The sequence below is a fragment of the Maylandia zebra genome, linkage group LG11, assembly GCF_041146795.1.
Source record: "Maylandia zebra isolate NMK-2024a linkage group LG11, Mzebra_GT3a, whole genome shotgun sequence".
Taxonomy (NCBI): domain Eukaryota; kingdom Metazoa; phylum Chordata; class Actinopteri; order Cichliformes; family Cichlidae; genus Maylandia; species Maylandia zebra.
The window spans coordinates 12415295-12486441 of record NC_135177.1 but is presented as its reverse complement, the minus strand read 5'-3'; the positions used below and the strand labels follow the sequence as shown (position 1 = coordinate 12486441).

Genomic DNA, 71147 nt, shown 5'->3' with positions numbered 1-71147 from the left:
AACAACGCAGTGCAATAGGTGCTGATGGACTGGAAGTCAGACACACATTTTTATAAGATAACTTGATACCTGTTGTCTAACAAAAAGTTTACGATGATCCTTGTGTGTGGCTTAAAAAAAATTGTAACAAGGTGCTGAAGTTAATTGGTTGCTGCCGTATTTCTTAAAGTTTTTTTCATGAGTTTATTTAAATAACTGAAGCATCAGACAGCAGCAGAATCAATGCACAAGCTTCCTAAAAGCTGTGTGCATTTATGCATGTGACACAACAGAGATAACTTAATTACTTGTAATAAATTATTCCTGACACTGACACAGGATAGCTCAGGATCTAAGAGCAAATTACAGTGGGGCAAAAAAGTATTTAGTCAGCCACCGATTGTGCAAGTTCCCCCACCTAAAATGATGACAGAGGTCAGTAATTTACACCAGAGGTACACTTCAACTGTGAGAGACAGAATGTGAAAAAAAAATCCATGAATCCACATGGTAGGATTTGTAAAGAATTTATTCGTAAATCAGGGTGGAAAATAAGCATTTGGTCAATAACAAAAATACAACTCAATACTTTGTAACATAACCTTTGTTGGCAATAACAGAGGTCAAACGTTTACTATAGGTCTTTACCAGGTTTGCACACACAGTAGCTGGTATTTTGGCCCATTCCTCCATGCAGATCTTCTCGAGAGCAGTGATGTTTTGGGGCTGTCGCCGAGCAACACGGACTTTCAACTCCCGCCACAGATTTTCTATGGGGTTGAGGTCTGGAGACTGGCTAGGCCACTCCAGGACTTTCAAATGCTTCTTACGGAGCCACTCCTTTGTTGCCCGGGCGGTGTGTTTTGGATCATTGTCATGTTGGAAGACCCAGCCTCGTTTCATCTTCAAAGTTCTCACTGATGGAAGGAGGTTTTGGCTCAAAATCTCACGATACATGGCCCCATTCATTCTGTCCTTAACACGGATCAGTCGTCCTGTCCCCTTGGCAGAAAAACAGCCCCATAGCATGATGTTTCCACCCCCATGCTTCACAGTAGGTATGGTGTTCTTGGGATGCAACTCAGTATTCTTCTTCCTCCAAACACGACGAGTTGAGTTTATACCAAAAAGTTCTACTTTGGTTTCATCTGACCACATGACATTCTCCCAATCCTCTGCTGTATCATCCATGTGCTCTCTGGCAAACTTCAGACGGGCCTGGACATGCACTGGCTTCAGCAGCGGAACACGTCTGGCACTGCGGGATTTGATTCCCTGCCGTTGTAGTGTGTTACTGATGCTGACCTTTGTTACTTTGGTCCCAGCTCTCTGCAGGTCATTCACCAGGTCCCCCCGTGTGGTTCTGGGATCTTTGCTCACCGTTCTCATGATCATTTTGACCCCACGGGATGAGATCTTGCGTGGAGCCCCAGATCGAGGGAGATTATCAGTGGTCTTGTATGTCTTCCATTTTCTGATGATTGCTCCCACAGTTGATTTTTTCACACCAAGCTGCTTGCCTATTGTAGATTCACTCTTCCCAGTCTGGTGCAGGTCTACAATACTTTTCCTGGTGTCCTTCGAAAGCTCTTTGGTCTTGGCCATGGCGGAGTTTGGAGTCTGACTGTTTGGGGCTGTGGACAGGTGTCTTTTATACAGATGATGAGTTCAAACAGGTGCCATTCATACAGGTAACGAGTGGGGGACAGAAAAGCTTCTTACAGAAGACATTACAGGTCTGTGAGAGCCAGAGATTTTCCTTGTTTGAGGTGACCAAATACTTATTTTCCACCCTAATTTACGAATAAATTCTTTACAAATCCTACCATGTGAATTCATGGATTTTTTTTTCACATTCTGTCTCTCACAGTTGAAGTGTACCTCTGGTGCAAATTACTGACCTCTGTCATCATTTTAAGTGGGGGAACTTGCACAATCGGTGGCTGACTAAATACTTTTTTGCCCCACTGTATTGGTTCATTTAGTAAGTGCTGATGGGATGTTTGAATAAAATAAAGTTGATGTAAAAGAGACAAAATGACGATCTAAGGAAAAAAGAAGCTTCAGAAAGAGTATTTCTTTATGCAGGAATCAGGTGTGTTATGACCAGAGTAACAACTGAAAGCACAAGTGGTGATGGGACAGGAACTGCTCACTATAGTATGATAGTGATCCAGAATGTCCTGCCCTTTGGGAAGGCAGTTAGTTTACTATCTTTATTTAAGTTACTAAGGACATTATCAGCAGAATTCAGGTTTTTCCACTCCATATACAGCATTGTTGTGTCTCCTGCACAGTTGCTGGTGGCAGTGAAATGTGAATGCTGACAATTTTAAAAAACCACCCAAGAAAATATGAGGCAAACTCACGGTGGAAGTAGACGGGTTTACAGAATGGGAAGAACGATTCCAGATCAGGAGAACAGTGATGTTTAATCATCGCGCCGGCTGTTGTTAGTGTGAAAACAGATTCTACAACCTTTCCTCTTGCCAAAAATGTGGTGATCTGCTCTGAAGAGCTCAAAGCCTGCCAGCTACAGCGCAGAGTCCAATATCAATTCACAGAACCTACTTTCTGTGAAGCACAAAATGGAAGATAAAGAAAAGACTTTTTTCCTTTCACTAGCAACTATAAACACGCAAGTTATTGTCAAGACACAAATAAGAAGTACGCAATGTAGCAGGGCCAATTAAAAACATTTTCTGACTGTTTGAAGATTACATTTTTTTACAATACTTTATGATTAGGCCTAAAACAGACATAACATACTGAATATATGAATTCCCATTTAACCTGTCAAAACAAGACTTAAGTTTGAATTTCATGGACAAAAAATGCATTTCAGTGAATCTCATTTTACATTTGTGTGGATTCTCAATAGAAATAGTCCAGTAGCCACCAGCATTTAAGCCTTTTAAACTGCCAACAACAAAGACCTGCTGCCATCTGGTTTTCTGTTTTAGAATAGCTGTTTAATCTCGCATCAGGACACGGACAGATTTGAGAGGCTCTCAGTATAAATATTGGATGACTTGTGGACTGTGCCCGAGTCCAAATAGTCTACCCTCCTAAAATAAGGAACACGACCAGGTCAACTGTGCAATTAGGCCATTATCAGCCTCAAGACAGGTTTGCCACCAATCAAATGACTAACGCTCTAAATGGCCTCCTTTAGATAATGAATGTCGTAACAACCCCCATCCCAATCTAGCTCCATTCAATTAAAACTAATCAATGTGTATGGCCCTATCTTAAAGCCTTTAGCCATTATATAGAGTCTGAAAGTGAAGTCTTCACATTTAGTCTTAAATATCAAAAATTAGTTGGGAAATACAAATTGTCAGGAACAAAGAAAGATGGAAAAGCAAGCAGTTCAGCAGACGAGCAATGAGGAGACGATAAGAGATTGTTACAAATTGTGGAAATGAGGCTTTTTCGAAATGAAATGACATGCGAGTACAAAAACCCTTCTCCAGGACATGCAAAATGCTGAAATGTTTCAGCAGTCCCATGATAAAACTGAATAAATATAGCACCATTCTGGGGTCAATCTCCCGCCTCTGAGCTCTTAAAAGTGTGTCTCATATGTAGCACACAGCTCAACAGACAGCCCTTAAGCCCATTTAATTAAAAAAATGAGGTGGTGAAGTCATACAAAAACATTTTTGCCAAGTTGTCTGAAGTAACGATTTACAAAAGCCTCAAATCAGTAAAACTTTCAGAAACACTTGAACACACTATCTTGTGTCCAGCTGTAAATGAAGCAAGTTTGAAAACTGGTGGGTTAAGACTGCAAGTATAATAAAATCTGATATATTTACTCAGTACTTGGCCAGGCCTAAGTTAAGAGTGAAGTAATTAAGACAAATTCAGGAAAGCATATTTTCTCTGCAGCACACTACTATTTCTAGGAAAAACATAACAGAATGTAATAAAAATAAATTAGACGTGCCAAGGATTTTACATAAAAATCCATGGTTCACGCTGCGGATTATTTAATCTTATTTACAGTAAATCAGGCGCGAGCCTAAGTAACCTAATTAAGCAGTGTTTGTTCTCAAATTGTTTGTTGAAATGAATACGCTCACTAAAACTACATTTAGATCATGTAAAAGCTCTCTCCAGTGACAACAGAACAAGTCCAATTCTTTCAGCGTACTGCATATTTATAGAAAATAAATCCCTTATCCAAATACAAAAAACACTTTCTGTATTTTCTATTTTGTAGTCATTTCTACATTTAAAAAGCATGGTAACCCCATGTAAAATGCACCGTTACACATTTTCACAGCATCACAGCCACAAGATTAGAATCAGGGTTTCACATTAGGTGCCGATACACAGAACCTCCTTAGAGAGTGACCAGGAGAAGCTTTTCTTATTTTAAGCTTGTTTGGTTTGGTCTTACAAGCTATTAAATTGTGTGGTGTCATGTTTAGGTCTGAGGTCTGCAGCAAAAGGCTGGAGATATCTAAGTCTGCTAAGACATAAAAAAGTCTTGAAGTTATTCTCAAGATCGGTCATTCCACTGTATTAAACAGCTGCCAATTTGTACCAGACTCCTTGCTCCAGCAAATTAAACCCAAACAGAACAACATAAAAAGTATAATAAAAATACCACAACATTTCATCAAAGGGTCTTCAGCCATTTCTTACTACTGGTGTCAAAAGGCGTTCATTTACAATAAGATGCAGGGAAAATCTGAACTGCAATGCAGACGTGCCTTGCTTATTGAGAGGATCCTGCTTATTGGTCTGAATCCCACTGAAATGTCGTGTGGATTTTAAAACAGGCAGTGTGTAAGAGAAACCTTAGATTAAACATTCTGTAACTGACAGGATTTGTATGGAAGAGCGGTCAAAGACTTTAATAAGCCAATATCTGAGACAGGTGAACAATTATGCAAATCATGGCCAAGGGTATACTTACCTCGTCCACTAAAGTGTATGTATGGATGTGTGTGTATATATATTGAAAAGTGTTGAAAAGTGTTTTATGTGGTGTTAAATTAAATCTAACCAGTGTATCAAATGCTTCCTTGTCCATATACTTTAACTATGTATGTCATTTGTTTAACTACTATGTTACTATGTTTACCCATTAAGCTGTCAGGATATTACTAGTCCAAATAATTGAAAGGACAACCAGTACTGTGTTTGTTTAATAGTACCATGGGCACGTAGCAGTGCTTCTGCAGTGAAAAGAGGGGCTTGTAGCATGTCAGCTGTCTCCACTATCAGCATGTCCTTCAGCTTCCGAAGATCCTGTGGCCGCAGGCCCTCGTACAACTAGAGTAAAGGGTTGACAAGAACATAATAAGAGAGGAAATGTAAGGACAAAGATAAGAAGTAAAAGGAAAAAAAAGACAGGTTGTCAGAGAAAGGTAAAGAAAGAGACAAGAGGACAACAGTGGGTGAGATTGGGGAAAAGGGTGATGGGTGAAATAATGGTAGGAAAGAAAGATTGTGAAAAAAGGGGAAGAGAAAATAAAGAGAAAATAAGTACTACAACCACCTGAAACATAAATGATTGCTGACACAGGACTTAGCCAGACCCAGAGAACTAAAACTGATGATGATGATCACATGTTTTAAGCTAGACTGTTTTGTGTGAGTAATTTGTGAGTCTGTTTGTGTCCAACCAAAACAAGTTCAAGTAAAGAATGTGACTAACTCCTGCAAAAATGTAAACACTGAAATACAGTCAACTAGTGGATTTTTCCAAGAGCAAAGTTACCATCATATGTTGCTTCTATTCCTTACTTATGTAGCTAAAGGGTTATAAGGACGAATCAAGTGTAACAATACAGAAGCTGTGTGGGATCAGCCAGGCTAGGATGACCAGGGTAGCTCATTTAAAACAGTTTGACCTAATACAGCAACAACAGTGAAATTACTTTTTGGGGGGATTTTTTTAAACAGCATGCTGTGGACTAAAGTTTGGTTCTAATAACATTTTAAGTCACACCAGCTGAGGGTGATAAACTGAAAGCTATACACCCACTCCTTGTTGGTGTGTTATACTGTACCTCTCTTCGATCTAGGGCTGCATATTCTGCCTCAATACCCTCTGCCTCAGGGGCAAGAGAGAAGACCATCTGCGACTCCAGGCGCAGGGCCAACTCCTTGTGGTGCTGCTTCTCTGCAGAGTCACATGGAGTCTCGCGGTTTTCATTCTCCGCAAACAAGTCCGCTTCTCTCTGCACCAGCATCTGAGCACGAAGAAACAAGAGGAATATCTGGCATTGAACAATGGCACACATCGTGCATTCAAGAACAGATACTAAAGCTCGCTGACTATATATGTAGTTCCAAACACCTGTGCTTACTTGCACAGTGGAGTACCACTCACCCTGTAACAGTAATCAGAGGAAAGTATCCACAATTAAGGCATGAAACAGTAATTACAGTTATTTTGATATAGACTGCAATTATGACTTCAGTAAAAAAAAAAAAAATAGCAACAACTTACCCACCTCGAGAAAACTGAAAAAGAGTTCACTTATATCCACTTTACTTCAAAGTTCTTTGTAGAGTATGGCACACTAAGTCTTGATGATCAAGTGCCAATTAAAGGAGCTCAGGTAATATTGAGAGCAGTACAAGAAAAACACACACGTTAATAATGTGTCTTTTGGGGGGTGGTGGCTTCTGTTGGTAACTGTCATTTCTGTGCTTGAGTCTACTTTTTTAAACTGTCTGTGAATGGCATTTCTTGACACCCTGGAAGTAGGGTGTCTCTTTTTCTGTCACAACATACCTGTCTGCATCGCCAGCCTCGACATTATGTTCTGCACATGGTGCAAATTGCATTTTGTAATAAACTGCATGGATTCTGGGGGGAAATTAGAGTGAAGGCAACAATAATATTTCTATAATGAAGAGTCATCTAAATAAATGACAGTGTGCAGAAATGCGATCATTTAAAATTAGTACCAGCTGTACAGCAGTTCTTTCTGGGGATTTCCCAACTATTGGCTGCTTGCCTTTCCTGAAGCACATTTTAAGAGCAGCATTTGTAATTTTGTTCTATTACATGCAATAACAATAAAGTCACGCGTAATCTATTTGACTGTTATATCTGGTGTGAGCTGTCCAGGAGATTAATTAAGTTGTACCGTGTTCCACAGCATCTTCCAAAAACTCACCAGCGAGGGCGAATGAGAAGATGCAAATTACAGTTCCCTACCGAAGGTCAAGATTGACTCTAGGACAAGGCCACACGTGAGGATCTATTCTACAAATATTCATTACACAAAAGAGCAGACACTGAATGATGTGTGTGAGCATCAGAGTTACTCTGGTCTCATTTATTATCCTTCCCCTCATATACTCTCTGCCCTTGTCTTAGTGAAACTGGTCAGTTTACAGCTACAGAGGCTTTGATCATAACCCCCCAAAAATTTCACACTTAAGAAAATTTTACACTAGCCCAGAGAAAATATCTGCAATATCTTTTTGTTATAATCTCACCTCAACACAAGTCTTCATGCCTGAGGCAGCAGCATAGTGTAGGCAAGTGTTTTTCTTGTTGTCAGTGGCATTGACATCAGCCCTTTCATACTCTCCATGATCCAGCTTAGCTCCTGTCCATGCTAGCACGATCTGAAGGCATTCCCCTCGTCGCTGTTCGTCTTCGTATGGCCTTGAGATGCGGGGATGCAAAGCTCCCTCTGAAGTCAGGATCTGAGGCCCCATGCAGAGAAGGTGCAGAGATGTCTCATTGTGCACGTTGCGCTTGTTAGGATTGCCATCTTTGCTTAGGAGAAAAGACCTAAAAGAGAATAACAACATGACAAGATGGTTAAATTGTAATGCGTTGTCTTTTGTGGGATACTGTCAACAGACTGCAAATTCTTATGACATCAGTGCTGATTCAGAACGTAAACATGATTTTTTTTTTAAGATAAAAAAACACGAGTTATGCATAGTGCATGTAGCTTTTCGTGTAACTGAATATTTTACAGCATTTTAACTGCACAATATTCTAAAAAAGGAGAGCTGTATACTGCAACGCAGGTCAATTCCTTCCCAAAATAGTTTAGATTTCAACATTTCATTGCTTTTGTGAAAACCATAAACTAGAATTATAGCTATACAACCAGTTATATGACTTAAACTACTGTTCTTGTTTTTTTAAGAGTAAGGCCAGAGTGGGATAAAAACAAGCACAGTCTGCACTGTTAGCTTGTCAGATAGGAAGCTCTTGGAACGTCATTCTATTCCAGCTCAGCATGTTGCATTCCTGAGAGCTGCTAACAGATGGCTATGTAGAGACACAGATGGGACAGAGACATATAGAGGAAAAAAAAAACATGAAAAAAGAAAAACTGAATTTTAAAATACAGCAAAAGTGAAAAGATGGAATAAGCTGCCATTGAGTGATAAAAAAAGAGAAGAAGTCAGGTTAAGGGTTACTAGACATAAAGCTTGAGAACCATCTATGACCCAATCATTATCAGGCCCTGTCAGAATAACAATTTTTCCTCACTGACAACACTCAAAAATATGAAGTATACATTCTGTCTGCTTGCGTATTTGTTTTTATTTGGGCCATATCCTAACCTGAGTAGGCGTGTCATGGCGTGCCGGGCAGCATAGTGCAGTGGAGTGTTGTGCTGATAGGACTCTCCATATGTAGAGTTGGGATCTAGAGCCTCCTTGAACTGTGGGTTGCTCTCATACAGTTGGCAAGCCAGCAGTTCATCTCCATTGATGAGAGCCTTACGGAACTTGGTCGCTGTGTTCCCCATTTCGTCCCCTACCGTGGGTCCAAAGGTCTGACTGGGACAGCAGCCTCTTAAGTCGTCTTCCACCTGTTCAAGTCCAATAAGCCAGCATACTGCATGTCCTAATAAAAAGACAAAAAATTGGGAGTAAAACGTCTTTATGCCTGAGCCCAACAAGGCTCTTCAAGCGAGAAAATGGTCAAGAGGTTTGTCGGTCATACAAGTTTCCACATCATCCCAATAAATCAAAAATATTTTCACCAGTTTCAGGAAAAGCAACTTTGCCTCGTTTTGTACAGCTGACTTCCACTCCCTCTGGTCACAAAACAAGAATTCAGTCTTCAAGGGTGCTCGGGCTGCTCTGCCACAAGCTCCTGCGTCAGCATCACCACTGCACTGTAAACCAGCTCCCTGTTTCTCTTTTTATTTTTTTGAATTTATTTATATATTTTTTTGAATACCTAAACATAGTGAGGACAAAGCCCACACAGAGATGGACAAGGCTTCCTCTGGCATCACCAGGAGTTTCCGCTTCACTGTGCCAAAGCTACTCATCCCACTGAGGCCAGGGCTCATTATGAAGCAAGATATCCTCAACTGAAGAATAGCACACAGCAAGTCCGCTTTCCGCTTCCACCAGGGCACCATATGGTCACGACCGTCAGGGCAATGTGATACCTTTATGTATTTTTAGTAAGCGGCAGCAGACCGAACACAGGACACAGCATAATTTGTTTTTATAATAACACGCATTCAATTTCCCAATAACAAAATTCTCACTGGTGGAGACAAGTTATGTGTGCAATGGAAGGAATGAATACTCACCGAAAATCCCCATCTCCCATTAATACCAAGCATTCCATAGGTTAGTAAGTAACTGAAGACAGCTAACTATTTGCGCTGTTATATAAACAGAGTCAAGACCGTGGACAGGTCTGACACACTGTTCTAATCAGTCAATCTTTAAACTAAGTAAGGAAGATAAGAGTGAGACCTTTGGTAGTCTTCTGGGAAAGTGTGTTATTAACTGTAACAAAACGAATACCAAAGTTATGACGTGGTTATCTATTCATCAATTAGAATAGCAATATGGCACAGACGTGTTTTCACTCTTTAGTAAGATTGGTAGAATGGAGGCAGGTGGAAAATAAACAAGTATTACATATATGAATGATTTATCATTTATTCAGTTGGTAAATACTGTCTACATTTACGTGTGCTAATATCGACCATTTTAACATGTGAAATCATCCCCTGCGATCATTGTCGTACATTTAAATAACGCTATCCATCATGTAAACAGACCAGCCAGTGGAAGTGAACACCACCTTAGATCAGGCGTGTGCCATGTGATTACCCCAGTGGCCAGACACCATCACAAAGCAAGACAAACAGTATACCACCTTGGCATACAAAAAAAGCAAGAAAGAAAAACACCTGATCTTTGAACAGTTATATAATCTCATAGTTTGTAACACATATTACTCAACGAGCTTGCTCTCTAAATGAATAACTACAGCATTAACCTATCTTACAACAGTCAACGACACTCCCCCGTTACAGCTTCAACCAACCACATCTAACTAAAGCTCACAGCAACAGCTAGCGTTAACATGAGAAAAATAAAAACGTTATTCCATGTAGCCGCCACTTGTCACTAAACTACTTCATGCAGGCCTGTATCCACGTCGTGCGGTGTTTACCATTTTCGCTAGCAGAAAATCGACGACAGCGTGTCATGTTGTGTTAATGAACAGACCCCGATAACGCTTTGTTCCACTGCTGGTTAAAAATAAAACCAATCTGCCGACAACCAACCTTAGAAAACGTTAGCTGCAAACCATTCCTTTTGTCGATAATGCCACTGGTACTGACAAAACACTCTGCTGCTTTGCTAGCTATATAATATTCAAAAACAAAAAACCTCATGACGCTAGCATCTGCGTTGACCAACGTCAGTGTACACGCTAGAGGCTGGCTGAGCTAGCGTGCTAATCTCGATGCTAGCCAACTTGACGGTAGCAAGTACAGTTGAAAAACTCCGTAAACAATGAATAACAAGTATTTCGACTTACACTGATTGTACATCTTGCTGTTGTACACCTGGCCTTGTGAGTGAATTGTCAGTCGCAAAGGGTAAAGCAAAGAGTTTTCTCGTTATGTGGGGCAAACCTGTATAAACAATGTGAGCTATGCGCTGTGCTGTTGCCCCAGTCAACTCTCCGTTGACTCTGGTGGCTCCTGCTGGATACTAGTCGGGTTGCCAGGTTTCAAAACAACCCCCTAAAACAGGCGAGAAAGACGTGGCCGGCTTATTTTTCAAAGCCTAAGCTTTGCTTTAACATTAATTTCAACCAAGTGCATGTTTTTTTAGTTTAGTTTAGTTTGTTTTTGTTTTTTTTACCCTTAGAAACTACAGCTATTTACACCTTCATAAAGCCGGGCATCATATCTGAAGCGGAAATAGGTAAGATAAGTACGGCGTACGCGCTTACACTAACGGAAAAATACCTGAAATCTTTCTAAAACGGGTAAATCTATAAACACTTCTGCTTTAGGCTTCTCTGGAGTGAACATGGGATGGAGTAGACGTTCAACTCAACAGGCTAATCATTTGTAATAGCCGCCATTACAGAAAAAGACCACTAGAGTGCGCCAAAGTCCACAGAAAAATCACACTGCTGAGTGGCGCCGTTCTTCATTTTTCATCTCCTACACACGCCTCGTGAGTAATTGCAGAAAGTATTTCTCAGTTGCATTCACAACCTACACCAAACAAATACTAAATGCACAGTACACTGTATTTAAGCAGAGGCTTAGCAGTCTCCACTCACTTGAAATAACCACATCGAAACTCAACATAACATGTGTGCCTTTTATTATCAAATAGTTGAACTTTGCATTTAAGGTATATACAGCATATTGTTCTCATATATTTAAGAATGCACACATTTCATATGAACAGGCCTTCAATATATAATCTGTAAACACATAGCTTAATCTCAGTGTAAGGGTAGATACATAAATGTATGCAACAATGAAATGTAACACACTTTAAAAAACAAAACAAAAAAAAAAAAACAGGGCACCTTAAACGAATGCTTTGGCACTTTGTAAATTTCAGTTCAATAAAAGGGGAGTTAAAAATATATATATATGGTTTGGGAACAAACAAAAAGCCTTAAGACGGAGACGCTCATCGTACCACGTGCATTTCTTGTAATGCCATAATTTTTCTTCATCATTTTCTGTCTTGCCACAAAAGAAACAAAAAGACATTTATCACTGCCAACACAAAATAAGGGTCTTCATATAACAAAAACAACAACAACAAAAAAAATGCTAAAACAATATTTCTCATTCATGGTAGCAGATGAAGACCAAACAAACGTTTAAGGGTTTGTGTAAAATGGATAGTAAGCTGCCATGCTTTTGGATGGGGGGGCTTCCTTGCTGTAGCCATTGTTGGTGGGAACAGAGACCAAGTCCTCACACTTGGTGTTGCTGGAGGAGTCCTCCGTGCTTGGACCAGTGAGAGACACACGCCTTCTTTTGCAGCCCAGAGAATAGGAATTGGTCTTGTCTAAGGAAAGAGCTGATGGTTGTGGGTCTGTCCAGGAGCTGATCAGGGCTCCGCTACCATTCACCTCCTCTTCCATCTGTGCTTTAACCTTTTCTGAGTCTTCTGGGAAACTGGCAGTGGGGCTGGGTCTGGGGGACCAAGGCAGACTGGATGTGACTTTTCTTTGGTATGCTGCTCTAGACCCCCACCCTGCAGACATTGTAGTAAATGGGGAGTCTGGGTAGTAGCTAAGAGCGTGAGAAGTAGGCATGGGCAGTGATTTGATACCATAAGGAAGCAGGGAACTTGAATATTCTCCCTCATAGGGTGTCAGATCTAGCTTGTTGGTGGTGCCACTGCTACTTCCCCCTTGCTGCACTGAGGTGACAAACCACCTCTGCGAAGCTGCGTCTTCTGACTGAGGCGAGAGGAGGCTGTTAGTCTGCGGTACAGCTCTCTCACTGTTGTAGAAGCGATTCTGAGGAAGGTTGTTGACAAACTGATCCTGGAAGAGGGGCTGCATCGCGTAGCGGGTGCCAGGGACAATCTGGTGGGCACGGGGAGAGTCCGTAGGAGACGGTGTAAGGCGGTCATTCTCTGGAGCTGTGTACATCCTAAAAATTAAATAAATAAATGTACTTATAAGACATGAGGTCAAGACAGTTCAATGTGAAAGTTCTTTCACAATTAGTTGGTGTAGCCACAGTATGATGTATTTGTTTGCTTTGAAAGAGATGCACAGCAATGTAAGCGCATAGAAAATACTCACGAATCATAATTGTCTCTGAATCCTTTGGCAAAAGGGTTGTGATCAATTTTCAGCTGCGTGATCTAAAACAAGGCACAGCCGAAGGTTAAGCTACATTTTAGATTTGGAAAAGCAAAGAATAAAGGAGCATCATGCTTGTGTAGCTATAGACCTCATGTTTAGCTTGCTTTGGAAAACTGTGGCTGATTAAAGTTAGAAATGGCTTCCCATGCCAACTGAACAAGTTTTAATAAATGGGAATTCTAAACTGATTAAAAAGCTATAATATGCAGTATGTAAATAATTAAATATAATGCATGCATATGGCTCTGAGGACCTATTAATGGGAGCTTATATCTAAAATAAAATTAAAAAAAAAACAAAAACAAAAAACAACAACCACCAAGGGAGGCCGGAGTTTTTCCACACTTACATCCGTGTTCTGGTAGGCAGTCACTGCTATAAACTGAGTCTCTGGAAAAGTAAAGCACTGGGTCTTAAGGTCACTGTTAAGGTCTTCCACTCCATCCTCTGTCACCTCCACAATGTGCAGCCTTGGCTGGTACTTATGCAGGGATTGCAGAACAATCATCTATTGCGTAAAAAAAAAAAATAATGCTAATTTTGAAAAAAAAATTAAAGCACTCTATAATTTCCAACGTCACCGCTATTCACAAAAAAAATTCTAATCTATAAAAGCTTCAGTGAATAACTTTGTGTCCTGCAATTATATGACTTAAGCATTATTTTTGCACTACTGTAGTTTAATTTCATCACATCATCTTTGCATAGACACAAAAATATCTAAACTAATTTCCTTCCTAGCACAAATTAAAAAAATAAAACAAACAATATAGTTAGCTCTTCAAGTCTGAATTAGTCCGAATACAAAACGCTTTCATTGTGCCACATTAATTATCAAGGTGCCAATAAACAAAATATAGTAAAAGTACATCACTACAGTTTATATTAAACAGACTAATCTATATTGAAAACAACAACTGAATGAAGGTTTGGTGTAATGGAAAATGTTTTGCCATTTGCAACCTATTTTGAGGGTTACAGGCCTTTAGTTATTTTCAGCTTTGAGTTTAGTACCTGTGAAGTATTGTGGCTCGTCCCTTTGTTGTTTGTGAGTTTCAGTTTACTGAAGGAGATTTCTTGTCTCATCCAGTGAGCCCCTGTGTTTGGGGACTCCGGGTGGATATAGATTTTGTTCCCTTAAATAAAGAGAAATACATTTTCCAATATTTAAACTCAAGATTTCCAAAACAAATTACACAAAATTCTACTGAAAACATGGGACTTTCCATTAGGAAAAGCTGGGGAACCCATTTTTTGCTCCATGGCCTAGTTGAGAAGTTAGGCTTAGGCTATAAAATAAGCGAATTTCTTTTTCTTTGTTTGTCTTTTTTGTTGTTGTTTGTTTTTAAACAGAAAAAAAAGTCTTTTGGGGGATGAAATTGTCTTAAATCCGGGTGAATTTTGCTTTTAAATCGCAGGGGAAATGTTGAATTCAACTCAGTTTAAAATATATTTCTTTAAAAAAAAAGAAAAAGAAAAAGAAAGAAAGAAAATAGGCACTATGTACCCTTTTCGGTACCTTGGCTGCTGTTGTCCGCTTTCCCACAGGTGACCCACTTTCCCCCCTGAAATCTCCAGTGGTTTGGATCCGCAAGCACCACTTCCACAAACACGTTATAATGCGCTGTCACACTGAGACCAGCTATGTTAAAGCTGAGGAAAGGGAACATCCGTCTGCAAAAAACAGAGAGGGAGGATTCAAAGAAACAGAACATTAAAATAAATATTTTGCTAATAAAGAAGAAGAAGAAAAAGAACATAAGAGAAAGTGACAGACAGTTAAAGGAAATTAAAGGGAAAAGCTTCGGCTCTAACTTTGCACACTTTTCCTGCCATCTCACCTGCCCTGCTTGGTGATGATCATCTCTGTCTGGTGTCGGTGGAACTTGAGCCATAGAGGTCGGTTGCAGAGATAAACCTGGGACCTCACCCCCGGGCCGGTGGTGGCGGGGGGTAGAGCCATGTTACCGAGAGCGGAGCCCGAGCTGGTGTATGGAGGGTAGATGCAGCCGGGACTCTGTCCGAGCTGGTAAGTGGGACTAATGTGACTGCGCCCGGGGGCTGAGGGAGGGAATCCGGCCGGTTGCAACACGGAGCCCAGGTGCAGTGATGAGGGATACCTTCCAGCACTGGACGGGGTGTAAACCGCCCCGCTGGGGGTGTAGGGGATAAAAGAGCAATGACTGGCTGCTTCGGGACTTTGCTTAGAAATAGCGGATGGGATATAGTACCGGTCAGCACTCATCCCGTGCTCCGTGTACCTGTTGCTAACAACCGGATCATCCCCCTCCACAGCCGGAGACTTGCGCCTCTCATCTGCCGTGTCTTTGGAAGAAGAATATGAACTGCTCTCCCCTTCACTCCCGAGCATCTTTGCTTTTCTCTTGGTTTGGGCTCAGCTGATGTTGCTCTCTATCAGGGATGTCACCTTCCCTTCTTTTCCTTTCAGGTGTCTGCTCCTAAAAACAGGCTCCCCTGCAAACATCCACTGGATTCTGAATGACTGAGACAGACAGAAGCAAACAGTGGTTACAAAAAGACCTGAAGTTGTCCCTAATACACATCTCAAGCTGTCAAGTCGCATACACAGTGAGACGGTTGCAGGAAATGACCTCCATATCACCGGAGATATTTGTGGGCGTACCAGGGTGTGGTTGTGAAGTATGTGAAGTCAGTCTTAAAGTGCTGGATTTCAGTTGTCGTGGTCTCCCCAAAAATAGTAACTTTACTGAAAACAAGGCTCTTTTTTGTTGCCATTTCCCCCCTCTTACTTTTTCCTCCGCTGTTTTAAAAACACGATTAGCTAATCAATTAGCCCTAAATGCGTTCCAGTGCGGCTCATATACTACACGTTTTATTAGATTTTATTTGCTCTTTGATGATATACTGTATTCACAAGTTCAATAGTTCGGCTATAATAATTAAAAGAAAATGATATAAGTGCAACTGAGTAGCTCAGGATTTACAGTTATTGGAAATACTGGAGCGATATTAACAAGCTCGCTGGGACTCGCTTCGAGGTAAGAGCCAATTTCTTGTAAATCATATGACAAACGTGAAGCAATGCACAGATTTACGGGGGTAGACGTGAAACTCGCCCGCGAGTTTTGAAAGTCGTAGCGTTTTCAGTATCAAAACTAAATAAAATTGCAGATTTGTCCGACCTAAATATATTCCGATGGAAACGAATATTTATTCAATTTAATGCTGTCCAACAAAAACAAATAATTTGAACAAAAATGTATGCATGTTTATTTTATTGTTTTTAATGTAGGCCTACTTCTCAGAGGAGTAATAACACTAATAATAGCAGTTAAATCGTGAAGATTCATTTTACGTGTAAATAAATAATACTATCAGTATTCAGAGGTAATGGATTTGCATGCATTCAGTTCGAATGAGGTTGTGTCCCAACGGGATGGCCGACGTGAAAAAGAAAAATAGCCAATTATTTTTCCGTTTGAAGAAACCTGTGATGCTTCTTGGATCAGACAGTCGGATGTGAGAAACCAAAAGAACCGGAATTAAACGATATTAATACAGAGGTGGGTGGGAGAAGAAATGCAAATAAACCAGACACTAGAAACTTATTTACTGTGGGTTAATTCGTTGCAGGCTGAATAAATAAGTTGTTTGTTGCATTTATTGCACATTTAAATGTAAAATAAAGCTTTATCATCATAATAAATAATAATAAATTCTGCAAATGTATTAGTTGCATTTGAAAATATATATAATTGTATTTGCAAACTTACCAAGCCTCCAGGGTCCTCCGGTGTTTCTAATTAAAAAGCTTCAAGACAAGAAAGTATTAAAAACTTAAGACAAAATCAGCACAGATAACCGGTGAAGCTGTAAACAGCAAACGGCATCATGCTGCGTTTGTGTCCGGAAAAATAATAATAAGGCAGCAGAGTTTATAATAAAACCGGAGCCATGCGGAGGCGGACTGATCGGAGCGCAGAGACGCAGTCCCGCTTTCACCGCTGCTCTCTCCTTGTGGCCATGACGCGCAGACAGCAGCCTCTTTTATCAGATCTCCCTCCGATCACCAGGGGAGGGGCAGGGGATCCTCAGCATCACAGCCAAGGTGTGTAAAAGCGAAGCTGCTTCCAAATCCAGCCGTGAATTGCTCCCATCTTCTAATCTTAAACAAAGACATCAGCAGAATAAAATAACAGGGCAAAGTCAGTTGTGCTGGGCTTATGGCAACCTGAGTGTGTTAGACAGTCATATAGGTAATAAGGTGACTGATTGTGAAAGTTGTTGTCTATGAAGAAAAGAGATGAGGGATTTGGAGTCTTTGTCAACATACCACACTGAAGTTTTAGATGAGAGATACATGAAATTAGCAACACCCAAGAAAAGTGAGTAAAAGTAAACTCAGGAAACCGGGCAGTCCACGTTTTAACCAGCAGTGGTATATGAAACATGTCAGAGTATAAAGAAGCTGTTTACCACTATGAACATGATAAATGTTTTTGTTTTGGTTTGGGGTTTTTTTCTCCTGGATAACAGCATGTATGAAAAGCACTTCTGCAGAGGTTACAGATACTCTATTTGCTCAGCGCTAATGTGCTAATGAGGATGGAGAGTGAGGAGCCCCACCTATAAGAGCAACCAAGTGAAGAGGGTCATATTGCTGCTTTGAGATTTAGTCATAACTGAGCTAAATAAATATATGAGATAGAAAGACATTCATGTCTTTCAACCTAAGTGACGCTGGAGCCAAAGGTAATTTTATTCCACATATCTGCAGAAGGAGACGTTTACCGTGGAATTCACATACAAATCTACCTCTTGACTGTCTCCTTTGTAAAAGTAAAAGGCCATAAAACTCAGAGGAGGCTCGTGTAAGATTGTTTCCTCTCTTTGACTTTTTTTTTTTGTCTTTCCACTTTTAAGTTCAAAGGAAAAAATCCAATCCAGACCTTGACTCATGCTGAGTTACCCTTTCAATGGCACACCTTTTCAACATCTTAAATGCCCACTCGTTTCTCCTCAGTAGACAACACTTGGTTGGAAGTTAACATGACAAAGACAAAGTGAGAGGATTAGTGAAGCGGCTGAACTCACCACACATCAAACAGGACAAATGAAAACTATCTTAACTGCAAACAGTGGAATACGCTTCTGTTGTTTGTGCTGATAAACGGATTGATTTGTTTTGATTGTTTCACGGAATCGATGAATATGGAGGTAGAATTCACAGTTTTTTTGGTCTTGGGTTTCTGTGGCGCTAAACTTCCTCTGAACTTAAAGTATTTCCACCCGGCTAACTGTTTCCATCTTCACCAGCCATACAACAGGCTTGATTGAACTTATTTTTTTATAATTGTTAGTATATATAACTCCCCAAATAGATCATTTTCTAAGGTATTTTTTAAAAAAGCCACTCTCTTTGTAGTGCCGCTTTGTAGTGATTTAAAATTAAAAGAAAACTTAATTGAACTTTCTTCCCATTTACTTTCTCTTTCTCAATTTAGCATACTATCAATCTGACACAGCAACACATGTGATCACCTGTTTTGATGGTAAAATCTATGAGTCACAAGTGAGAAAGCAGATTCTCGAAAAGTTTCTAAATATACTTCTATTTTTCCCAGGAGTGCAGGGACTTGCACATTGACGTGTGAGGAACAGTAAAAGAAGAGAGAAAAAAAGGCATTACCTGCCTTTAAAATCTTCTCCTTCTGGCAAGAAAAATGTGCCTCTATGTATTTTATATAGTTGGATGTTTAACCTTATGGAGGGCGATGTGTATGTGCAGTGTTTGATACTCAGAGGGTGTTTTCACACTCATGCGCTGAAGGAGGAATGCATGTCAGCATTCAGATTAACCATCAGTTCAACATAATGCATTTTAAAAAAAATCTAATAATTAAAAATGCGGTTTTGTGGCATCATGAATTTCGAGCCAGTGAGCATAAAGTGAAATTCTGAATATTTTAAAGAACTGTTAAAATACTGACTAAAAATGTTGTTCAAAGTAGATTACTTGTGTATTTTTAATCAAATGAGTTTATCTCATTGCAAAAACATACTTCAATGATTTTATTACACCATGCAGCTACCTTATTGTTATGTGTCACTGGGCCGATCGTCTGTGGAATAGCCTCACTCTCTGTCACGCTCAGTGAACACCTTCCCCTAGCTGTGCCTCCTGTTTGACACGTCTAAAGGGCTGTTTCTGACATCTTGCCATTCTGCTGGTTCCCCCTCCCTGCAGCGCTCGTGCATGCGGGAGGAAAAAAGCTGGTGACCTGGCCATTGCTGCCTTGCCCTAGGCCACTGCCACCCTGCTGGCAGCAGAACGTCTGCTGGTCTGAGGCCATGCCAGGAACCCTGCCCACCATGGCTTGTGATGTCACGACAGATTCTGTCTCAGACAAAAGCTCTGATTGGCTCAGAGGGTTTGTATTTCTCACTTTCTGGGAACTGCCCTCTCGGCACTTCACAGACATAGAAATCAAATTAATTATCACTTTAATTGAATGTAATCTCAGCTTTCTGTCCTCTATAGCTGATCAGCTGCATTCCCAGATCATACAGGAAACCAGAAATATGTTCTCCGCGCACATATGGGATGTAATTTGCATATTGGATGGGGAGTTAGTACTGCATGAAAAGTTTTTTTTCACCAGATCCAAAGTAAACTTTTACATACATATCTAAATCCATCTGTAACAAAAATATTTATATATCATAACAGTAGATATTGCAGACACAGCTATACTGAGCACAATGATGACTAGATAGATGGCTGATGTAGCTATTTCCTAGAGGATAGTCCTCTCTAATACAGTCACCAGTAAGGATTGTTATAGCAGGGTTTAATTGGGCATCTAGCTACACGTTTCCTCTTTCCTCCCCTTTGCTTACATTTATGGTTTGGTCCTACATCCTGTTAAGAGCAGCAGCAGGAGTGGACCATCACATTTGGTGCTCAGCGTGGGGGCAGTTGGGGGAACTGTCATGTTCCAGCTATCCCACGGAGATGCACTTCTGCCTCTCTGTGAAGATTTGGTGGGTTCTCATTTGCATTTGCTAATGAGATCCCGTTTGCATGACTTTATACTGGGAGGCTATCTCTCTGAATATCTCTTTACAAATACAGGAGGTGGATGAAGTCCTGTTTATTTAACCTTTATTTACCAATTAGTCCCATTGGGAAGTCTTTTTTGGGGGGCAAAACACCGGCATGGTAAAGTAGTGGAGACAAATTATTTGACAAATCACACCATCTTAATATGTGAGTGGACGTGCTTTTACTTTTGGTTTCTAAAAGCGGGTGTTTCTCAGGAACCATGTTGTAATCTATCACCTTCACTTTGAGTCAGTGAAGTAACGGTTGTAACAGCTTCACGGTGATACTATTAATGCTTTTGTGCTGTCTGTCAACAAAGGTTATGTCTCCATGAACATGTAGTGCTAAGCTATCCTAGTCTGCGAAATGTGTCCAAACCAAAAGTTAAACACCTGTTATTTCTTGACTTTTATCGCTGGCATTTACAACAGCAGAGAATAAGAGGGCTCCGAGTCTCTGCCCTTGCCAGTCCGCCCCATTCACAACTTCCCACGCGTGCTTCATCTTCCCAGAAGCTTTCCTCAGCCAAGACCCATGACTTCCAAAATCACCTATCTGATGGGACGTTCTTAAAGTCGCAGGCCAAAAGCAATTAAGCCCTGTTTAGAGTGCAACGTTATTATCACCCAATCTGTACTGTTAAGAATTTCTGCCCACCAATCTGCCAGTGTCAGCAGCCCCAAAAGATAAGCACATTTGGTCCTGGGTCACAATCGAGAGCTGAATCCTCAGAGGCTGATGCATTTAAGATCATAAGCAAAAGTAACAAGGGAAATTAAAATGGCCTCAAAGAAGCCTTGAGTGCATGATGAGTGCACTCTTTGTTTCGTTTTTGAGGGAAAGTGGTTAGAATGACTAAGTCTTTACCGCACATATTAAAGCGACAACTGTTCTTGCTGCTTGGGTGCTGCTGAACGAAAGATTGCACACTAACCACTTAAAGGTAGCGGATCTCTCATCTGTGTCATTAAGACAACGATAGGTCGAACTGAGCGTAGCAGCGCTGCAGGAAAAGATTGGGTTTAACGATCAGCTGTTATGTACAAATTCTCTCATCAAACTCAATCTGTACACAGAGTGCACATCGAGATCTCCATATTTATCGACATAATAACAGTTAAAATAAATAAATAAATAAAAACCTCTGTATTTTTTAGAAAAGTGGCCCTCTCCAGCGAGGTGGAAAGAATATTTTCTGCATTAAGTCCCCTCTCATAACAGACAAACAGGACCCAGAGCGTGTTTTTTCCTCATATGGGGAATCTGCTGACTGTGGTATCACATTATGATTAACAATTTAACTATGATCCCCGTCTTTCCCATTGTTATTCCACAGATGACTGGGAGTAAGGGCGAAATGCCAGCGACGGCACGCAGGCTTCATTAGATTCATTGATTGATTTATTGTTTTCCATGGTTGTAATCACTTCCCCCAAGGTAATTTGTGAGCTCTTTATGGTTCAGAGGTATAATCCTGAGAGTTAATTAATCGGCTTTGTTTAGAAGTTTGGAAGTAGAAATGAACCTCGGAATTGGTAACAGCTAGGAACAAAACTGCATGTGTGACTTAGAATTCCTTGTTTACCACCACAAAGGATCAAAACTAAGAAGGTAATAATTAGATTGGGGGTGATTTGTAGATCTTTTGCATTTACCTTCAGCCCTCTTTATCCGTTTTTTTTTTCAACTTGACAAATCCAAAGTTGGAAATTTGCCATATCTTGGAAATCTCCAGATTTTTAATTAAAACCACTTGTTACGGACTTTAGCACACAATAAAGAATCACTAGCACTAGACAGTTTAATGACAAATCAGTGTAAATTATTCATGAAATTGAAACACAATTCAAAATTGAAAGCACTGAAATTCACAAAATATGTTCAAATATATGCAGAAAGCGGCGTTTGTACAGCATGTTCTTACTTCTAGAGCAATATTCTTCACTTTAATCAGCCTTCTCTGTCCACGGGGGGGGGGGCGCAGCAAGCATTGCTCCTCTTAGCTGAACAGGAGCATTATAAACCAAGGATCACATAATGGAGTTATGTTCTAAACCAAATTTTTACCACGACCTAAAGTAACACACATTCCTAGCCCCTGTTCAATACAGTGGAAAGGGGCTTACCCCTCTAATATTATCTGGCCTTCGTCAGTCTTAATTGAGGTTTGGGCTTGCTTTAATTGGCTTTTTAATGATTTGTGAATGGGAGCTGCTGTTTATGGGTTAAGTGCATCTTAATCAGAGCTTTAATCCAGTCATTAACAGAGAAACATGAGGTGTCGAGAGCGTCAAGGAGAGGTTGATAATTGAGAGGCTGCTTCCTTGCTCCCCGTGCTGTGTGTGTGTATGTGTGAGTGTGTGCTTACTTCAGCTGTATTTTAGAGGAAAAAGCTTCCCGTTGGTGATGTCAGTAAAATTTTTCACGGCACCATAAAAGACAAACACTTTCTGTACATATTTTGCCACATCCTTATATTTTTGCTCTGATTATTTCAGAAGTAAAAATGATGATGATGAAAAATGATGAAAAACACCGGCTGAAATAAAAATCAGCAAAGAACTTTTCACATTTTCTTTATCTCAGTACATATATTTGTTTCCCCAATGATAATATTCTACGTATCAATACTGAAAGTAAAACTAGATTGGTTTTGTCCGCCCTCCCCTTTCCTCTCTGCTGTTCAGCTGTCACAATTTCTGAGTTTTTCTCACTGTATATTTTAGCACCTACCCCGCGTGAGGCCTGTGTGCTTCTATACCCCCACTCTCGTCCCCTTCTAATGCGTGCACGCATGGCGTGGAAACAACGAGCCTATATTGAATAAACATACTGTTTTTAGATAGGTTCCTAATTTGCATCATCCTTTGCGAAGTGTGTTTTTCACCAATTTTGGTGTAATTTATTACAGACTTACACACACCTTCTGATCCTATAAAAGCACTGTCAATTGCTCCCAAACCTTCAGTGCTAGTCACCCTCTTACAGCAGATCATCGACAAACAAAAATCTCAAAAATAGCCCACTCATACTCTGCTGGTGGCAAAGCAGCTGAGAAAATTAGGCTACCAGAGAGGCAGTGCATTTGGATCTTCTGAGGATTAAGCAAGTTTTAACTGTCACTGACTAACAAGTCAAGTCAAAAGAGTTAAAAGTAAAAAAAAGAAGAAAAAAAGGGTTTCTTTTAAAAATCACAGTAATTTGGACCCGGATCCAAAATCGCCAATACTTCTAAAACCTGGCCCATGTTTTAACCCCTCCTTTTTCCGTACATACTTCTGCTTTATGCAACACCATGTCCGCGTCATTGTGTCACTACTGTGCATATTTGTGTATTAATATAAAGTGCAAAGATGAGGTCCCGATGACGGGACGAATACTGTGGCCCCACTTTCACCACTAATCGAGTCTCCCTGTGAAAGTGTGAAAACATTTAGAGGCCATTAACAGCACAAGATGATACTTCCTCCCAGGTCAGCAGATCAAAGGCAGCTGTCAGCCCCGACAGGCAACGTCTCTCTCTGATGTTGACGACTCACCCTCAAGTATTCATTTCCGTAAGTTTCCAGTCCGTGCATGCATACAAAGATTAAGACTGGATCTGCAGGATACTGAGGAATATTAACTATGGGGCTGATAGCGTGATGACATAATGCTTCTCTTTTTAAGAGTCCAGACGGTGCTTTTGTGCATTTAGAAGTCACAAATGGGATTTTTCTTTTTCTTTTTTACCTCGAGCGTACACACAAACACACTTGCTTGCACGCACGCACACACGCTAGCACGCATACATGCTTACTTATGAGATGTTACAAAAACTTCTCTTTCTTCTCTCCATTAAAAAACTATCGATCTTTTGCTTTGGCTTCTCTGCTTGATGGTTTTTTTCCCCCCATCATAATGGAAAGTCTCCCTGGCCATTTCTTCAGCCTATTCTTCATTTGGAGTAATTATAGATGGAGAGGTAAAAGATGTTTTTTTCCTCCCCCCTCTCTTTTCTTTTCTCCTTCTTGCCTATCTTTCTCTCCCCTGCGTGCATTCAAAGGAGCTCTCACCACTGCATTCTTATTAGGGACATGTCTGAAAGGCTCTCCGCAGCATGTGGTGTCCTCTGACCATCCGTTATGGCTGCTTTTTGTTGGCATTAACAAGCCGAGCAGCCAAGGATAGCTTTTCAACAGGTACAAACTTTTCCTTTTAGATAATTAACTGCATTCAGACACTCAGCGCAGTGTAGGCAATGTGGGTGCAGAAGCCCAGAGAGGATCATATTTGAGGGGGAAAAAAGGAACAGAGAAAGGAAAGGGAGATGGAGGAAAAAAAAAAAAAAAAACTTCATCAAAAGACAAGATGTTCTCTTTGGTGTTGTTTAGTGCTAGTGGATTCTATACCAAACTCCTATTCAAATAGTGTGGTCTGCTTTTCTGCTCCCCTCCTCGTCCTCGTGTCTGTCCTCTCCGTCTTTTTTATCAAGATGGACCGTGAGATGAGGGAAAACTTTGGTCATTGTAGAATGGTCAAAGGTGTGCTGGCTTAATGAATGGAAGAAACAAGAGAAGAGCTTTCCCTCGTTCCTCTTTGCCTCGCCGCAAAAAGCCACAGGATGCCTCCTGAAGAAGGCCTCCTTCATCCATTGCCGTCTCGTCTCTTGTTAAAAGGGGCATAAAGCGAAGGCAGAGGGGAAAAGTAATTTTCTTTTTCCCGTCTATCCATTCTTTTGGTGAGTTTCTTCTATTTTTTGCTGTGTACTTTTATAAAGCTTATAATTATCTTGGTGAGAGGTCCTCAAGCGAGAACGAATGGGGTCTTTGTACCCTTCTCTCTTCAGCCCTCTCCTGGAAGCCATATTAACATTCGGTCTTCCCCCTTTACAGATGCAGTGAAAAAGCCAGATGTGTCTCCTGTAATGGAAAAGAAAAGGGGGGGAAAAAACTTTCAACAATTTCACTTTACAAATGGACAGGACTGAAGTATCAGCTATCAAATGTTGTATTCACCACATGTGATGTGCTTCACTACAGCACTGTTATGCAAAACAAGGGCCGACGGGTCTTTTTTTCTCCCGTCGTCACCTCTTTTGTTTAAAGTGTTTATTAGAAGTATAAGAGAGATGAAGCAGACAGGGCAACAGCGACGCCTTTGCTGACCTGGCGGCAGAGATCGCTGGTTTAGGATGACACTCTGCTCCTTCACCATCCATCTGTAGCCCTTCCTCCGCTCACCTGCCCCTCCCTCAGTCCCTCTAACCTCCATCCCCAACTCTTCTGGCTGATTACTCCTAATGTAATTTTAATTAAAAACTGTGGTGTCAAAGGGTTTAGCCTGCCTGAGAAGCGGGTGCAGATTGTGGCACAGTGGCAGACCCCTTCACTTGCTTGAGAGGAAATGCATCCTGACATTGCTCGGGTGGTGCCAACACAACTAGAGCCAAGGTAAAATAAAAAGGCTTTCTGTTTTACTTAAATATTGTTATGCTGCAGGAAAAGAATCGTGGATCTTTTCTTTTACTTTTTTGTTTCAATTTGATTGGACACTGTATTGGATTGTGTAAGTTATGTGAACGTTCATTTACAAACAATATGCTAGTAATTCTCCATACCTGTAGGCCTGATATGCATTAACCTGTTATCCAGGCATACATACATACATATAGTCTGGATAACAGGCATGGACAGTTTACAAATTACTCAATTAATCAATTTGTTTCTCAGTCTTTATTTCTGCAAAAATACTGAGTCCAATATATTAGCAGCAATGACTAGAAGTCAGGAAAGGTGAAGCTATCCTGGAGGGAGTCATCCTAATATAATGATGTTTAGTTGACATTGACAATAATTGCTGGAGCCAAATGTCACAGGGGTGACCTGTGGAAGGTGCCCCACAGCAGGACTCAACAGCAGAAGTCTGCCTGTAGGTTTGTAATCCCCTCACCCGAGCCGTTGGATTATGTGCTCTCTATCGACCCTGAAGAGGCTCCCCGCGGCTTGGGCTTAAACACTCTCTAAAATCTCATCTCCACACCCCATCTGCCGGCTGAGCGATGTCTTGGAAGTCGAAGGAGTGGAGATGGGAGCAGGCGAGCAGACGGAGGAAATGAGAACACGCCTCCTACTCCTTGCTGTGGCTCTGCACCGCAGAGAAGAGCAGACTTTAGGAAAACACGCTATATATGTACAGTACAGATTTTTAAATATGCACATCAAAATTCCTATAACAGTTAGTTATAGGTTTGTGATTGTATTCACGTTTATATTGTTATTATTTATATTCTCCCTTAAATGAATTTGGAACCGTTCCTGATTGTTGTTGCTGTCAAAGTATTAAATTCTTTGTTGCCATTACACTCCATTAATATCTGTGTGTTAAATGGCTCCATTTCACAAATAAAAAAAGTTCAAACACTACAATAATTGCTTTTCTACAGATCAATGACCCTTTAACATTCTCTGACAGGGGCCTTGTTTTGTGGCCGTCAGTGGACAGTTGGAGGAGCTGGTGGTTGGCCCTGAGCAGTGAGGCATGTCGTAAGAGGGTTTAACTTTGCTAACCTCCTTCTGCCAGGTTCATGGGGCCCTGCTGTTTGGGTAATATTGGATCAGTGTTGGGAGGCCATGTCCCTGCCATATCAGTCAGCACGCTACTTGGGGTAGTAGCGCTTTCCTCTATGGAGCCAACTGGACTTGTTCAGGATTCAATTTCTATGTTTTTTTTATATTTCATGTTTTTGAAATTCCTCGAACGTAGAATTTCATATGCGTTTAAGCCACATCAAGAAAGATTTGTTGACATCTCCGACAACAAATACTCTCTCACATAACAGAACAAAAACATGTGGGCCCATAGCAGTGAGTTAATTAGAAGCCAGGACAACAAATATTTTTCATGTAATTAGGAGTTCTCTTAAAGTTAATGTTCCAGTGTGTAACCAGTCCACAAACAGTACATTATATGTACTTTGTACGTGTGTTTTACCACAACCGCTTTTTTCACAAGAAAAAAAATAAAACCCACTGATAGAAAAGGGGAACCAGGGACTCTTTCACAAAGTAAATTAGGAAGTAGATTTGTAAAAGTATGTAGGTACTTTTGGCACAATACCACTTTTCTTTTTTTAAATACAGCCTATAAGAAAAAGAAATATCGTTAAGCACCTCTGCATTAGCTGTCTTTTCCCTTCCTTGTATTAAATAGTGAATGCAGCCAAACCACTAGTGGTAACATTAAAAAACAAACAAAAAAAACATGGAGTCAGAAGGAAACCACTCAACCTGAAAAATTCAAAGTATGCACCATACGTGGTCTTGGCCCGTTTAGGTACAGCCAGCACTAGGATCATAGTAAAACAGCCACACACTGTATAGAGATGAAAAACAAACATTGTTTTATATTTGTTTCTACAGTGAAAATCAAGCTTTCATAGAGATATCTGATTTATCACGGGAAAAAAAAGATTTTGGTCAGAAAGCTGTTGAGTGCTCATAAATATCAAATATTTGTATATTGTAGACTTACATTACTTTTTTTTTCAAAACAGTTTTGCAGGATGACACGCACCACATAAAGCTCTTGTATTTGTCAAGAATTCAAGCGATATTAAAATATCATTTTTATCATATTTGCTTCAGTGGTTGTGCAATCATTCGTATGAGGCCCATTTGGCCCTGCTGTGGAAATTTGGCGAATGTTGCATATTGGAGGAGCTCTGCTGATATTAAAATCTGCAGATGCCCACCTGGTGTGAGAAGGGGTAGAAACAGAAGAGTGTGCTGTCTGGACTTGGAGGTGTGTATATCCATCTGTTCGTTTAAGTTCAAGGTTCAAGAAAATGAAATAAAAAGCATGTACACGTGTGCATACAGGTGATGGCCTGTGGTCTCTTTTTGTTAAAGGAGTGGGTTTTTTGTGCTTGTAGAAATCATAGATTTGCTCTTTCTGGTCTTTGATTTTCAGATGAAAAGGCTGTTTTTCTCCACAGAGGAAAGCGACAGCTTTACCGGTGTAAGGTCAGAGAGTCGTGAGAACTACAGGCAGACGGGCTAGAGATTCACTATATCGCCTCTGGCGGTGGTGGTGTGTGGGTGAGTGTGAGCTGTAAAGGTGCACTGGGTGTGTGTCTGTGTGGTTTGGATGTGGAGGTGGGTAGTTCACACCTGTTTCTTATCGTAGTCTGTATGTGTGAAGACTGTCTTTTTCTTAAAGGTGTGTATATGTCTGTGAGCTGGGTACCTGTTTCTTTGATTGAACAGGTGGGCCTTCTTTGCATGGGATCCAGACAGCCGATCCGCTGCACAGCTGACTGTGGTCAGGCTTACTGTGCGCAACACACAGGCTGTGGTTCAGGTACAGATACACTGTGGTTGGATGCTGACTTTCAGGAGTTGTTTTTCAATGATTTTGCTATGATTTTATTTCACAATTGCCACATGGTACAAATATTGTTTTAAAAACAAGTCTTACTGCTTGCATTAAAAATGTGTAGCCACTGTACATAGTTTGAGAGTACAGAAAAAAGCCCTGGCAGTTAAAACACACAAAACTAACAATGTAATTGTATTTGATGCAACATAGCTTACATAATAGTACGGTTTTTACAGCTTCAGCCTCTTAACCTACTTTATTTGGAAGACAGTCATCAGACAAACTGGGACGTTTATCCGAAGGTGTTTCTACAGTTATTTCATAATCATTTTTTAAACCTGAATACGCCCTTTTCAAAGTTGACACAAGGGGAAGTACAGGTGTTACTCTGAAAATAGTCATTGCAATGACATCCCTGTAAAAGTCTTTTGTTTGTGTGATCCAAAAAAGGAGATTAGACACATGAAAAAAAGACACCACTATACAGGCAGGTTAAAAGAAACTAGGCCATTTTTATACATATTGCACAGTGCCATTGCTTTTTCAACAAAAAGTAAGCAAAACTGTAGAATCAGTGTGTAAAAAAAACTAAACACACTCCATGATTCAAATTCGCGTAGTAACACTTTCAGCAGGAATAACTGGAAATATGTTTTCTATATGACTTTCTCTGTCTCTCACTTCACTGCGGGGAAATTTTGGTCCATTTTTTGCTGCAGTTCACTGAAGTTTGCCAGCATTTGCTTATGTACAGCATTTCAATCTGGCAACATCTTGATTCTTTTCTTTTTCAACTAGTCTGTAATAGATTTGCTGATGTGCTTGCAATCATTTTTCTGTTGCATGAATTAATTTTGGCTAAGTTTTCACTGTCAGGCAGATGACCTCAGATTTGAGTTTTTGGTATACTTTGGTATGCAGAGGAGTTCCTGCTTGACTCAGTGACTGCAAGGTGCCCGGGTGACTACAAAACAAGCTTAAATCATCACCCTCCACCACCATGCTGACAGTTGGTATGAGGTGTTAGTGCTGTTGTGCTGTATTTGGTTTTCACCAAACATGGTACTGTGCATTACGGCCAAACAACTCCACTTTTTCTGTCCAAAGGCCATTGTTGTGGTTTGTTCAGATGCAATTTTGAAAAGCCAAACTGCGCTGCCATGTTATTTTTAGAGAGAAGAGGCTTTCTCCTGGCAAGCCTTCAAAACAAACCATACTTGTTCAGTCTTTTTTTAATTGTGCTGTCATGAACTTTAACATTTAGCATGCTGACTGAGGACTATAGAGTCTGAGATATAGCTCTTGGGGTTTGGGTTTTTTTGCAGTTTCTCTCAGCATTGCATTGTGTGATCTTGGGATGAATTTGCTGGGACATCTATATCTGAGAAGATAGTGTTTTCCACTTGTGAGTAATCTTTCTCACTGCAGAGTGAAGGACAGATGATTAGAAACAGCCTTATAACCCTTCCCAGATTTATGAGCAGTAACTGTTACTAAAATCATTACCGATATCTTTTCTCCTTTCTAATGTGTGAAAACACACCTGGCGAAAAAAACTGCCAAAACTGCTGTTAAAAGAGGTGCTTGCACTTGTTTATGATCAGTTAGTGAAGTGCATTTAATTACCCTCCATGGAGGCAGTAAGGGTTTCACAGGAAAAAAGAAGCGACTGCATCTTAATTTTGTTTCAATTTTTGTTAAATAAATAATGACACAGTGTAATATGCTACGTGTTGTAGTTCATTTGGGGTTGCATTTACCTCATTTAAGACCTGTTAAGGACCGAATTATATTTAATATGTTTAGAAATGTAAAAACTTACTGTATTTTTACCATAACTGTATATGGCTTTTTGACAGGCTTATGGAGTTTTAATGTTTATGATCTGTGGTCGCATTAGGGTCTAAAAGAAAGTGAAATTTATTTTTACAGTGCAAAATGTTAATTACGTAATTAGTTGTAAAATGTAAACATTTAATATCATCATATGATTAATTCCTAAAAACCAGCACATTACATAAATAAATGTTTTTTCTGCATGATATAACTTGCACACCGTTGTTTACAAAGAGCACTTACATGGAGCTTCACACTCCCAATAACTTCAATTTGTGAAAAAACAGAGAACGTAAAAGCTTTCGTTTCATCATTTATAACGAAAAGAAAGAAAATAAAACAGAAAAATAAGTGTTTTGAAGCTCTAAATGTATATAGTTCTGTTTTCTTCTTGTTTAAGGGTTTTGATTCCACCTCCCATCTAGACCGGCAACTTACTGTGGCTGGTGCAATCACAATTAATCACAATTAATATTATTAGCATTACTAGTATTCCCTGAATCGCATTAGTGAATAAGAGATATTTCTAATAATAAAGGTTGTAACTGAGACTGTCTCTTTAATATGATAAAACATAAGAAATCCTTTTCCTCAGTCTTCCACAAAAATGAGCGTGGAGCTAAACCAGTAAGCATCACTCGGTCACCTGTAGCCTCCTGCTTCTCCGCCCAGAGTGACTCTGGGAATTGCAGTTTTTCAGGCCACCATACTACGTCAGCGGAAGTGTTTTGAGCGTTCGCGAGCTAGGTCACATTGATTCAGTGGGGGTAATGTTTTAAGAAACATCATCGCAATGGAGGCAACAAATACAGGTATTAAAGTCCGTAATGCTCTCAAATGCTTTTCGTGTATTTCGTGGCATACTTTTAATCAAAGCTGTCCGAGTTAGCGCGTTCTTTATTGGCTGTATTGAACTGTAATGGACCTGAGACGCTATAATAACGTTAGCTAAATGCACTTAAAGAGGCTGTCGCCACTCTAAAGGAAAATGCTGAGTTAATTACTCATAAAGGAGAACTTCTGTGCCCAGCGTCTCAGTTAATGGTCCTAAACATGCCTCGCCTTTAGCTGCGTGCGGTAACCCGCGTTTAACGACAGTTGAGCACAAGCACGCATGTCTCCCACGTACACCTATGATAATTAAGGGAAATCATATTCAGTAGGCTTGATGCGGTTGATGCTTATTGTGATGCTTACTTGTGATACTCACATTTGCTTTGCTTTGCTCTGCCGTGTCAGAGGAAGCCCATCTGAGGCATGTGGAGAAGGATGTGCTGATCCCCAAGAAGATGAGGGAGAAAGCCAAGGAGCTCTGTGCTGACAAGGTTGAAGGTGGGATTTTCTCCTGTCCACACTAAAGTGTCGCTCAGGAATCGACTTTACACAGCAGGGTCACTTTTTAAGGAGGCCGTTTTGAACTGTCACAGTCAAGAAACATATGCCAGTTCACCTAATTGTTCCAGTAAGCCATTAGAGTCAACCAGCATACAACTGAACCCAAATAGAAAGCAGCCATCATTAAAACGTGTGTTTGTGCACTGCCTTATGTCAAACAGCTTTTAGTTTAAAAAAAAGCAGAGATCTTGGTTAAATCTGTGCCTCAAAGAGACTTTTCTTTGGTCTTCAGTAAGAACCAGAGTACCCAGAGCTTTGATTGGGATTGACTAGAAAAGTTTGAAAATTCAAGTTGCTAACTATAACACTGTGATGCTAGTCAACAAAACGAGGGCGAACATCAACATTTGCCTAATTTCACAATTGGCAGTAAGATGGAAATGGAAGTAATTCAGTCTAACTTGTCTACTTTGTTTGTTTCTTTTTCTAAATTATTTTTGATTTGCCACAGTTGGAAAGGTATAGGTTAAAAATAGAAATGTATTGTAACCAATGGATGTACTGGTAGCTGCTTTATCTTCAGGCCCTGGGTATATCCTGGTTCATGGTGACACTACAGTGATTCAGCTGCACAGTGATCATAGGTACCTAAAATATCTCAAGTTCTATCAAAACCAAAGTAAAAAAAACAAAACACAATGATAACTGACCACTGACTTGAGTATATGCCATTGACAGGCTAATTAGCTTAGTGTCCTGTACATCCATCACGTCAACAAACTTTTTCTGTTTTTTCTTCTTTTTTTTTAAGGCTGGAGCCTATCCCAGCTGTCCCTGCGTGAGAGCCCAGTTATACCATGTGTAGGTCACCAGTCTTTTAGATGGTTAGCACAGAGAGATACATTCACACCAATGGCAAATTTACAATACTTGGAAAGAGGGAAGGGTGTAACATTGCTGTTCTTAATTTGTCTTTTAATGCAGGGTTGTCAAAAATGTGGCCCACAACACAATTTTATATGTCAAGAGAGACTTTATTTTGTTGGACAAACCATGCAGCCAGTCACACGCAAAGGCAGATTGGGATCATAGCGTTAAATGAAAGAAAGGAGGAGGGCAAGTTCTGAAGACAGCAAGTGTAGTGGTTCAGGCCAGGTACACAGAGACACAGGGAAGCTGGATTTAAATGCAAGCATGTCAGGAAAAAGTGAAGAAATGAGTGAAAACGTAAAGTGAGCAGCATCTGGCTGCATTTCAACGATCTTGGGTTTCACAGGCCTGAATGTGCGCTTGAAGCCATTTATAATTCTTAACTTGTTTGATCTGCTGCTCACCACAATCAAGCACAAGCAGGAATTTTGGACTTTTAACTGTATTTTCAAAAGTTTTACAGCTTTTCATACTGATAAAAACCTCCCTTATGGCCATTCATACTACACAAAGTAATAGGCAATAAACAATTAACCTCTTAAACCGCAATGCTCCCAGTAACAGAGGCAAGAAGGAGAGCATCTGCTTTAATGGGATTTGCCACCAGATCTGTTATTTTAATATAGACCCGTGTGGTATCCACAGAAATGTTAAAATCTCAGCTAAAAGCTTACAAAACAATTTCAACAATCACCAAACAGCTAAAATATTAAACGATTAAACAGCAGGTAAATAGATTCGGAAAAAAGATGTAAAACCAAAGGGTGAATCCCCCCGTTCACCCGACGACATGTACATGGACATGCCGTCAGGTGCTGAAAGCCAACATCTCCCAGATTCCAGAACCCGCAGGTCTCATCACTCTCCAAACAAAATTCAGCTGAACGGCAGCAAAACAGACCAAAATCCTGCTTTATGTTTAAAGAAACACTTTAATGAATCCTCACTTACTTTTGCCGTCTTGCTTCCACCACGATAAAATCGCACTTCCTGCACAGCTCTTTCTCCCTGTGTGCTTCAAGACTAGTTTCCCATCAGAAGTCTCTACTTTCTGCTTTATTTCCTTGCTAATAAGGCACCAGTCTGCCATTGCGTACAGCGCTGTTGGCCACTGTTTTGGCGTCCCCCCCCCCCCCCAAAAAAAATGACCCCTGACAAGAAAGCCCAACTCCTCCTACAATTTAAGTCCAAAGACTCATGCTGACAGCATGTCACAGCAGCCTTTTCTTTATCATGTAGAAAAACATTTAAATATGTAGTTTCTTTGCACTGATAGAAAAGGGAGTTTCACCTGTCCGGTCCACTTAAGATCAAAGTGAGCTATATGTGGCCCTCGTGTAAAATGAGTTTGTGTTCACATTAAAGCAGGGGTGTCAATCTATCAATCTTTTAGAGAAATGACTTGATGTCATTGCAGACACTGAGGGTGAGGTAAAATGTTGTAGTTAATGCTGTTCATGTTATACAGTGGTTAGCTTAGCAACTCAGCAGTATGCACAGGAGACATGCCGGGGCATTGGTGTTTCATTGTTTACACAGAATTGATCTGTATGAAGCATGATTTGGGCTGGTTCAAGTAACTTCAAGGTTAACATTGGGTTTTCTGTTTTATGAAGGCGATCATTCCTTACTTGGGTGCATCACCGTGGTAACATGGTTAGGGAATCTATCCAAACCTACCTGGCCCTGTGCGAAACATAATTAAACTTTTAATTTTTTGAGCCCTGTTATATTTGGTGTAAAAATGAACACATCGTTTCATAAAAAGTACCAGCCATCGAACATGGTCTGCGCCTGCTGCTGTTTTAGCACCTGGATGAGTTACTGCGATTGATGGAGTCATGAATTGTGCTCTCTAACAAATCTTAAAGGCTCTTAAGTTCAATTCAAATTTCTCCAAAGAAGAGTGGGTCAAAATTCTTCTACACCCACAAGTCAGCTATTCACCTGCTAGTCAGGCTCTCCATTTTTATTGGTCAGATGCTGTCAGCGCCACACCTTTAGTGTGAATGCGCTCGTTGTTAAACCCTGGCTTTCCTCCCTGACTTAATATCAATAATCACCTTCGTCTTATTGGATGCTCAATCATCCAGGTAAGTAAATCTCCAAAAGTTTATTCTGTTCATCTGGATTTAGCGGGTTTTTTTTTTTTTGGTTTTTCTTTAATCAATTTTATATCATGCTTTTTATTTGTTTTTGTTCTTTAATGTCTCTGTAAAGCACTTTGAATCACCTTGTTGTTGAATTGTGCTATATAAATAAACTTGCCTTGGCTTCAGTGGGAGAAACGTTTCGCTGACTTCCTAGCGCATTGTTCCTTCAGTGGGCTGGTTTCAGTCATTATGCAAATGTACTGTTTATAAGATTGGGGAAACCTGCAGTCAGCTGAGACTGAAGAAGTCACTTGGATGAGTGACGAAACGTTTCTCGCACTGAAAACGCTCCGTCCCAATGAACAGAATCAACTTTTGGAGAATAATCACCTTTGCGTGACCACTTAGCCTTGTTGCTTATGTTAAGTAAAGCCAGATGAGAGGGGTATGTTGCTTTATATTTCAGGCCTTGGGGAGCTCATTGAAACATGACAGCAAAATAATTAGACGCCATCAGACTGATAGAAGAGTCTAAGAGAGGCTTCAAGAATGGAAGCATAAACTTAAAGCGTTATTAAAACGTTGTTCTTCAAAATGGGGACTGCATGTGGCGCTGCATGTTGCTGCCCCCATTTTTGTGTCATATTGCAACATTGCATCTTTCCTTCCTCAGGAATTTACTTTACTCTTGACCTTCTTGAATCAGACCCTTCTACTTCTTCTTCTTTCCGGTATTGAGTAGCAGGCTAATTGGCATTACAGCAGTTGCCTCTTTATCTACACAGACGCACGCACGCACTTGGCTACACCTCTGCTCCAGTGTGCCCCGTTTACTGCAGCAACACATCAGCCCGACAGTCACGGTTTTATGTGGTTTTTAGAAATCTGATGACAGCTTCTATGAGCTAGGGTGTACTGCTCACACGAGGAGGCAGACAGAGGTGATGGGACATACATGGCTGGGCTGTGGGTAGTGGAAACCCCCCTCACATTACAAGTTTCTCGTCCCACTCATTTTCACACCTTCATCCTCCGCCCTCAATCATCTATTCTGTCTGTTTGTGTCTGCACTACTGGGCTCCTGTGTGTGTGTGTGCGTCTGTGATTGTGTTTTACAAAGACAGTGCCAAAAAAAAAAGAACCAACACAATCTACAAGTATGTTTTCCTGTGTTATTGGTATCTGCATATATGCCTCTGCACACCCCACAGTTGTGTATTGTAGGCTTTGTTGTTCACGCAGATATGTAGCACTGACCTGTACAGAACTCCTTTTGTAGTTTCACCTGATGAGTTTTCCTACTACGCTGATGATTCATGTCAGGACTCACATGCCTTTCAGAGTCTTAAGTTTTTGAACAACCCCCACACGTTCATTTTGATTACTGTTGTGTTTTTGCAGAAAAGTGATTGGCTGCTAATTGAATTCCTTAAATTTAAGGTCCGGATCACAAAATCAAAAATGTGGACAAAAGGTGGGGAAACAAGAATGAATGAATGAATGGATTTTTCAGTTTGTCGGTTAGAAATGAATAAATCCTGCTCAAGATCCTAACATTTATTTTCTACCATAACTAATTATGTATAAGGTCTTTTTACACCACATCTTCCTCTAAAGTACCAAATCTCCCGAAATGTTCAAGCCTCATGCTTCTGCTTTCCACTAACTGCCACTTCTGCGTCGGTAAAAATGGCAAACCGAACGACCTCAAAGCGAAGGTGGCATCACACTTTTCTTCAGAAGGGCCTCTTTTCGCATGAAACCAGTCTCGTAGATTCGTCTCCTTATCCTAACTATTCATGTGCGATCAGAAACGCAGCCTCTATTAGTGCCGTGGGACAGGGATGAGGCGCTCTTTGATTAGATTAGTCGCACAGTTCTGCTTCTCTAAATTGGTTTTGCAGTTAGTCTGCATCCTCGTGAAAGAGTGTGTGATAACCATACTGATGCCGCAGATGAAGGTAATTACGATGTCAGCTGTTTGAAGGGGACACAGGGGCAGCGGTTTTAATTAAAGCCTCGAGAAAGAGCTTGCTAACAAGGTGGAGACTCACTCGTCGACACCTTGTTCAGTGCCTTTAATGTGGAAAATACCACTAACAGGGGCATGAAGTCACTGTTGCATCTTTATAGAAGAAGGGCTTCTCGTTTTGGGCTCCAGTTTTATTTTCCGGGCACAGGCACCAGCAATTGATGTTGGCCAGAGAAGAAGGAAGGCAGCAAAGGTTGAACATATCTAGTAAAACTGCAACCATTAGCAGCAATTCTTAAGTTTAACATTTCTGATAATATCTAGTCTGATTTCTGGAAAAGCTCCACTTACTTGTTCAGTTATTGTAAATAACCTTGTCTATCTCCAGGCCTCACTGGGCACCGTGTTCAGTGTAGCATTACCTATATTTAATTCTTGGGGGCATAGACGTGTGTATATTTGAGGATGGTGGGATGACTGTTACAGGGCTAATGTGGGAGCAGTGCGACCACAGATATAACCACTCTGTGGATAGTACGGTTAAGTTCAGTCCTCATATGAACAAGGAAACATGGGTTTCGGTTTGATAAGAGGCTTGGCAGGGTGACTTCCGACTGGGTTCCTTCTCGTGGAGATGGGGCCCGTCTCGGTTTGCTCGTAGCTATTCGTTTTCTTGTTTGCGGTAAAAAAAAAAAAAAGGTAGGCTCTTAATTGTGATTTTTGCTTTGAGGTTAGAGCTGGGCGATATATCGAGTTTTTAAAACATATCGATATATTTTTATACGAGATATAAGATGTGACAGTATCCTTTATATCGATATAGTCTATGTTACGTTATAATTATAGTTGTGGAGCCGCAAGTTTGCCTCTCTTTCGTCCACTTTTGTCTCTACGCAACGTTACTCCGCCTCGCCTTCACTGAAGACAACTCCCCCTCCTCCCCCATCGCTTCACGTGCAGGGAGCGACAAGACGGACACGGCAAATCTCCGTTAACGAGTTACTGCGCATCGCCCCATGCGTGGGGCTGGACGGCGTCAACGTGCTAACGAGCTAACCGTGCTAACGAGCTAACCGTGCTAACGAGCTAACCGCGCTAACGAGCTAACCCTAAAATCCTTTCATTCTCTCAAAAGTTGATAGCGCGCCTTATGTATGAATTCTGGTTGTGCTTGATGGCCGCGAACCGATTTTATGTGGTACACGGCGCTCAGCAATCTGTCAAAATGTTTGAGTACGACTTTGGTCAGCTACGGAGCTGCACCGCTTGATAGGTTGTCGGCGCATTACGGCTACCGAGGAGCTTCGCGGAGTGATACGTACTGTGCATCAACGTAATATTACCGTATTGTGTGTGTATAAGGACCATAAATGGCACCTGTAAGAGACGTGGTTATGAAGCGGATTTCAAACTCCAGGCTGTCAGTCACACAGCAAAACTTGGGAACAGAGCAGCTGTGAAATCTGTCTTTGTTATTACGCTCAGCGTCTTTTAGTTTATATTTTGACTGCACAATTGTGAGCTCTTTGTTTAGCACAAAAACAACCTTGTTTTCTTTTATTTATGGAGCATGATTATTTAATGAATGCTCATAATTTAATTTTGAGTAATTTTTCATGTACATCTGTGCTGTATGTTAATAAAAGTGCCTGTGTGACATCTGGGACACAGCTTTGACTAAGAACTCTCTTTTTGTTCTTACTTTATGGCTTAAAAAAAAAATATCGAGATATATATCTTATATCGCCATCCAGCTAAAAAATATCGAGATATGAATTTTGGGTCATATTGCCCAGCCCTATTTGAGGTTACTGTACACATTGAGCCAGTTTCCCTTTTTCTTTTTTTTTTGTTGTTGATTTGTCCTTTCTGACTTCTACACTCCTCTCTCTCCCTCCCTCCAGCCTTCAGCCACTGCTGTAAAGAGTCTGGTTTCTTCATGGTGTTTAAGTGTCGAGGGGAGAACGCAGCCCTGAAGGAATGTCTGACACGACAGTGAGTATTGTGCGACAACACTCATATAGAAAGGTGGCTCCCCATGTGTTATAACAGAATCACGCCAGTAGCTTTTACACACGCTTGCCTACTCTCTCCCACTCCTGTTGACTCTCTGAATTGCCGCCTGTAAAGTCTTAGTAATCTCAAAACCTATCAGAGTGATGAAGGTCTACCTTTTGTGTTCCACCAGCTACCAGGACCCCGCGTTTTTTGAAGAGTGCAAGCAGGAGTACATTCGAGAGAAGCTGGAATTTGAGAGGACGGGGATTCCAGCCAAGAACATGAAACAAAAACTTCCGACTAGCATGTAAAATAACAACACAACAAGCTTTATTTTTAAAGTGTACACAGACTTACACTCTGCCCAGAACTGCAGGATTACGTGGCAGTGCTATGGACAAGTGGTTGTATTTCTTGTAAAGCTACATGCTTATGCGTGAAAGGTGAGTGAAATTATTTGGATCATAAAGAGTGATCAGAATGTCACAAATATGTGATTGTACTGTGATATAGCAGCCACCTGGAAGAGTTTCAGTGCAGGGCAGCACATGGTGCGCAGCTGTAAACTGAGGGATGCTTTGCACCTGTTGAACCACTTGAACATGTGTCTATTGCTCCTGCAGTGACGGCACGAGTGACGAATCTGCTCAGTTGCCTTTGGCTGGACCCACAGCTTTGAAATTCACCTGCAGAAGTTGTTGTGTAATAACTTACAAAGGAATTGATTTTAAAAAAGAAGAGAAAAAAAAGTAATGGAAATCAGAGATGGAGATTTGTACACTATAACTTGGAGGTAATAATAAAACCCTGTGTGATCATGTGATTGTTGCAAATATTAGAAAATTTTAAGGGCAGTCAACATGAAATGTTTCTGAATAAAGGTTTAATATCTGTTTAACTCCATCAGACTTAAAAGATGTGTTTTTTATGATGGTTTGCATTTTTCAGCAGTGGGACTAAAGAGTCGCACGGTGAAAATTTCCTTTCTGTTTATTTAGTGTATTCGAAAGCAGGATCAACAGAACTATAAAAATTGTAAAAAGAAAAAAAGCTACAGCTGACTCAGTTTGTTCTTTTACATGTTCAGGACTTTTACCTCCAGTGGCTAAATTGAGCTAAATGCATACTTTTTTTGCATTAATAATTTTTTTGTTATGGTTATAATAAGAACCAATTTACCATTAGCAACCAGCATAAGTATGTATTGTATATAATCTACAACTGCTTATGTACTAATGGCACCGATGGAAAGAGTTGCTATAGAGGTCCTATATTACTACTGCTTTAAATAATAAGCTACAAAATTACAAATTATAAAATTAGATCATTACAAACATTAGCATGTTTAACATGACAATAGCCTGGGATTAAGGTTGATAGTGTAAAATTTTCTATAATTTTTTTTTAAACAATTTTCCCCCTCTACAATTTTGTTTCTAGAAACTAAAATTTTGTTTGAAATTGTGAAACAGGATTTAAAATTTAAGATAATTTAGGAAAAACAACTTTTTTTTTTCTTTTTTTTTTTTTAACATGGATGTTTCAATTCATCATTTAGGCTTTGTGGTACAGAGAAGGGCTTGCTGTCCCCTTTGCAGATATTTAGCTTTAAAAAAATGATTTAATCATCGTGGCTTTGTGTTCAGTGTTCAGTTTTAACAAACCACATAACATCATGCTTGAAGTGAAAACAGCGCAACCTCACGGTGTTGATTCCTTTCATTCATTTATTCGATCATATTTACAAACAGCCGGAAGTGCAGTAAATCTAAAATATAATCCATATCTACTGTACATTGCATTTTGGTTTGCAAATTGTTTACAGAAGTATGAAACTACTGCTGTAAAATAACATTTCTTAGAAATTAAGAACAAAAGACCACAATCATGATACAGATAAGAAAAAACTAAAACAAAGAAACTTACCCATGGGCCTTTGTGCTTTGTGCACCTATTTGTTAAGTCACATCTCATATTTAATCAGGTTATTACATTATTGTGTTGCCCCCAGCACAGGTAGCTCTTAGACATATCAGGCATCTTGGGGGAGAAAAAGCAAAAGCTAAGTTTTGGAGTGTATAACCATGTTTGGCAGAGTACTGAAGCCCACCATATACATTTATACAGATATGCACATTTCTTTCAGTTTCTTCTGTTTATTTGGTCTAAGATTCTTCAGTGCCCTTAGTTTATACTTTTTCACTACTGGGAGACCAGAGAGAGACTACCCTCAGTCCTAAACAGCAGGATTAACAATCAGCACAGTGCATAGTTCACATTTTCTAATGTTCAAAATGATGTGCCAAGTGTATGCGGTGCATTCTGCGAGTCCTTCAAAATAAATGCCGTGCTAAGAAACCAGCAATTCACAGCCTTACATCTACATGTCACTTCAGAGGTGAAAAAAGAAAGCAACACAATAGATGGTGTTGTCAGATACCAGACAGACTTGAGTTGTGAAGGTTATGAGAAATCATTGAACCTTCTCTCTCTTTACTTTGATATTAATCCACCTCAGTAAAAAGAAAACTTAATTAGCATTTCAAATTTGGAGCCAAAACCTGTAATTATCCTACAGTCAGTGTATGTATGTCTGTCTTCACCGTACAAAAACAAACACATCAACTCCTCCTACCAACACATCTCCTTCACATGACCATTAGACAAACATGGAACTACATACCCTCTGTAATTTACAGTGATCAAATGTAAAAAGACTTGCATTGGAGGAAGTACAGTTATACAAATTCTAGCACTATGCTGTGGCTCCAGTGATCAACAGCCACAGTTTATGGTGGAAGAGGCCCTATGATGAGATACAGATACAGGCACACTGTTGGATGTGAATATACACACACACATGCACGCACGTGCATGTGCTCACACACAAATTAAACTGCTTGTATGCATACTTGCACACAGTTATGCATGCGCATACAAGGACACAAACATGGACAAACTATTCTGTTGAGGATTTCTCATCAACTTTTTCTCTGCAAAGTCAGAAATGTTCACCGATGCGGTGAGCAGAGATGGCAGATTAATGAGTTTAAAGTCTTTACCTCAGAAAAAAAAGAAAAAGGCCTCATCTGGCCTCGTTTAGTTCCCACAACCAGGAGGTCCAGTCTCATCCGCCCCACAAAAGTGGTCTTATCACATTAAGGCAGGTAAGGTGGTAGCTATGTGGCAGGGTTGGAGAGTTTATTCATTGTTCCATTTGTTTATGTTCCATCAAATTTCTAACATTTATTTATCTTCCAATAAATTATTAATCATCTGTTCTCCCACTGTAACTTAATAAGGCTTGGCCCAATCTGTATGGGGAGGGCTCCTGGGGCTGCAGTTACTCATTGAGGACGAGGAGTTGGACGCAGCGGAGTGTCCCTCCCAGAACATGGCGTCACTGGGTTTTGGGGGACTGGGGAAGGATCGTGAACTGTCATCCAGAGAGGCCTGGTTCAGGGGAGGCGGGGGAAGTACAACGGAGCAGGCGTCGCTCCCAACCAGACCCTCTCCCGAACAACTCTGGGGGGGCCATGGGCCGTTGTACCAGCAGTCCTCCCTCAGACTATCTGGCAGCAGGGTGCCTGACGGACAGCCGGTGGGGGGGCAGGGGCGGCCAGAGCATGAGGGCAGTGGGGGGGCACTGGGGGGACGAGGCACTGATGGCCGAGGAACTGGGGGGTGGTTGTTCTTTTCCACGTCGTCCAGACACTGGACGGGAACTGTTGAGGCAGCTGCAGGAAGAGAGGAGGGTGAGTGCAAGAAAAAAAAAAGGATGAGGAAAAACGAGGGTAAAAGATAATCAAATGTTAGATGTGGTTGCACAAAACTGCATTTTTCTAGTGAGACCTGCACAGACAATCACTGCATGGACTGTGGCAATGTCCGTAAAACAAGCACAAATATTAGAGGCAATTGTTCAATTACCTTTTCTATCATTTTGGTGATACTTCAGTGACAAATTTCACTGTTGATTTAGTGACACTACTAGCTTTCAGTCATCACTGCCAAGTACTGAAAGCCTTACATAACGAATAAACAAATGCTGCCTGCCTTCACGTTAGACATGTTTACAAGCGATATGTCACTTAGACCAATGGTTCTTAATATTTAGAATGGTGAGCCTTTCATGACGTTGGAAATATTAAATAAAGATTGATCAATCTGACAGATCTTAAGTGGTGATTTTTGGCTGAATGCTATAACTTTGCAAAACCCTGCACGACTCCAAGATGGTTTTTTTTAGTAAATCTGGAAACTTTAAAAAGAATAATAATTTTATTGCACTTATTAGCAGTGTTTTACTAGACAGTAAAGGTGTTTGTTTTAATGAATTTCTCTAGCAAATAAAAATAGCGTGTTTTCTGTCATTTTAACTAAATGATGTCGGCAGCACAAATGAAATGCTCTTTCCTCACCCAGCTAAACACGTCTTTTTTTCTTTTCTTTTTTTTATTTAGCACTGAGATAACAACTCTGTATTTCTTTTCTTTTTTTTAACAAGTGGATTAAACTTTGGTTTCTAAAGCGGTTAAAAAAAAAAAATCTAAGCTCTGATCTCTAACTGTATAATAGACCTCAGTGTAAAAACAGAACCGGAGTAAAAATCGCACCCTGTGCAGCGGGCGGCGAGTTCCACAATGAAACCTTTGCACCATGTAAAAGTCACCGCTTGGGAATCAGTAAATAACAAAAGCAATAATTAGATTTTGTCCTCGAGAACAAAACCTAATCAGACCTGAACGCACAAACACATTTTCTTTCATTTCATACAAAGCATATCCTTACACAAATCACATGTCCTAATCTCACACAGACACATCATTGCTTTGCTTTCAAATCATCATCTTGAGCGAATAATAAAGTTTAAATGAGAGTATCTGCTCCTGCTTTTTTTTTTCCATACCTCTCTCCATCCACACATCTATCCATCCATCCCTCCCTGCTATGCTTCCATGAGATGGTCTCCTGAGTCTAGGATTTGAATAAAAGTGATTCCAAAGGAGGAACATTAGAAGAATACAGATACACAGTATGACTGAATAAATACATAGCACACCCCCCTCCTCCCTCTGCCCCGCTCCATTTCTTTTGCCGCTCCTGCTTTCCTCATTTCACTCCATCTGCTTCATCTAAGTTACAGGATTACCCTCTTATTCAGTGGAATAAATAGGGCAAGATTTATTTTCTTGCCATATTTCGTTCTAATTTTCACCTCCTGGTCTCCTCTTCTGACACTCCGAGGGAATCGACAACAGAGGTAATCCCTCCTAGGGTAGCATACATCATCACAGAGGGAGGGGAATGGAAGGATAGACCATTTCATGATGTCCTTTATCAAAGTGTTGGAGGACTTTGATAATATCCACAGTCTTATCACACTCTTATACAAACTGCAAAAAGAAGCAGGAGGAGAAAACTTCTTGGGAGGGGGAAAAAAACACTCCCGTTACTGAACAGAAGCAGTTCATTAGTTTCCCTGTTGTAATTACTTCAAGTACTCATTAACAGTGTTAGATCAGCTAAATGTGTTTGTCTCTCTATTAATTTACTCTGTAGTTACATCTACATACAATTGTTGCAATTTGTTTTCTTAATCTTTCATCATTTGTCCTCACTTCTTTAATAAGTTGCAAGCTTTTTTCAGGGGCTTGGGTAAGAACTGCATGTGTGTGCAGATGTGACGTACAACAACAACAACAACGTAGGGTTTGAGTTTTTCTTTTTAAGAGCCCTCTATGGGAGGTGGACTCTGCTTTGCTAATATAATGGCATGGGGAAAAGAATGAAAAACACACTGAGGTTAAATCAGATGTAAAGCAGATCAAATGTAAAAGATTAAATAAAATATATAAATATTGGGAAAAAATGAAATATGATAAGAACAGGATAAACATTCAAGAAAATGTCAAATAAAACAAACAAAAATATTACCTGGTTCCTAAAGGGAATGATATAAATGTCAATTATTTTTAGGGTAAAGACATGAAGAGACTGAATACATTTTGTATGGTTGCTTTTAGGAGGTTCATTTAGGTGGCGACCTACACAACAATGCATTAATGCTATAAAGGAGACTCCTCACTGTACAGGAGCTGAGGTGGTGTGAAAAGGACACAGTGGAGCACAGTTGATTATCACACGCACTAAAACAAACATTAAGCATGGGATGATTTGTATTCAGACACCAACTGTGGCGCAATCCTGAGCTCACTCACATTTCTGCAGATGTGCCTCACCTTGTCGCGTCTCACTGATCAGTGGCCTGAGTTTCCTAATCAGGCCTGTTTGGTGCTTCAGCTCTGAATGGAGACGGCCGACCTCAGAACACAGAGCTTTGTATGTCTGCTGCATGCTCTTCTCCCTACACAATAAACAAAGCATTTCACTTAAATGCAAGTTTCCTCAAAGCTGGTGTTAGAAACACCCAACTGTCAGACAGGATCTTGTGGTAAATATCATGAGCAGCTATAGAGTACGCTCAGGAAAAGGAAATATTTTAGAACAATCTTATTCTGAAGTCAAATTCACCTGTTCACTGAAATTTCACAATGCCAAAATGCCACCCATTATGTCAATTTTAGTCAAAAATTAGTGGATTAAATGTACATATAAGATTAATCTATTAAATAAATTATAGACATACCAAGGTGATCATGTGCTTCTTTGCTGACACAATTAATATCAGTGACTACAGTCAGACAATACTTAAGAAGAAAAACAACAACAAGTACTGGTTGATTTGATGCTTAATCAGCCAATAACATTATCTGTATTACAAACAAGAAGACAAAATAAATAAAAACAGTGATGTATTTAAGGATGGCAACACCTACAAAACACTCTTATAAAGATGCAAAATGTATCAGCACTTGTTTTGAGTCCTAACACCTGCCTCACACAGCAAAAAACATGAACAGAAAGCCTATGGTGGAAAAACTAGGTTTTTGTGGTGCTTAAAATAATTAAAAAGGTAGACAAATTATAACATTTTCTTTCTTAATAAATGTTAATAAATAAATTCCATACAGACGTTATGCATGTCAAAATTCTGGACTTAAATTTGACTTGTGTTGAGCACCCAAGTTTAGGGTCTAGCTCTTCATATACTTTTGAGGTTACCTCCACATCATGCTGCAGACATGCATGCAGTCTATGATGAGCAGATTCATAACGCTGCACCCTCCTCTAGTGGCCAAACAGGACAAGTACAATTGAAACTGTGGCCATACAGAGCACTGCATTCACAAGCTTTAGCTTTCAAAGCAAAGACATAAAAACAGTATATTCTGTAGTTTCGTGTAAACAGTGTTCCTACCTGATTCTCTGTAGTTTCATCAGGGCGGATCATTTAAAACTGATTTTTTTGCTTAAGACTGTGCTTTAGGCAAGACTTCCCATCTATTTACAGTTGCTTCGTAACTACAGGTTACAGAAATTATGGTTGGGCACTTTTTAATGATATTCATAAAACACTATACCTTGCATTATACTTTGCATCACAGGTCTGGTCCAAGTCTGGTCCGTTAAGGCCATGCGGCTCCCCCTAAAACAGAGTTAAGTTATGCAAAACAGAGAGTGGAGGTGCAGTCTCTTGGTTGTTTCGGACAACCCTCCCCCCCAAAAAAACCAAACAAATCTGCATCCTCCACTCCACAACAACTCACACTTATGTCCGTCTGTCTTTTAAGAGTTCATCTCCCAACTGTTAAAGATGTAGCATACCCACCCTGGCTTTGTCTTCACTACTGTGTTTCCCAGTGTCACCCTGTCTCTCTCTGCCCTAACACCTCTACCGATTTCTCCTCCTTTTGTTATGCGACAAGAGCGTCTCTCATCTCAAGCGCCCCCTCTATCCTGTTCTCTGAAACTCCTTCTTCCCTGTTTCACTCACCGCACTTCTCTCTAGTAGCCGATTGTTCTCCAGTGTCACCCTCTCCAGCTCTTCCTGCAGTTTGTGGATCTTTAGCTCAGTGTTGATCCTTTCCACCTGCCAGGAGTCCTGAGAGCTGTTCAGGCTCTTCATCACTGTGGACAAGCACGCAGAAAAACAGATGGAATTTGTGTTACAAATGGTACAAAAGGCATAATTAATTAAAGACACTGACTTTTACACTTTTAGCAACCAAATATTTTAACATCAGTTTAATCATAGAGCAACATTTTACATTTACATTTTCATAGAAAATCATAGGTAGTATGGAAGTAAAGGAGAATGGCACATGAGTCAAAATACTCGAGCCTGTCCTGTATTTAAATTGTACTTGAATCAACATATATGTTATATATAACCACAAAAAAACCAAATGTATGTTATCATATCATATAAATCAGGTTGCTGGATTTTTTCCCCTACTGACTATATGACACTATTTATTCTTCTAGTACTGTATTAGATAAAAGTGTTGAAATAAATGTAATTGTTACTCAGTTACTAATCACATTCTGGATGTCAAGGGTTCCTCTCAGCTTTAGGAGGATGTAAGTGTACCCTTTGGGATATTACAATTAGTTCTCATTATTTGAAAATGATACGATTTTGCTGGTTTCGTCAGACCTTCGACATTGCCTGCAATGGTTTTCAGTGTGAAGTGGGTAGGATAAGAGGCTACCAAAACAACTGGTGTTTGAGTAAAGAATCTGAGAACCGTGCCATGTTCATGACTGAGCATAAAATGGATTGACAGAAGGGCTGGTGCTGTGTCAGATGTAATGCAGGGGATGCTGGAATATGAATGACTGTTAACGCGCTCTAATGGCCGCAAGCTTCCGTTACAGAATAAGAGAAGTTACTTTCCTCTGAAGGGTGGCTGGTTAAGCAGGTGGGACATCCAGATCGAGAACAGACTGGAGTATCTGCAACTCTACTCCAAACAGGTGCCAGCTGAGATTTTTCAAACTTCTCATCAGGTTGTCGCTTCGAGGTATAATGGGCACACCCAACTAGTAGGTGATCCCAAGGTAGACCAAGAGCTCATAGAAGACATTATATAGCTTCTATGGTCTGAAAACATGTGGGAGAGAGGGACGTCTGAACTAGCTCAAATACTCTACTGCTACCATGGTTTAACTCATGAAAATGGATGGATGGAGATATTTTAAAGAGTAGATTATTACTTCGATTGTCCGACATAGCTAATTATCAAACAATTTCAGTCCTTGAATTTAATATGATTAAAATTCAGGAACAGGATTCTTTTCCTTGTATTTCATCCAAATCTCATGTGCTCTAAATGTCCACTATCTGTTTCATCAGAGGACAGAACCATTTCCACTGAACAGTTCAGAGACAGCAGGCCTGTGTACTCTACCTGTACCTTGGCTGGTGTCCATTTCTGTCCTCAGCTGAAGCAGCTCCACCTCTTTGGTGTGAAGCTGCTCCATCAGAATCCTTTCTCTCTCACTCGTCTCCCTTTTCTGACAGAGGAAAAAAAACAAAAAAACAAAACAGACAGTGAGCCAAAGAGCATGAAGGTAGAGTCAGTGTATTTAAAACAATGTTTCAAACTCTTACTTTTGCAGTCCCAGGTGGGCAAAAAAACCAAACTCTCTTTATTATCCTTATACTTGAAAATAAGCTACTGTCAGGTTTGGAAGACATTAAGCCTTTAAGCTTGGCTGCACTGTTAGTTTATGAGATGTTCAGATTAATCAGTAAAACGCACCAGTTTGTTAAGCTCCATCTGCAGGTCCTCCTTCTCTATATAGATACCTCGGTAAGCACTGAAGGCCTTGTTCACGTACTGGGGCCCCTCTGATGAATGAGCATCTGGCCTGAAAAGCTACAGTGGTGAAAGAAGAAATAACAGAGAAGAAAGTAGAGGAGAAAAAAAATGTTCAATTTAAAATGTTGCGGTAGGAAGTCACTTTCCTCCCACCACATCCTATCTTGATGGACCAAGTGCTGCAGCACATAAAACTAACACTGACAGATTTTAAACAAACAAGCTCGTGCTCTGCCCACATGTTGTGCCCAACTTTCGCTTCGGTCTGCAATCGGTATTAAGACCTTTGCTGTTCAAATAACTCACTCTCTCACTATATCCGTTTACTGGATCCTTTGTTCTTAATTCCAATTTCAAGAGCATTCTTCTCTGCTGAATATGAGCACAGTGTTTGCCAAAGACATACTTCTCCAGACCGCCTTTCTTTTTTAAACAGAGCACATTTATTTCTCATTGTTGGGTTTTTTCTGTTTTGACAACAGACAAACAATATTAATGATGCTGACATGCATACACTCCAAGAGGTTATTTTTCTTTTTTTCTTTTTTTTTTTTTTTTTGCAGTGAGATATTAGTATTTTGTGTTTGTCCATCATTCTGAAGTCGTGCACAATAGAAAAATCATTCATCTTTGTTCATAGGTCACCCTTTGTAAACATTGCTCTCTGGTTGTTTAGACAGCATGATAAGCTCTATGTTCTTAAATTTTGTCTCTCTCTCTCTTTTCTATCCCCATCTTCCCTTTGTTGTGCCATCCTCCTACTCTTTCCTACTCTATTCTTCCATCTATACCTTGTCTTCAAGCTGCTTCACTCTCTTCTTCAGCAGGGCATTGTCTCGCTCTGTCTCTCTCAGCCTCTTTTTGATGTCCTCGTATGCCGTGACCAGGGCAAAGTGGGAGGCGACCGATTCGTCACCGGCACACACCGACACAGGACTCTCAGCAGCAGTGGTGTAGGCTGTCTCATGTTTAAGGATGCAAATGTCATCATCCACTGCTGGGGAATCCATACCTACACAGGCCATATTCTGAGTCAGATAGAAGACCTGGAGGATACATGAAGAACTTCTTTAAATATCCTATATTTGTGTGAAGAAAAACAAAGTCAAACTATATTAGATTTATTATCATATTAAGAAATAAATATTTTCTATATTATCCAACAAACAGTCTACACTGTCAACTTGTTCTATTCATTCATAAGGCATTTAATGTCTGTAAGTAGAATTCTCCTAACAGTCAATGGTCTTTTTAAACCACAGTTTCACAAAAGAAGAAAGCCCCGCCAGAGGTTGACATCAGAAAAGCCCTAAAGACAACGAGAGGTTTTTAGCATGCAAAATCAGTTTGTTCACATATTGCATGCAATTTTGTGCTGGTGCTTCCTATTACCCTTGGGCACTTGACACTGGAATTACATGATTTTGATTTAACACCAGGGATGAATGTACTTGGAAGGTAGGTCCTCTTCAATTACCAACACTGAACAATAAAGGAGTCAGATCTGTAATAGTCTACAAAAGATCTACCCCCCAAAAAAGGCAATTTGCAATGTGTGATTTCCATAACATGTACATAACATTGTGTACACTAAGTTTCTGGCCTATGGCTTTGAATGAGAGGCTGAAAAAGAATTTATCAAAAAGAAACTTTAACTCTGCACATTTACAAAGAAATATCTCACACTGACTTGAATGCCTTTGTTAAAGGAAGTGCCAGCAGAGCTGACTTCCAGGAACGATATGAGTGTTTCAGTAAAGCTACTTGACATTTCCCCCACACCCTCCTGGATAATTTCTGCTCGGAGTAGCTCGGTTTCAGAGACGGTGCAGCTTCTTGATGATGTCAGCATGCAATGATGCAGCAAACACACAGGAGCCAAGTTTTTATCACTAAAGGCCTAAGCCTTTAGAAAAATAAGTTTAAGCAGAGTTACCGAATAGTTTGATAGACCCGCGGAGATGAATAGAAACGGAGAAATAGAGAGAAAAAGGAAAACTGCTGACTTTGACGACAGTCGGCATGAAAGCGAAAGCGACCCACAACAAGTACTTAAAAACGAAAGTGGACGTGAATCCAAAACAAGGCAAGAAGAGCGACGTAATTCCGTTAAGACTTCTCCACTTAAAACAGGAAAGCTAACAGCTAAAAATCTTATCTCAGCTGAAAAAACACAATCTTCCACACAAAGCGACAGCAGAAAACATCTATAATCGTTCTGAAAACAATCAATGGATTTCGCGTGTATACAAAGCTAACGTTACGCCGTTAGCTTCCGCGAACAGTGCTGACAAACACCAAACAACCCTGACGTCCGGTTGTGAAACAGCCAACAATAAGAATAACACAACAATTAAGCAACGGTCTTTAGAGAAACATAAATACATATCGACAGCTCCGCGCATCAAAATGATTGATCTATTATGATGATAACGGCTAGCTATGCTTGGCTAACGTCTTCTGGCTAGGTGCAGAAAAAGGATACGATTATTTTTTATTCTCGACTTTCAGTTACCGTGTTAAACGCTGTCCTCAGTTAGGTATCGACTGACCACATAGGACTGTCATTTAATTTGGAAAAAACAAGAGCTGGTTCAAGGAGAAAACAAAGAGACAAGGCTCGGCACTGGTGCCGTGTCTCGACCGAACTGACAGGTGAGAAAAACAAAAACTTCCGGGAGTCACTCCGCTGCTCAAGTCCTTTCAAAGTAAAAGCACAGTCTTAAAGAGCGTGTGCACTTTCTCACACACTGTTACGATCACCATAGCTCCCATTATCCTTTCCTCGGTATATGCATACCACACGCTTCATGAATTCTCCATAAAAATATAAATATTTGCTCCATGTTCTATACTTCCAACCTTTTATGTTTCTCATATGACTCCCCCCCCCCCCAAATGCTGCAACTCTAAACATATGAACCTGTGAAGGTTCTCAGTCATCCAGGTCATCGTAGTCAAAGGAGCTTGCAAAGAAAAGCGTCTGGACTTCTTTAAGTTGCTTGAAGACGTTTCACCTCTCATCCGAGAAGCTTCTTCAGTTCTAAGGTCAAATGGTGGAGAGTCCCAGATATAAACCTAGTGGGAGTGACCCCCCACAGAGGGACAAAAGGACCCCCTGATGATCCTCTAATCGCCTGAGCCAAGGTGGGAAACTAGGCGTGGGTCCCAATCAGCCAGAGTTTCGGGTGTGTTCATTGTGAAACCTGGCCCCACCTTATCATGCGAATTCCTGAGGTCAGATGGCCCAGGATGTGAGTGGGCGTTAAGGCGTCTGGGAAGGGATCTCAAAACTGGATTATAGATGGCAGAGAGTTGGTGTCGTAAACCGCCGCCTCTGTTCAAAGATGGTCCCTCACAGTGGACATAGATGGATTCTTTCACTCCTCTTTCAAACCATCTGTCCTCTCTGTCCAAAATGTGAACATTGGCATCCTCGAAAGAGTGTCCTTTATCCTTAAGATGCAGATGGACTGCTGAGTCTAAACATATCACATGTCACAGTCGAGGGCAGAAGGCACTTCCTCTCCCCTCCTAAAATCTCCAGCAGCAAATGATGAAGTATTTGCTGCAAGTATCTGAAAAACTGAGATTTAGGGCTTGGTCTAGAAGGTGCTTTGCCGCTTCAGGACCTGGGCATCTTGCTGTAATTAATGGAAGCATGAATTCTGTTCTCTACCAGAAAATCCCGAAGAAGAATGTCTGTCCATCAGTTCATGTGCTGATGCTCAAGTACAAATGTATTACGTGTTTAAAAGTTGAATACAAATTTAATGCCACAAACTTGAGTTGTCATATACATCTGTGAGTTTATGTGTACAACAGTATGCACATGTGGTCTGTGCATGTACACACACATTTTAATCTAAAAAATTTGCTGAAATTAAAGTCAGAAGCTTTCTCAGAATGCTGACTTTTTCCCCAGAATTAGTTTTTCTCAGAATTCTGACTTAAACCTCAGAATTCTGAGAAAAAAAACTCAGAATTCTGATGGAACTCTGACTTTAATCTCAGAATTTTAACCTTTTTCTTAGAATTCTGACTTTTTTCCCGCGCAGAAGTCTGGAAAAGAAGAAAAAAAAGACCTGCTGACTTTCCCCCCCCCCAGTGGCTCTTCTTCTTCTTCTTCTTCTTCTTCTTCTTCTAAAATCACTCTTTAAAAAATGTGGTTTGTATTTGCTCCAGGTACCTTTTGTTGTAATATGCAATATATACAATCTGAAACAGGTAAGTGTCACAGATATGTCAAAAAAGGAAAGAAAGAAATCAGGTAGTGTGTGTATATTTTTCATGGCACTATATTAATAGATAAAGCTAAAACTTGGCACATATTTTTACTTGTGGTCCTTATATTGATTAAAAATTAGCTCTCTATTGTGTGTGTGTTTTTGTGTTAAAAGGACAAAAGAGTACAGGGACTACTTGTTAAGCTAAAGAATGACTTAAGAAACAGGCAAGAAAACAAGTAATGCCCTGAACCATGTTTAAAGGTAATAGTGAACAGGCAATTATTTCACGAGTAGCACGAGTGTTATAGCTAGGGTTGCCGAATCTTTAACTATCAAATAGCACAATGCACAGTCAGCTGGGCATAGCGTAAATATGCACTGTCCATCCATAATCTTATAACAAAAATACTGTAAAATGTTGGTTTTCAGTTTAATCAATACCTCATGTAAAACAATAAAGACAAATACAGTAAATTATAACAGAAGTCACAAGGGCATTTCCTTTGAAAAATAAGCAAAAAGGAAACAAATACTGTAAATACAGTCTTCATTTACCCAGCTTATTCTACTACGCAGACCAAACAAACGACCCCTTCTTTTCACTAATCACGTATTACTCCACACTTGTATGCGGGACAGGCCGTCACTGTATGGAACGCGAAGTACGATTGCGGTCAAATCAGATTTGGTATTTGTAAGAGTGCCATCTGTTGGTCAGAAAGTGACATTGCAGTAACGGTCCGGGGCATTTAAGGTCGAGTAAGGGACAAACCAATGACAGTATAGAAATCAGTTTTGCGCATTATACTGTGGTATCCCTTAGTTGCCACTTGCCTAAATTAGGATTATCTTCCAGTGACAATTCCCAAATATAACGGGTAAGCAAGAAAATCAAATAGTTATAATACTAATAATAAATATTTAATGTTAACAAAAACACAGGTTTGGTTCATTTTTTGTCACAGTACCTAAAACTGATTAGCTGCCAGCGCTAATGTAGCACTTACCATTAGCTTATTGCTCAGGTTCTTGATAACCTTTTGTTAAGTTTTCGTTTGTGACATACATCATGTTTTTTATATGTGGGTGTTTCTTTTAATTATAGCGATATTTACTTCTTTATAAAGTGATGCCTTTACAAGCAGTTAACCTAGTAAAAAGCAATTCCCTAATGCCTAGCAGCCCGTCCTTACTGATGTTTGTATTTTGTCAGTGCAGTTGATGGTAACTTGATGGTAAGTTGATGGTGTAGTCCTGAAGGTATCTTAAATATTAGTCATTCTCTATAGGTTTAGTGCAGCTAATTAAAAGTTTTACATAACAAGGCTTAACAGGTTGATATTCATAATCCCTTCACATGATACTTTTAAAGCAGTAGATCTAGTCAGTCTGCATACCGAAAGACTAAGCCAAGCTGATCAAGAGGTTTTAACCTTAAATAGGTCCATAGTAAACATTGAAATTGCTTTATGGAAAGTGAGAGAAGCATTGGTTTTAGCCCTCATGAGTTTTATCTAAAGCTAGTAGCAGTATATGTGTAGGCTGCAATATGGAAGCGTGTTTGATTAAAATAAGAATTTGATCAACATATTGTATGGGCAGCTGTGGCTCAGATGGTAGAGCGCACCATCTATCAGTTGGAAAGCTGATTGCTCAATTCCTGATTTCTGTAGCCCACATGCTGAAGTATCCTTGGGCAAGATACTGAACCCCAAGTTACCTCTGATTCATGATCAGAGTGTGTTTGTGAATGTTATAAAGTGCTTAGGCATATATAAAATTGCTGTACGAATGTGTGAGTGATTAGGTGGATGAGACTTGCAGTAGTACTTGAAGTGTTGAGTAGAAAGGTGCTTTTTAAGTACCAGTCCATTTATTTATTTATTTCTAACTGAATTGTTTTCATGATTTCTGAAGTTGGGCATACTCCACTGTGCATTATCCTATTAACTATTAAGGTGTATATTTTTCTCTGTTCACTGTATCAGCTCAGTTGTATCACAGATATCCTAAAAGTGCTATGTTGTCTTTTGCAGTGTAAGAGAAGCTGCAAAGATCACTGACATGACATGTGAAGAGAAATCTGAGATCTCCATGGCAAAGACACGTCAGCGTAAGCCCAGCAATTGCATATATTAGCAGTATTTTTTACTCGCTTTCAGAAAAACATTTGTTTAGATTTGTTTTTTTGTGATTTGAAGAAGAAAATGTTCTCAAGATTCATTTAACTGTCATAATGCAACACAAGTGTTGTTTGTAACTGCGTGAGTGGAGGTGGTATCATAAATACATCTCACAATTAGAGTTCTCTTTATTACAGGCCACTAGATTGAAATAAAGATTTCTTTGCTGTCCATGAGATCAGGATTTATTTGAGGCTAACACAGTTACATATTTTTTTCTTTGTGGCGTTTGAATGTTATCCCTATTCCTGAGTGGGTTTCCTCACATACTCCAACTTGCTCCCACAGTTCAAAGACTTGTGTGTCAGGTTAATTGATGAGCCTAAATTAGACAGAGATGAATGGCAGATAATATGCTTAAAGTGTACAGAACAGAGAGCATTGCATGATTGTATGATTAAATGTGGCTTGTAGTCTAAAGTGCTCTGAGTGGTCAGTAAGACTAGAAAGACTTCCGAAGTGAAATTGTTAAAAATCAACTAGTAAAAGCATTGTGGGTATTAGTAGTGGTATCTATTATTGAGTATTTGCATCAATGTCATTACAGTGTTGTCAGAAGCTCAGTTACTTATGAGAGACATTGAAGAGATGATGAATTGGTGTGCATCGTTAGATCTCTCCAACCAGAGACAGCAAAGAATGGTATGTTTACAGTGAACCACGTGACTGTGCTGCAGACCACAGTCAGCCCAGAATCAAGTATTTTTATTTGTCAAATCTCAACCATATTCCTTTGAGGAAACTTACCCGGCTGAGTTTACATAATGTTTGTCTTCTTTGTTTCTAACCCACTGTCTTTCTGTTTTTAAATGGGTTTATTTGTTTAATTAATTTAATCCTGTCTCTATCATACTTAATGAAGCTGATACTATACTTCTGTTATAACAAGGTCACAAGTGGTCAGGTTATGAGTTCCCTATAGTTGCATAGCAACCCAGTTAATTTCTCTTCTTAGCTGCAAGAAAAGGATATGCAAAGTAAATCTGAATTGCCATTAATATAAAATATATTTGACACAGACGTTAACCGTTTCAGTCCATTTAGTTTCACTTTAGGCTTAGCCTCTGGACATCTCTTACATTGTCTTCCATTCCTTCCATGCACTCTAAGCACTAGACTAGACCCTCCTGACCTCTTTCCCAAAGTGCCACAGGGGGTGACGGATAAATAAAACTTTTTGCCAGAACCACTGGGCAGAATCAGAAAAAGAATTCTATTTGCTAAACCATAATATCTTTAATGCATGTCGTTCTGATTTAGGAGCTGTTATTTCAGTGAGTAGATTTACAGCAGCCTTGACAGCTGCATCAATTTCATCCGCACGTGTTGCCAGCCTCAGCCCCACCTACAAATGTAACGATTGGCCCAATCGTTTCAGGAAACAAGACGACCAGCGATCCATGAGAGACTGTTCAGTCTCACAAAAATAAAATTTGAGCTCCAGGTTTCTACCTCTAGAACCTAATTAGCAGGAGTGAGGACTCCCTATAAATAATTTTTCTCACAGGACAGATATAATAGTGTGTGTACGCACGCACACACACACTAGAAAACACATAAATGAATGCGCAGCTTCTGTCTATTGCAGCTGTTAACAAAGCACAAAGGATGCACAAATGACCTTGTTATTATTTTATGTGCTGAGGCATAGTGTGCACAGCACAGCCTTGTGTGCATGTTGTTGTTGTTGTGACAGAATCAGCAGGAGTGTCGGGCCAGCATAGAGGAGGACGGAGAGACCTTGGTCATAGAGGGCTTCAGGTTTGAGAGTGCAGCAAGCAGGCAGGAGCTGAAGAGGCTGAGTTCACAGGCTGCTGCAGGAGGATGCCAGGGTGACACGTGACTGACTTCCAACTTTGTGAGTCCATTATGCAGGCTGATCAAGGTCGCATGACTGACAGCGGTAGAGGAAAAAAAACCAACATAACACATGTTTACTCTTATATATATCTCTGAAGCCATATATATGATGTAGTATAAAGAATACTTACTATTTTAAGGAAAAGTGTTTCTAAATATTTTCTGTAAGACTATAAATTTCCATTTATTGTTGGTTTTTAAAAAAATATCTTTTATTAGTAGTTTGTCTGCTTGTTGTATTCAACTGTGGTGCATTTAATTATAGTGCTGGACATTTTCCCCGGTATACAACAACACGCTGTGAATGAGAGCTGAGGGGAGGACATGGTCTGCTCTCTGATTACACGGAGCTTTTAGGCTGTTCAGTGTCTTTCCTGTTTATACTATAGTGTAGCTTGTGAGTGCTTTTATTATAGTGAAGTTTCATAGCTCACTGTGCTTACTAGTACAGCTGGCTTAACAAAGTACTGTATTATAAATAAAATATTACATTGCCTTTCTTGGACATCTAAGAGTCATATTTTTGTGTGTTTTTAATCCATGGTGAAACTAGTATTTACAAACCTTTATGATGAGTTTATAAACTTGTTTTACTACTTTTTGTCTGTAATTTAAAATATATATTAACATCATTGTATTCATTTCAAAAGGGAAAGGGCTGTAAAGATAATTGTTAAAATTAGTTTATTCACTTGGTTATTCTTAAATATTTGTGTTATCTATGTTTTACCTTACAGTTACCTTAGTATTCTTGCAGAAGCAAATGAGGTTACAGCTCAGGTCATTATATATTGTTTGACTGTACTGCGTCGGACAAACCAGAGCGCAGTGTCCTGCAGAACAATACGCTTTAGCCATTTATTATCTTGTCAAATCCCCTAAAATGTCGAGGGCTTTAGGATTGCAGTCCGGCCTCGTAACTTCTTTCAAAAGAAGCACCATCACTATGCTGACATTGAATTAAACATGAAAATCTGCAGTTTGTCAAATATATTCTGAAGCTGGTGAATCCATTGCTCTGTTCGTGGTCGAGAAGGACTAGAGGCTGTTTGGCTGCGACGTGAACCAACAAGACCTGGCAGAAGAATAAAAAGTGTCAGAGCATCAATGTAACCAATTCACAAACTCCCAATTAGAATGTCAGATGAACGATTAAGCCCAGAAGTTTACCAAGCATTAACATACTACTGACATAATATATGCAAATAAGGTCATTATTATGCATGTGCTAGTTCAGTGCCCAAATTAAGTCCTCTTTTGGAGCACTCGGGATATGTTTGCAAGCACCAGCTCTATGACAACATGTTATAGAAATAATGGTCACTTGAAAAATCTAATTAGCTCTACATTTGATTGTAAGCTGTATTAGTCACTGGAACATGAAGAAAGCTTGAATTAAAATTAGCAACTGAAGCTAGGGAGAGGAATAGAAGGCAGAATCTAATCGTGGATTGTTTGGACATGCGATGCGCAGACATGCTGACGAAAGCATCCTGTAATCAGACTGAGTGGCATAAGAAGTGGTGAAAAAGCATTTAGCAGATGCTGAATTAGTGATGACTGAAGTTACTTTGTTGTTTATCAGTCTTGTGTTTTCATCCTTAAGTGTTGCATGAATTATTTATGTTTCAGCCCACGTAATTGGTGGGAAAACAAACAACAACAACAGAAAGAATGGGGAAAAAATACCAGACCAGGAGAACACAAGTATTAATCAGTTGTGTGGTCCTTAATAAATTTTTCTAACTCTCGGGACTTTGAACCTCTTCAAACTGTTGCTGCAGCTGCTGCAGCCCCCTCTTTAAAACGTCTTGTAAAGGAGCCATGGTGCTTTATTGCTCCGTGTCTTTTTGATTGCAGTTGCGGTTTGTTGTCGGCTGATCTTCTCATGTCTGTTTTTCATATAAACATCTGCTCTCAATAAATCTGCACTGATGAAACCACGAGGTCTGAACCAACAGCAGTTGCCTGCTATGCACACTTTCTGCCAGAAGGGGATGCCGTTTCTTGTGATTTTATGTCATTTGTCCCCGTGTGTTAGGCACTCGAGTGATTACAGCGAATGGCAGCATCTGTGGAGGTAATGTGCCTGAAGGCTGGGCCCTTAATCAGTTGTCTTTTACAGTCTTTATGCCTGATATAGAAATAGTAGAGAGTAAGGTATGCAGAATACATTCATCTTTGTCCCTTGGCAAAAAAGAACAATTTCACCTATTATTAATCACCAGTGAAACGCGTGTGGATGGTAGGTCACAGTAGACTCTCTCTGATCTTTTTCTCTGCTATATAACACCCCATCAAGTACCACTGCACTACTGCAGTTAAAGTTAAGATCTATGATACCAGCAGTACAGTCATATTTCACAGTGCTGAACTAAACTGCACCAACACTTACCCCGCTTATTCTTTTCTCTCTCTGTGTTTCACAACACTGAGGAAGTTTGACAGCTGTGGATTGCATGCAGTGAAGGCTTATCGCCCATCAGCTATGTGTGAAGCTGCACTGGCAGAACTGGTGTAAACTTTTTGGGGGCGAGATCTGAGCAGGAGTTCTGGATTTTGACAAACACACTTGATGAGAAAATGGCTTGACCAAACATTGCGTATTCTGTGATGTGATGCTCAGCCTCCAAATCGCCATTTGCATGTAGCGTTCAGGGGACCTCGATTGTTTGGAGCATTCTTGGCAACCCACAGGGTGTTTTCATATTGTGTTTTAAAAGTGCACTGAACTGAAGTGTACTTGCCTGCTTACTGATTCATCACAGACCCTGAAACTGTGCCATGTAATCAGAAACTGGCCTTCTTTACACAGCGCAGAGGTCAGCCATATCCAAGGACCCTGTATGTGTGTTGGTCCTGCAGAGGACATCCCTGTAGACTGGAAGAGCATAGCTGCAGCGGGGCATCCAAGGCCCTTCCTTTGTTTTTGCTGAGCCAATTAGAGAGAGATAGCATCTGCTGTGAAAGGAGAACAATGGCTTGTTCACTGTGTTTGAGTTTATGTGTGTGAATAAAGTTTGTGTGGGTGTATCTGTAGGCTAGTTAGTGCGTGTGTGTGTTTGTGTAGCTACACTATATGAGCATGTGGCGTGCTGAATAGTAATGAGAGAGGAGTATTGTATACAGCAGACGAGAGGAAACAAGAAAGTGACTGCCTACAAAGTATGACAGACAGCATATGGCTTCATCTACTTTGATTCAGTTAACACACACACACACACACACACACACACAGCAAATCACCAGAGAAGCACATATAAATTGAGAAGACTTCCTGCATTTATGAGTGAGGCACATACAATGCTTGTAATTAAAAAGTCACTGTTGCTGAGTGACAGTCTGCCTCACGCGCAGTCAGTTTGTGTCCTCGCTCGAATTTCTGTAAAACTTTTTGACAGGAAGTGCGGTGATGATTTCACAGTCGGCCGTAACACCCCCATCTATCCAAAGAGCCTAGAGGTCCTTAACCCCTACCTGCTGCTATCTTGAGTTATGCAGTTTGATGGCTCTTCAATTCTAGGTACGGATTAACAAGCGAGATATTTGAGGATGTGTGAATGTGTGCGTGTTTAGCTTGCTAGCACCCCTGTCTTGGCCAGCCGGCTCCACCATATGGCCACATTTATCATTTATCTCGCTATTCATTAAGACTGCCCTTGCTGGGTGCAGAAGCACTGCTGGGTGCCTCAGCCTCACCTGCCTCACCTCTACAGTGCTGTGGACAATTGACCGCAGTCCACTCTAATTTTGGATGTGAATGCTGTAAAATGAAATGTCCAACCCCTTTTAACTTAATCTTTTTTTCCACTACAAGCAAGCTGTTTATCCATCAGAGGAGAGGGCTCATTAAAGGGCTGCATCAATATAAAAATAAATAATCTAAATACACAATTTTATTGCGCTCAAACGTCGAAGGATGCAACAACAAGCGAACATTTGTGGACAGTTTAACACAGGAGTATGTTATGAGCTTGAAAGTCAATATTTGGTATGATCAGGCACAGCCTGAGCTCTCTTAGGCAAGATTTCTTGTCTTAAAGTAATCTGTAGGAATAGTTCTGCAGGCTTCTTGAACCTCTGGGGAGACCAATCCATGACTAATGGTGTTCCTTTGTGTGTGTGTTTTTAATGCATTTATGCTTTTCCTGCATTGACAGTGTGTTTAGGGACATGGTGAAAAATGAAGCCATTGTCAGACAGATGCTTTCCTAGTGGTTTTGCATGGTGGCTCAAAATCTGATGGTACTTTTTGTTCATAATTCCATCAATCTGGACAAGATTTCCAACACCACTGGCTGAAATGCTGCCCCAAACCACGAGAGAGCCCACACTATGTTTTACAGATGATTCCAGACTCTCACTGTTTTATCTCTCCCCTGACCTCTTCTGCACAAATTTAATCTAAAAATTTCAAATTTCGATTCATCACTTCGTAAGACCTGTTGCCACTGATTTTCAGTCAAGTTCTTGTGCAATTTTGCATATTTCAACCTTTTCTCCCTACCCTAAGAATGGCTTCTTGATAGCCACCCTCCCACTGAGACCATTTCTGTTCACTGGCTTCAGTGAACACTAGATGGATCAACTGAAGGGCCAGATACATCTCTCAGTTCCTGTGCCAGGTCTATGATCTTTTTTTCCCCCTATTTCTCCAGAACATGACTTTCACATACTGTTATGCCAAACAGTCAGCTAATAGCTTTTTTAGAAATAACCTGTTAGTACAAAAATATTATGTTATGGCTGTCAAACTGTGTTATCTTTGTCATTTTTCATAGATTCAGCTAAAGAAATTGGAACAAATTACCACTTTTTGCAAAAGGCTGTTAGTAACGAAGCGCCTGAAGATACAACTTAAAATTGGTTCTTTGCTAAGAGGTCTGTCATGTGTAGACACAACGCTGGTTCATCCCTTAAGGTGGGTGCCTTTTTTATGCATGAATGATTCATAAGTCATTGTTAAAAGACTTAACACGAAAAACAAACACACAGAGAAACCCTTAATCCTCTCAGAATGGTCAGATAGAAGGACTGGACTGGAAATAAGCAGCCAATGTCCATGAAAGGCAGTAAACTACTGTTCTAGACTATTTTGAAAAAACACACAATCTGGCTTCTTAGAAGCAAAATAAAGAAATGAGAGGTGGCTCAACACTTTTGCAAACAAACAACAGCAAACATGTTGGTCAAAAATAATTGCGAAACTGCACATTTCTTTGGGCCTGTAATGTTTATGCTTTCAGTTTCCTGTGTAAGAAATGCATCATTCATTGTTACATAAAAGAAAAGGAAAGTGTACATTTCTGACATGATGTATCATTAAGAAACGCTCTCCTGCATCAGCAACACATAACACTCTGATTAACATATGAGTTTTGTTTCCTGAGCTAAGTGTGTCAGTGTGAAATAATTACCTGTGTGGGGGGATTTGTTCTGTTTTGTTTTACTTTCTCTTCACTCAGTGCAGCATATGAAGTGATATTTTTCCAATGCAATCATCATCTTTCAGTTTCAGATTTTGATTGCAGTAATTTTGTTAGAATAAATTATAAAAGAAAGAAAAAAATGGAAAAATCATCTCAGCATTGCAGAAAAATCCTGATCTGGTCTAGACACAGCCTGCGCTAAGCCTGGCTAAAGATCTGCATGGATGAAATGGAGAGGGATTTGTGATCTCATTGAATGGACCCATTTGATAGCTGGCTGTGGTGAAAATTGAACTGAATGGGCGGAGGTAAGCGGAGGTTGTTTTTTTTTTTTGACAGAACCAAGGTTATTCATAGTTGGGCCAAAATCCGGTTGATTGAAATGAGTCACTCCTCCTTTAAAGTAGCTGGAGATAAATGAGGGAAAAAGTATAAAATATACCAGGGGAGTAGGTCTGAGCTCTGTAAGAAGGAAAAATAATCTGTAAATAGTAGTTTATGTGTGCTTTTGTGTTAGTTATGCACAATTCTGAGGGGTCCAGTGTGCATCTCACTGTTATTCATTAGTATGCATTCTACACCATTTTCTCCAGATACCAAGTAGGTGATTCATCCTAAAACAGCAGGACTATTTCACTTGCTGCAGCCTGTGTAGGGACTGTGAGGCCAGCTGTTGTTTTAGCGCGTCCCCGTTAAGCATCAAAACATCAAACAGCAAGCATGACTTAACTGCCCTCAGAAGATCACAGACTGTTGTTGTGCTTGTCATTTTTATCTCAGGAAGAAGTCTTTGCATTTCTCCCCTTCTCTGTAGTGCACTCTTGATTTTTCTCTTATCCTGCCTGTCTGTCTTCCTCTGTCTCTTCTTGATGGTTTGACAGTGTGACAGCGGTTCATCTTCAGTCTTGTGTGGGGATGTCAGCAGGAGAGAGATGTCTGTCTTGGCACCACTGATTGCTCAGTGTGTGGGTGCGTGTCAGTGGTTGTGTGATTTAGACACTTGCGTGTGGATACCGGAGGTGTGCTTATGTGTTGTGTATGAAATATGTTCTGGTGCATACTCACTTTTGCTTATGAGAGTTTGGGTATTGACAGTCTCCAGTAATTTGTCTCTTTGTGAGATGGATAAGTATTTGTTATGACGTAGTACCAGGTTGGATTGTCTTTTTCCTTCGTAACTGTCTTAATTCTTTGTAGTATAGATTTAACGAGGTGCTGGAAACAATCAGAAATATCTGTCTGCATTGATGTGACAGCGTCGCACAGTTGCAGGAGATTTGTCAGCTACGCATCCATCACGTGACGCTCCCATTCCACACATCCCAACATCACATCCAAAGTTGCTCTACTGGATTGAGATCTGGTGACTGTGGAGGCCACTTGAATGCAGTGAACTCACTGTCATGTTCAAGAAACCAGTCTGAAATGTTTTGAGGCTCACTTTCTTGTTCTTAGCTGACAGGAGTGACAAGTGTGCTCTTCTGCTGGTGTAAGATAAGATAAGATAAGATAACCTTTATTAGTCCCACACGTGGGAAATTTGTTTTGTCACAGCAGGAAGTGGACAGTGCAAAAGTTATGAGGCAAAAATTAGAATACAATAAGAATAAATACAGTACACAGCTGTACAGAATAGAATAAAATAATATACTATATACAGTAGAATAAAATAGAATAAAAATATACAATAAGATAAAAATAGAATACGAATGCTATATACAACTGAGTAAAAATACAACGATGCCAGAAAAGATTATTGCACTTAGTGTTATTGCACATGTGTGGATGTGTGTGTTTGTTCAGTTAAAGTCTTTGTTGTGGAGTCTGACAGCAGTGGGGAGGAAAGACCTGCGAAATCTCTCCGTCCCACACCGTGGGTGCCGCAGTCTCCCACTGAAGGAGCTGCTCAGTGCTGTCACAGTCTGCTGCATGGGGTGGGAGACGTTGTCCAACAGGGATGACAGCTTAGCCGCCATTCTCCTGTCACTCACCACCTCCACTGGGTCCAGAGGGCATCCTAGAACAGAGCTGGCCCTTCGGATCACCCTGTTCAGTCTCTTCCTGTCCCCAGCAGAGATGCTGCCGCCCCAGCAGACCACACCATAAAAGATAGCAGAAGCCACCACAGAGTCATAGAAGGTCTTCAGGAGTGGGCCCTCCACCCCAAACGACCTGAGTCTCCGCAGCAGGTACAGCCTGCTCTGCCCTTTCCTGTAGAGGGCGTCTGAGTTATGAGTCCAGTCCAGTCTGTTGTTCAGATGAACACCAAGGTACCTGTAGCTGTCCACAGCCTCAATGTCCATACCCTGGATGTTCAGTGGTTGCAGTGGAGAATGCTTGTGCCTGCGGAAGTCTACCACCAGCTCCTTGGTTTTACTGGCGTTGATCTGGAGGTAGTTCAGCTGGCACCAGTCCACAAAGTCTTGAGTCAGTCCTCTGTACTCCTTGTCGTCCCCATCAGTGATGAGGCCGACTATTGCAGAGTCATCAGAGAACTTCTGCAGGAAGCACTGGGTGGAATTGTGGGAGAAGTCTGCAGTGTAGATGGTGAAGAGGAACGGAGCCAGAACCGTTCCCTGTGGGGCCCCCGTACTGCAGACGACCCTGTCCGACACACAGCCCTGAGTCCTCACATACTGTGGTCGGTCGGTGAGGTAGTCCAAAATCCAGGTAGTGAGGTGATGGTCCACTCCAGAGTTCTCCAGCTTGTCCTTCAGAACCGAGGGAAGAATAGTGTTGAAGGCACTGGAGAAATCAAAGAACATGATTCTCACAGTGCTTCCAGCGGTCTCCAGGTGAGCGAGGGAACGATGTAGGAGGTGAATGACGGCATCATCCGCGCCAATGCCAGGCTGGTAGGCAAACTGAAGTGGGTCCAGTGATGAGCTTGTTAGGCGCCGAAGCTGAGCCAGGACCAACCGCTCCAGGGTCTTCATCAGGTGGGATGTCAGAGCCACCGGCCTGTAGCTGTTGAGGTCCTTGGGGCGTGAAGTCTTTGGCACTGGTACAACACAGGAGGTTTTCCAGAGCTGTGGGACTCTTCCCAACCTCAGGCTCAGGTTACCCAAGTGTACCCAAGTATTCAAGGCTTGACAGTTTGTGCATTCAGAGATTTTCTCCCGCATGTTGTTGTAGCAAGTGATTATTTGAGCTACCATTCTCCTCTGACCTCTGACATCAGCAGGGTATTTTCTTCCAGAGAACTGCTGCTCACTGGATATTTTCTGTCTTCTTCTGTTTTTTTGGACCATTCCCTCTACACCAGAGTGATAGTTGTATTTGGCTGGTCTACTGGAATTTTCAATCTTCCACCAACAACCATATCATGTTCAAAGTAATCTTCCTCATTCTGATGCTCATCTTCACCATGTCTACAGGCATGGAGTTGCTACAACTTCATTAGCTCATTAGATATTTGCATTAACAAGCAGTTGAATTAAGTTTCTGGTGAGTGTATCTGACAGTACCAAAAACATGAAAGGAGGGAGTTTCGTTGTCTTTAATTGAGGTTAAAGTTGTCAGGCAGAGCTTCGTCTAGGTTGGAGCACTTTCCTCTATGATGCCAGTGATGTTGAAGATGCTTCAAGTCTGAGGCAAGCTAAACTGCCTGACACAACAGCAACTGAGACTCAGGTTTTTTTAGGAATGTCAGCCACATAGATGTCACATATACAAATGATATATGGTATAAATGATTGACAATAATTTACTATTACTGGAAGACCACATTAGAATTATGGCATTATTCGTCAAGAAAACAATAATTCTAGTTAATTACTTGAGAGCTTCTTAACTCAGCTTGGCTATTCACAAAAAAAAATCTATATAAGTGCTTATTGTGTGGTTTCTTGCTTTCATCCTTCTTCTCACATTTGCAGGTAATATGATCTTATATGCATTTTAAAACCCAGCAGGACTGGTAGAAATAAGGAGGAAAGTAGTGCCTTTTGACAGTTTGTAAAATCTCATTGCTGTGCATTCCACAGTGGATTTGTTAGGATAGATGTTATGAAAGAAGGCCTAATAAACTACATGACAGTCTTGTCTCTTTTATTCAGACGTTAAAGTCTCTGTTTTTAGTTCTCTGAAATGCAATTACAGCTTTTCTCTTTTAGTTGACAGACTGTTTGCATGAAATAATGTGGGCAGATTATAGGTATCAAAGTATAAACTCCTGCTATTTGTGCTCTGCCCCTCATTGTTATGCAGCATGTATCTATGGACTGATGTTTATTCAGAGACTTATATATTTAGGACTTTAGAGTCTTCTAAAATCTTTTCTTTGTCCAAGCCTCCTTTTAAAATCCCCTTTAGATTCCCAGCACCAAGAAGCAAACACAATAAACAATGCTCTTGGCTCCTGTGGGTATACCTTAAATAGTGACTTGCCAAGAGGTCAGGAAACTGTGTTGAAGAAATGTATTTTCAAAGCAGCTTTACGGTGTTAAATGGCAGGTCGTATTTTTTCTTAGATTTTTTTTGTTTGTTTTATTAAGGTTATGTTTATTAGTTAGCAAACCGTAGCTTATATTTTACAGTGCTTTGTTTATGCTCAGCTGTTCCACTACTGGATTTACGGGAGATGGGTTTCAAATACACCCTCAAATCAATTTTATTTGACACATAAATGTAAAACAGAACAACAAAGTTGCACTTTTTGGATTTTTTTTATGCCACCTTACTGGCAGCGCCCATAACAGAAGGCTGTCAGGGTGTCCATCTCCATTCTCAGTAGTTTTAAGTCATTTTTTTTTAAAAATGTGCTTCAAACTTCATTTTAACACATAAATGAATAAGGTGTGACCTGATAAAATATATATATATATTTTTTTAGTGGGATATGGTATTTACGATCAAATTTCCTGTAGGATAAACTTGTAAAGTGGTGGATATTTTATATCCAAAAGGTCAAAGGTTACCTTGACTAATCACAATGTTCTGAACCCAGGACAAAGAGGAAGACAGTGACCACAATTTAGTTTCAAATACTGAATTTTAGGCATTCACTGTGATGGCTTGTGCTAAAAAGCTAAGCTGGAGCTGTTGGGGCTCAGGAGGTAAAGTGGGCCGTCTACTAATTGGAAGGTCGGAGGTTTGCTTCCTGTCTCCTCCAGTCTGCATGAAAGGCTGGAGGAGTGTTGAAAGGAAAGTATCCTTGGGCTAAATACTGAACCCTGAGTTGAACACGTTTATTCATCAAGTGTGTGATTATTAGACATGTTCCTTGTGTATTTGAAAAAAAAAGCAGTAGTATGAATGTGTTTGATTAGGTGAAAGCGCTTGTATTGCTTTGAATGCTCAGTTAGAGCAGAATAGTACTATATAAATACCAGTCCATTTACCATGCAAAACATTTGTGTACATGTTTTCCACTTTGTGACCCGTTATAAGCAAACGTATACTTACATAAATGCCTTTTATTATTGCTTCAGAATCTTCTCCACATAAATGAATCTGGACAGACATGGATGTAAGCTGCACCTTGACTGGTATTCAGAGCATTCAACTGTGAGGAGTTACTGTAATTGTAGTTATTGCAGGCAGGCACAAAGCAACGATGATGTCAAGTGGATACGTTTGCAAAAGAAACAACAAGATTTCAATGTGAAATGCTGAAATAAAGCAGCTGGCAGAAAGACACGCGGAGGCACATGAACCCAGTGGAATGAGAGGGTGGCCACAGATAAGAGTGAAAACCATGACATTAGCATAGTATTGATGACAGATTTGGTCACATATAATCTTTGATGACAAAAGAGGCCTTCATTGCTGCACGGTGGGGAACTCCTATGTGGGTGATGTTGGCATTCTGAAAATGAAAAACTAATCCGTTTTATTGTGTATGTGGTTTTTTTTTTTTTCTTATCTGTGATGGAGTATGCAATGGAATTTCCCCATTCCTTCTATTCCTGTCTATGGAATTACCCCTCAGGACACCTGATGCTTCTTAACATGTCTAACAGTCACACACTCAGCAGGCCTTGTCAAAGTGACAGGGATTTATTTGTCTGGTGTCTCTTTGGGTGTTGATAGGTCACCGCCGTTCTCTCATGTGTCATACCTATATGACATATTGCACTAATATGAAGCAATATAGAGGGGAGAACCTGCTGTTAGTCTACTGGCTTTACTCTCTTCTTATAAGAAGTTTTCTGATTTCTTTTAGATCATGCAGGTGAGGGGAAAAAAACATAATGATAATCCTGTAAATAGACTTACACTACCTCTAAAAGCAGTAGCTTTTAGCATGGCACCACTTCTTTGTAATTTTTGCCTTCATACAACATCATGGGGGGTTTTAAATGAAACATTCAAGATGTGATTGAAGTGACTTTAACAAAATTGAAATTCAAATTGAACTTTGACAAAATGATTGCATGAACATGAAGTGATGTAGTATTTTCAAAATGATATCACAGGTGCATCTATTCAAAATCTCGGACGAGCTTCAAGATGAGTTTGAGGTTTTCTGAAAATCTGGTAAATTGGCAGCAGCTACCAAATAAGGTCCACTAATGAGCTAATGACCTGAAGGTCCACAGAAGACAACTGAAGTGGATGTCTAAGGAGCTTGGAAAGAAAAGCGATTGGACTTCTTTAAGTTTCTTGAAGACGTTTCACCACTCATCCGAGAAGCTTCGTCAGTTCTAAGCTTCCTCTAACTGAAGAAGCTTCTTGGATGAGAGGTGGAACATCTTTCCAAGCTCCTTAGACTGCGATGACCTGGATGACTGAGAACCTTCGCAGACAACTGAAGTGGATGATGGCAGAATTCTTTCCAGTGTTAAGAAAAACCCTTCAATAAATCTAACAAGGTCAAGAAAACTCTCAAGGAGGTAGATGTACAATTTTCTACTATGAAAAAAATTGTCTTCATGAATGTAAAAATACAGAGTGTTTCAACCAAGGTGCTGGATTTTGAACTGTACAGGGCTATACTCTCTGCTTAGATCCAGCTAAATGCTGAAAACTGATTAGATGACACTTCATAAAGCAAATTGGCAATGATCCACAGCAAAATGTGAAATGGGATATTCTTCAATAGCCAAGTCAGTCACCTGATCTCCCCCAATACAGCATGCCTTACACTTACTGAAGACAAAGCTGAAGGCAAAGAGACTCACAAACAAACAGCAACTGAAGATGTTTCCAGTAAAGGTGATGTCCAAAAAATGTTCATCCAATTACGAAAAACAGTATTTAAAATATTCAAATATCAAAAAAATTGTGTTAGTTTGTCCAATAACTTTTGAGCTCCTGAAAACAGCATACTATAAATATAAAATGCTCTATTGTCTGAAAAGTAAAGTAGTACTTTGTTAAATATCTTGAATTAAATCTAAAAGTCTGCACTCCAGTCACATTTTAATTATTTGATTTAAAATCCACTTTCGTGGTGTGCAGAGGCAAAACTACCAAAAAATGCGTAGTTCTCCAAAAACCTATGGACCCAAGTGCACACCAGTCTTAATAAGTTAGAGAAAGAAACTTTTGTAGTAGTGTTGCCTCTGCTGTGTTCAAAAGAGTCCTATTGTGAACACAGAAATATCGGCACATCCTTGTGCTGATTGTATGTCATTAAGTGCTCGGGCGCGTCAGTTCTTCATGTTTTCTATATGAGGCTCTAATCAAAGCCAGCTTCAGCCCTTCTGCCGGAACCCAGCACACACACAGAGACTTTGGACTGGAGTATGATGTTATTTTCCAGGCTGAGCTAATTGTCTCTGGGGCTCAGTTCTCTCTCTCTGGTTGCTGTCGGACTTTGCACTGTTACACGATGCAGCCGTGGATGCCTGGGAATGCTCTAATGAAGACTTATGAGAAGCTGGATGTCTCTTGGCTGTGGGGGGAGGGATGTAGGGAGGACACTGAAAGATGGAAGATGGGAGTGAAGCAGAAAAGGGTGAGGAGTGAAGCGTGAGAAGAAGGAGGGAGAGAGCATGCAGTGAGACAGAAAGATGGATGGATGGAAGGAAAGCTAGCAGGAGTGGCTGTACGAGAGAGACTCAATACTGGTTGAAGGCTGTGCAAACCAAAAGTCTGTTAAAACTTTCTGGCTTTCCTTCACGTGTACATTACACACACTTTATATGCAGTGTAATGTGCCTATAGGGGACTTGATGTCTTTGGAAAAGTGCTGAATCAACTTATTGAAATCTTTTACTTAAATGGGAAGATTGTTGGTGTTTTCTGATGAGAATGTATGTATTTTAAGCTTCCTATTTTTCTGTATTTTGGAGTATATATGTGAGATATCCTCATTCAGGCTCATGTGTCACCCCAAAAAGCATATTTCTATCCATAGGCATGCTGCAGAAGTGCAATTAGAGGAAATCCACCTCCTTTAAAGCCACTCTGTTGAAGCTATTCTTCTCTACTTGTCTGAAAAATATGAGCTTGTATGGTGATTACATGTGTAATTTTTCAGAGTTCTAAGCTCTCTGCCTGTCTCTTTTCTTCTTGCTTACACTTTTGTGCCAAGCATCTTGTTTTCATGCAGACCCACTGCGGGCTTTTTCACAAACATCTGAAACATTTAAAAAGCAAATCTCAGGATTTATTCAGTCTGTTTTCACAATGTGCCCCTTTATTTTCTCATGCGGTAATCAAAGTGTTGTCTTCAGGTTTTGTTTATCACATTTTGATAAAACCAAATGGTAACAAACTGGCAAAAGGGAGTACCTTGACTAAGAGTCTATTACTTTATCTTGCAATGCACTCAGATCTTTCTTTCTTTCTTTCTTTCTTTCTTTCTTTCTTTCTTTCTTTCTTTCTTTCTTTCTTTCTTTCTTTCTTTCTTTCTTTCTATGCTTGTTGGCTAGACAGGGCTAACACAGGTATTTGGTTTTCTAAGGCTAAAGCGGCTAAGATAAGCAAGCTCACGTGAAGATAAGGATGTGAGGCCTCAGTTAGCCATCTTAGTAGGCAGAATAGAAAAACATCTAACAAAAAAAATGAAGATGTGCCTTTATAGCTAGAAACACCAGGTTGTGGATGTTAACAGTAA

The 71147-nt window shown here is 40.2% G+C and overlaps 4 protein-coding genes and 1 long non-coding RNA gene across 11 annotated transcripts in view; 2 read left to right on the top strand and 3 right to left on the bottom strand.

Moving 5' to 3' along the window:
• ankib1b (ankyrin repeat and IBR domain containing 1b) overlaps positions 1-10937 on the bottom strand; it is a 34807-nt gene extending 23870 nt beyond the window's left edge. Inside the window, exons 1-5 of one of the 3 annotated variants that reach the window (XM_004568069.4) lie at positions 10784-10937; positions 8545-8830; positions 7453-7753; positions 6009-6191; positions 5151-5268 (exon numbers count right to left, since the gene is read on the bottom strand). In XM_004568069.4, the coding sequence (XP_004568126.1) occupies positions 5151-5268; positions 6009-6191; positions 7453-7753; positions 8545-8732 (790 nt within the window). In that variant the 5' untranslated portion in view covers positions 8733-8830; positions 10784-10937. The other 2 variants (XM_004568070.5, XM_076889794.1) reach the window with 2 other exon arrangements.
• Positions 10938-11583: 646 nt separating this feature from the next.
• On the bottom strand, positions 11584-17084 carry eomesb (eomesodermin homolog b). Its single transcript, XM_004568065.4, has 7 exons — positions 16858-17084; positions 14944-15605; positions 14622-14776; positions 14117-14238; positions 13452-13610; positions 13040-13101; positions 11584-12884 (listed from the first exon to the last, which is right to left on the bottom strand). The coding sequence occupies exons 2-7, from the start codon at positions 15471-15473 to the stop codon at positions 12101-12103; spliced, it is 1812 nt and encodes a 603-aa protein (XP_004568122.2). The 5' UTR covers positions 15474-15605; positions 16858-17084; the 3' UTR covers positions 11584-12100.
• Positions 17085-31037: 13953 nt separating this feature from the next.
• On the top strand, positions 31038-39614 carry cmc1 (C-x(9)-C motif containing 1). 2 transcript variants are annotated; one of them, XR_191634.6, is made up of 5 exons: positions 31038-31195; positions 31623-31715; positions 38618-38708; positions 38902-39154; positions 39335-39614. XR_191634.6 is itself a non-coding variant. In XM_004568064.6 (4 exons), exons 1-4 carry the CDS (start codon positions 31177-31179, stop codon positions 39020-39022), a joined length of 324 nt encoding a protein of 107 aa, XP_004568121.1. In that variant the 5' UTR covers positions 31038-31176; the 3' UTR covers positions 39023-39614. The 2 variants fall into 2 exon arrangements, 1 of the variants encoding a protein (XP_004568121.1); XM_004568064.6 differs by having other exon boundaries at positions 38902-39614.
• Positions 39615-40420: 806 nt separating this feature from the next.
• On the bottom strand, positions 40421-51108 carry azi2 (5-azacytidine induced 2). 2 transcript variants are annotated; one of them, XM_004568058.4, is made up of 8 exons: positions 50955-51108; positions 49231-49485; positions 48380-48496; positions 48026-48131; positions 46609-46742; positions 46196-46260; positions 44954-45078; positions 40421-42448 (listed from the first exon to the last, which is right to left on the bottom strand). In XM_004568058.4, the coding sequence occupies exons 2-8, from the start codon at positions 49462-49464 to the stop codon at positions 42006-42008; spliced, it is 1224 nt and encodes a 407-aa protein (XP_004568115.1). In that variant the 5' UTR covers positions 49465-49485; positions 50955-51108; the 3' UTR covers positions 40421-42005. The 2 variants fall into 2 exon arrangements, with proteins under 2 accessions (XP_004568115.1, XP_004568116.1); XM_004568059.4 differs by having other exon boundaries at positions 48032-48131.
• Positions 51109-53288: 2180 nt separating this feature from the next.
• LOC143420931 (uncharacterized) lies at positions 53289-57216 on the top strand. 3 transcript variants are annotated; one of them, XR_013100684.1, is made up of 4 exons: positions 53289-53546; positions 54705-54781; positions 55399-56709; positions 56977-57216. It is a non-coding gene; the product is annotated as an uncharacterized LOC143420931 (long non-coding RNA). The 3 variants fall into 3 exon arrangements; XR_013100683.1 differs by having other exon boundaries at positions 53324-53546; positions 55399-55493; positions 56548-57216; XR_013100682.1 differs by having other exon boundaries at positions 53324-53546; positions 55399-57216.
• Positions 57217-71147: the final 13931 nt, after the last annotated feature.

Bases quoted from the DNA above. Each gene is read 5' to 3' on its own strand.
- azi2 (XM_004568058.4), bottom strand. From the start codon at position 49,464: ATGGCCTGTGTAGGTATGGATTCCCCAGCAGTGGATGATGACATTTGC. The intron at 46,261-46,608 runs GTGAGTGAAACA...ACTCTGTTTTAG, and splicing joins GGCTACTAGAGAGAAGTGCG to GGGGAGCCGCATGGCCTTAA. The intron at 45,079-46,195 runs GTATAGTGTTTT...TTTATTGTGTAG, and splicing joins GATGCAAAGTATAATGCAAG to GGAGAAGAGCATGCAGCAGA.
- eomesb (XM_004568065.4), bottom strand. From the start codon at position 15,473: ATGCTCGGGAGTGAAGGGGAGAGCAGTTCATATTCTTCTTCCAAAGAC. The intron at 14,239-14,621 runs GTACCGAAAAGG...TCTTTATTTAAG, and splicing joins AGCGGACAACAGCAGCCAAG to GGAACAAAATCTATATCCAC. The intron at 12,885-13,039 runs GTGAGTATTTTC...TTTAATTTTTAG, and splicing joins TTCAGAGACAATTATGATTC to GATGTACACAGCTCCAGAGA.
- cmc1 (XM_004568064.6), top strand. The intron at 31,716-38,617 runs GTGGGATTTTCT...CCCTCCCTCCAG, and splicing joins CTGTGCTGACAAGGTTGAAG to CCTTCAGCCACTGCTGTAAA. The intron at 38,709-38,901 runs GTGAGTATTGTG...GTGTTCCACCAG, and splicing joins AAGGAATGTCTGACACGACA to CTACCAGGACCCCGCGTTTT.